Source organism: Hordeum vulgare, chromosome 1H (genome assembly GCF_904849725.1).
Source record: "Hordeum vulgare subsp. vulgare chromosome 1H, MorexV3_pseudomolecules_assembly, whole genome shotgun sequence".
NCBI lineage: Eukaryota > Viridiplantae > Streptophyta > Magnoliopsida > Poales > Poaceae > Hordeum > Hordeum vulgare.
The window spans coordinates 178594086-178666174 of record NC_058518.1 but is presented as its reverse complement, the minus strand read 5'-3'; positions in this window follow the sequence as shown (position 1 = coordinate 178666174).

The following is a 72089-nucleotide window of genomic DNA, read 5'->3' as shown; positions in this document are numbered from 1 at the left end:
GTTACATGATTGATGTCATCCATACCTTTCCATCATTGATCCATGTCCCTATGATTTAAAAATACTTAATCTTGTCAAGTTACTACTATCGCACCTACTACTCAATTGCTACTGTTACTGCAGTTATCAAAATTGCTGCTATCACGGTTACCGCTACTACTATTATTTGATGTGTTACTAAACATTTCCTGTAGAAAGATATCCCAAGCGTAGTTGAATTGACAACTCAAATGTCAAGGCCTACAAATGTTCTTTGGCTCCCCTTGTGTCGAATAAAAAATTAGGGTGAAATACTACCTGTGAAGACTATCGCGATCCCCCATACTTGTGGGTTACCAGTCTCCAACATCATTTCCACACTTGTACAGTGCCATAATAATGAAGATCGACACACTTTTACTTACTTACAACTCGATATGAAAACCTCCTATACAAGATGACTCTATATGAATGCTTTTAGCAGTGTACCCAAATGTCCAATGATCTTGCATAACATGTAGGTAACGGTGAACGGTTAATACTTGTGATCTCCGTTGGGTTTTCCATGAAGAGGAACTGGTTATCGCAGCATAATGTGGGTAAGTATTTCCCTGAGTTATGAAACCAAGGTTTATCGAACCAATAGGAATATGAACCACAACCATCTCCAGCGGCTGCACACAAAAGAATAAACAACTTGCACCCAACGCGGCAAAGAGGGTTGTCAATCATCTTGTCTTGTTATTTGCAAGCAAGTGAGGTGTGTATATAGTTGTAGATAGCAAGATAAAATAAAAACAAGTAAATGGCAGCAAGGTATTGATGGTTTTATCAATATGTTGCGAATAGAGCCTGGGGCATAGTTTCCCTAATGGTATCTCTCATGAAAAAAACATACGATGGGTAAACAAATTACTGTTGGACAATTGACAGAAAAGTGGATAGTTATGCGATAGTCACGATAATGATCATGTGTATATAGGAATCATGTCCATAAAAAAATTGGCCAACTCCTGCTTGCACCTATTACTATTACTCCACTCACCAACCGCTATCCAGCATGCATCTAGAGTATTAAGTAGATAAGAGCAATTTCTGGCGAACAATGACATGATGTAGACAAAGTAAACTCAAGCAATATGAATAAACCCCATTGTTTTATCCTTAGTAGCAGCAATACAATGACGCATATTGTCCTCTTCTGTCACTCGGATATACAAATTCACCAGTTTGAACCTACCAAAATGCACCTCTCCCACCAAAGAAATATCGACCTAGTTGGCCAAACTATCTCAATCCCAACAAATTAGTATTCAGAAGAGACTCAAACATGATCGAAGAGAATTACAAAGCTATCATAATCATGCATAGAAGAATCATATTAGTATTCAGAAGAGCCTCAAACATTTATCATGAATAATATGAAAATAAACACACAATTCATTCGATCCCAACAAATGCACCACATAAAAGGAATTACATCATATGAATCAAAGAGAAGATGTGATGATCATTGTATTGAAGATCAAAGAGTGAGTGATTGCCAGCTAGGTACTGGCCATGGACCTATAGGTCTATGGTGAACTACTCACACATCATTGTGAGGGCATCAAGGTTGATGAAGTGGCCCTGCGTGATTGATCCCTCCTCCGACAGGGTGCCGGAACGAAACTCCAGATGGCCTCTCGTTGGAACAAAGACTTGCGGCAGCGTAAAAAGTGTTTGGGGACTCCCTCTGATGATTTTAGGGTAGATGAGAATTTATAAGCTAGAGAATACAGTCAAATGGTCCACGAGGGAGGAAGAGCCATCAGCCCCCAGCCCAGGCCACACCCTGTTGGCATGTGGGCCCCTCGTGAGGCCTCCAGCCTTCTTTCGATGTTCGTTGGTATTATTTTGGTCCAGAAAAATCACCAACAAGTTTCAGGGCAATTGGAATTCGTTTGGTATGGACAACTTGAAAATAGAAAAACACGCAGAAAACTACAATTGGCAGTAGGAAGTGGGTAAAGGGGTTAGTGCTCAAAAATAATATAAATTGGTAAATAAATACCCCAAAATATTCTCAAATTATAATATATCAGCATGGAAAATTCAAAAATTATAGATACATTGGAGACGTATCAACGGTGTGTGCACCACAAATACTATGTTAGCTACGTGATCATGCAAAGCAATATGATAATGAATACACAAGTCATGTGACGGGACATTGGAAGTTGCATGTTAATACATCACGGAATGGATACATAAATGACATGATTGATAAGTATGGTGAATCTTTTGCGGAAGATATAGGGTAGATTATGTGCGATAGAGGGTATGATACCATGGGGTTCAGATGTAGCAGCGAAGGCTGCACCGACCTTCGAGGTGAGAATAGGCAATGCACTGTACAGTAGAGGCTAGCAATTACGGAAAGGTGACAGTGTGCATATCCATGGATTCACATTAGTCATAAAGAACTCATATATTTATTGTAAAGCCTATTAGCTCTCTCGAAGCAACTTCCTCCACATACCCCTAGGGAGGAGGTTGATAAGAATGCTCACACATCATCACCATATGCCATAAACAATATTTAGATGAGTAACTAGCAACATGAGTTAGTACCGACATTTCTACTAATAAATGATCATGTACTCATGCCCTTTCATATTACTACATAAATATAATTAATAACATGATTTAATAGCAACTTGGCGTGCGGCGCTAGTCACGGGGCCTCATGCCCATCATGTGGGTGACGTGTCCGCTTGGAGGAACATGACAGAGGATGTGCCATCCAACACTAGCAAGGAGGTTTTCCTCTTTGGTGATTAACGTGTAGCCCACGTGCCCCTCCAAAAGCAGGTTACAAAAGCTTACCATTTCGATGATATAATATCAGGACGGATTGACGCGCCAACGCGAAGGTCATCGCCGAGCCCACGACCACGTCATGGAGACTACTTTAGCACACGGAGACCACCTTTATTAAGGATAGGCCAGGCTCGTCTACTAATAAAAATTATTTAGATGAGTAACTAATAACATGATTTAATACCAACATTTATACTAATAAATGATCATGTACTCATGCCCTTTCATATTACTACATAAATATAAGTAACCCACAATTACCTTTTAGTGAGCTACATGGAAGTTTTTATTGTATCCCCTTTGAATACTTATCCTTTTTGGACTAGTCTTACAACACTTGCATATTACCATTACTATTTCCTACACTCTCAACAAGATTTATGTGAATAATGAAAGTACAATTGTAACACCCCTTGTTATCAGCTATAGTAACCCATGTAATTAAGCAACAATAACATGTGTGGTTAAGCTAGAGTCATCAAAGTGGCCAAGCTAATCATTTTGCTAATTAGTGCTTGCTCAATCTTGGAATCATATCTCATTTAAAATTCTGTTTTTTTTCAATTTCAAGTAATAAGGGGATTAAATAATTTGGGATACATGAAAACTAAAATCATGGTTGGGTTGCAAATATGCACCATATAATTGTCAAGGTGAATCCAACATTTTTGTGAGTAACTAAAGGCTTTGAACATTTAAAAGAGAGCCAAAACTACTATTTAAATGCCTTCTAAATTATAGAATTTCCAAACTACTTTAATTATTCCTCAAACTTTAGTGGCCGTACCCAATTTTGCTAAATAAATATCAGGCTAAGTATCATAATTTACAAAAGTTATTTGGTGATGAAAGAATTACAGAATAGAAACTAATAAAAGAAAACAAGAAATGGGAAAAGAAGATAGAAAAGGCTCACTATTCGACGAGGCCATAAGTGCATAGTGCATAGTGCATAGCCCAGCCTAACACCCCCATATTAATCCTCCTCTGCTCATACGGTACGGCGTCGACGCCCATGCGTCGTCCTTGCCGTGGATCGGGCATATGTCGGTCATCCCCCAGCTCACCACCAGCAATAAGAGGTCCCCCGCGGCCCCTGGACAAGCCCTAGATCCATTCCCACTCTCGCTCATGCTGCTTCCAATCCCACGTGCTCAGCCGAACCACCACCGCCATGGCCACCGTTGATCGCATGCTCTCAAACCTCCCTGCGCCCTAGGACCGAGTCCAGGAGGACCGTCGTCTAGCGGTGTGTCCACCATGCCCACAAACTTGAGCTCTCTGCCTCTCCATCGTCGGGAATCATCGCCGATGTCCTCTACAACCTGCCGGCAACCCGCTTCAAATTCGTTGTGATTGCTGCTCCTAAGCCACCGACGAACCTCCGTATGCTCCCACTACGAGCTTCCACTTTGATGTCTTCCTCACTCCATTGTTGTTGCAAGCCTCCTTGTCGTCCCCGCACAAGCCGGAGCTCGGCATCGCCATTGCCGATGGCCTGCTCGATGCCGAGCTGCCCGAGCCCCTCCATGATAGCCTCTGTGCGCCTGGTGCACCGTAGAAGCCGTACAACCTGTTATTTCATTCGATAGCACCTCGTAGCGATGTGCTCGTGCATGTCCGAACCCCGCCGCTACCTCGGCTCGACGGTGATGTCATCTCTGGATGTCCCAGCATGCGCCCATGCTGCTGATGGACACAACACGCCAGGATAGTTCAAACGCGAACCCTCGCGCTCAATTTGGAGGCCTGTGGCCAAATCCCACGGCCTACCATGCATCGCCATCGTGTTTTGCGGTCGCCCGCGGCTTAACGCCGGCGTCGTTGATGTGTCTAGGGTTAACCCCCGTCCTATGCAACTGACTACTGGGTCGCATTTGCTAATTAGGTTAAATCAAAAAAACTACCTATTTAATTAACCTAAATAGTGTGTGACAATCGGGCCCCACACCCTTAATTAACCTGTGTTTATTTTAAAACACTTAGATTAGGCCTCTGTCACTGACATGTGGGGCCTACCATTACTCTAGTGGATATAGTCGGCCCAGCCGACTTGTTGACTCAGCACAGGCCCCACAAGTGAGCTTGTGCTGAGTGGCTGGTTGACCTAGTCAACTGCCCGCTCGTGTCAGCCTCTAGTGCACTAGTGGATGCACTCGACCGGGTGCACCTAAACTTTTCCCAATTATTTTTCGTATTAAAATAAATCCTGGAATTTCACGATATTATGAAAACTTTGAAAAATCATATAAAATAATCTATAAGTCACATGAATATAATTTATATATGAAAGTTGATGAGAAAAATATATCGATACCGAATATGCAATCTTTTCATCTGTCACATGCTTCTAGCATGGCAAACATGGAACTTTCCCGTTTTATTCAGTTGTCCGATAAATGCCCAAGACCCAGGAAAGATCCAAAGATATTTTCCCGCTCCATGTGTAATGTGTAGCACTGTGTTAGGTCACCCTAGCTTAGCCTATTGTCATGTCATGCTTTTGGTTGCATCGTATGCATGTTATTTATTGTTTCTTACCCCTCCTTCTTCTCTACTAGACCCGAGAGCGATGTTGATCCAGTGATCGACTACTTCACCGCCGAGAGTACGTATTTGTGTGGAGAGAAATCACGCAAGCAAACCCCCTTGATCATTCCTGTATCGCCCAAATATTTCTAACTCATGCTTGCATTATAATTTTGTTACTGTATTTAATGGCTCTTATTCTGATGCATAGCCTATTTTTGTAACCTGCTATTGATACCTACCTGCTTATCCTATATGCTTAGTATAGATTGGTTAGAGAACCATGAGTGACTCCCCCACTTTGTCCCTGTTGCTCCTACTTCCTCATTGATGAGTCGATCAACATGATCAATGTCCAGAGCCCGACACATCACATTTCACCCCCTCTTAGTTGTACTACTCTTCCGAGCTACTACCGACTATCGAGGGTGATGGAAGATCCAATCAAGGTGATCGACAAGACAAGACCAATGCCTCATTGCACCCCCTTGGATGTACGATGCTATAGGACTAGTACCGACTGTTGAGGGAAGTACCTTCTAGTTCAAGCTAAGAGTTACATCAATAGAAACCCATTGAGGATGATCCTTTGGAATTCCCCCTTGATGACAAGGACACATGTTTTCTTTTATTTGTTGCCTCCTTACTAATGTATTGGACAGAAGGGACACACTGTACCGCCTCGATTAAGGTGGACCTGAGTTCTCGACACTTTCTTGTGAGTCGGGTCGGCCCCAAATGGTATCCATGAAATAGTTACGAGGTGCAGCCGGGCAGGCACAGCACCAATGTGAGGGATGGGCCCGACCCTTGTTGCAAGTCTTCGATACCACGCAACAGGATCGACAGGATCATTGATCGTCATCGCAGCTAACAAAAAATTAATGGGTTTGGATATGTGATCTGAGTAGGCCTCTGGGCTTTTTGTACTAACCACCATGCGGTAAAAAGTATGGGCACTCATCATCATAAATTCTCCTAAAATGTCTCCACACGTCATAGTTGAGCGGCGCACGCGTGGGTGGCTTGCGTAAACACTGTGTTTGTATTAAGAGGTGCCTGGACTGACACTGGCCATCCTCGTAACGTGCATGATTTCAAAGGGCGATTGGCCCATGAACCCTTCGTGATTAGGATGTCGACCGGCGTGTGGCCTCTCTGTTGAGCCTAGGTATGACTATGGCGTGTCAATTAGCCGAGGCGGGGCATGACCCAGAAAATTGTGTCCGGTCGGAGTTAATCAAGTTTGTTTCCTAAGTTGGTTCACCCATGTAGGGAAGTATATCTACTCAAATAGTCGTATCCATGGTAATGGACACTTCGGGAGTATCCTCATCTACTACAACTAGAGTTGTTTGCTCTAGGATCGCTTCCTCGCAACGAGTCGAGGAAGGATATCTGGGCCTTCCTATTGCATGCTTATATATGCTTTACTAATCTGAACTCTTCTAATGCTGCAAGACATTGAAGACACTGGTGTTTGCTAGGATAGGTCTTCCGTTCTACTCTCGCATTTCTGCAGTATAACCCACAGATATAGCTCCATCCCTTTTATACTCATGCATACTTTGAATAGATCCGGTGTAGGTCTTGTGAGTACTTTGGATGAGTAATAACGATTGCTCTGCTCCCCTTTTCCCCATGATACGATTGTTGCGAACGGATGACAGAGCCCAGGAGCCAGCAGATCTAGCCGATGACTACTGCTAGCCCAACAGAGCTTATTACTATGTGGAGAGTGGTGGGTAGTTAGGAGGCTCCTAGGAAGGTGGCCTTGCCTTTTTGATCCATGTTGATGTTTGTGTTAGCCATCTTAAGGCAAACTTGTTTGTTGCCTGTCTATGCTCAGATATTGTTGCTTTCGCTAACTCATTTTACTCGAGCTTATGTATTTGAGCCCTCGTGGCCCCTGGTTTGTAATATAATGCTTGAATTATTTTATTTGAGTCTAGTGTTGTGATCTGATATCTTCTCGTGAGTCCCTGGTCTTGATCGTACACATTTGCATGTATGATTAGCGTACGATTAATGGGTCGTCAAAAGTTGGTATCAAAGCCGACTGCCTCTATGTAGCCCCCTTTCCAACTCCTTTGTTGAAGTTGAGTCTAGTCTTTGAAAAACTATTTACTAATAGTTTTGTGTCGCTTATGGCCCCACATCACAGATGGATGGTGTTAGTATCTTTTATTCCTCGTCTTTACTCTGGGATTTTGATCTCTATTCTATTCAGGTTAAAGATTTTGCTAACTCTAACTCGACTTTCACGTAACTACTTCCTCCCAAAGAGATTTTCTTTACAGATGATGTCTTGATTCATCATAAGACTCCGAAGATGCACTCTGATGTTCTTCCGAGATCTTGTGTTCATCGGTTTTTCAATTTCCTTCCATCACCAACCCCTATGGATAAGTACATACAAATGACATTCATACTCTCATTCCTAGTTGCTCTTGCTGTTACAAGATACCCCAAAACATTTTCCCATATTCACGAGATCCATTGTTCCTGCTGCCTTGCAACTCCCTTTCTACATGAATACATTTATGAATAATTCCTCACACTTACCGATGATTCATTCATCCTTAGTTGACTTGTGTTCCACAAAATCCTTTGAATTTCTAATTGATCTTCCAAATTCCACGGTAGCCTATTGCTCTTGACCTTCCTTACCTTCTTGCATTATGTTTAATTTCATATGTCTAGCAACATTCATTAATATCCTTTATCATTATCATTCTGATCTTATTGATTCAAAATGTGCGAATGCACGCAATCATCAGTTGATCCTTATAAATTATCTTTCTGGCTCAGACATCTTTCCAAGCATAAGCTAGTTCTCGGGTAATCAACCTTGGTTGATTGTCCATCTAGGTCCAATCAACTTACTTATATTTGATCGGAGGATTGGGTTCCCATATACCAGTTTGGAAATCATAATTCCTTTGGTATTTGGGCATCAAATTATTCACACGTTCTATAATCGGATTCCCTATATCCTTTCTTTCTATCATTGATTAGTGATACTCACATCAACTTCGTTGTGGACCGTCAGATCCTTTGTATCTGACAACGCCTTTCACGTTTAAAATTCTTGTGAGTTCTACCCCTGAAACAAATGCCTTTGGTAAATTGTATCTCCATTTTTTGTCAAACATGCTCTGCTTATGAGCTTGCATTTTTTCCTTGTGAAGTTTGTGGTATAATGTAGTAATATGCCCCCATGGGTTGAACCTGTGGTTTCCCTAATTTGTGTGAACCCGAAGTTTTCACGTGTCATACTCTTTTGGTGTTTTTCTAGATAAAATTACAAAAGTATAACTTCATCCAAAGAGATAAGTGAATGAAATGTTATGCCTTGGATAAGTGGGAGTCGACCTTGAACTTTGTGTTCATGCCCATGGACACGACGCAGATCTTATCATGGAAGCTTGTCTTAAAATTAATTAGCACCCCCTTTGTATAAGTTCAGCTTACATATGGATTCGATCTTTTGCAATCTTGGCTCCGACCATATTGCTCTTCTTTCATCCCTTTTATCGGACAAGTTAAAGCACTTGTCTTACATAGATCAATGTGCGTGTCCAACTTATATTCTGATCTACCTTCGAGTTTTACCTCTAGTATCTCGAGAAAATCATGGAATTACATAACTTCTTATGAGTTCTTCATGAAGTATTATTTCTCATCAATTCCAATTTTTCTCTGGTTATGAGTTGTGGTCACTCGAGAACACCGACAAGCGAATTGAGTCTGCACTATGATTCAAGAACTCTTAATGATCTTTGTTGCTTAGGAGTTTTACCCCATCATGTCATTCCTAGTTGATTGGCTACATCATCATAGTCATGTTAAAGCTTGACCATACTATCTATGTCCTTCATCCCCGGACCGCATTCCCAATAGTGCACTAAGCTTACATTGATCTTTGAACATCATGTTGGTTGTCATGAAAGGAAATTTTCATTCCGAGCTAGAAAACTTATCTATGGTTTCAACACCCCTTCGCTTCATCATTCCTTTTGCTTGTTGTCTATGATGATCGATTACACATTCATGAAACTCCCCAACAAATGTGTCATGATCATTGTTTACATCTTTACTTCCTCCAAAAGGTCAATTGAATTCATTATGAGAAATATCATCCTTGCCCCTAATGATTTGTGTAACCATCGACAACATTCTTGCCTTCCAACAAACGCAAACTTGTTCATGTCTTGTGTTGTTCCTTGAGTTCCTTGCTATCCAACTTTTGTTATGTTCTACCTTGGAGTATTGCCATCTTCTATATCAAGAGTGTTGTGAGAATTGTTCCGCCTATTGAAATGCTTGATATGGTGATACTTCTCGCTATCACCATTCATGTTGGGGAACATCGCATGGGAAACAAAAAATTTCCTATGCTCTCCAAGATCAACCTATGGAGATCAACAACTACGAGAGGGAGAGTGCATCTACATACCCTTGTAGATCACTAAGGGGAAGTGTTGAGAAACGCGATTGATGTAGTCAAAAGTCTTCGCGATCCAATCATGACACGTCCTGCGCTGCAATCACGAACGTCCCGACCAAGTGTTGAACGAACGGCACCTCCTCATTCAACACAGGGACAACTCGATGACGCCTTCACCACCTGGATCTAGCCAGCGTGGTTGAAGTAGTAGATGATTTCTACGGCAGCACGACAGTGTGGTGGTGGTGGTGGTGCTATTTCGGCAGGGCCACACCGAGCGCTACCGGAAGCGCAAACGGAGGAGAAAACGATCAAGGGAGAGAGAGAGGGGCACCAAGGGCTTGGTGTGTCCTCTTGGGGCGCCCCCTCCCCTCTATATATAGGTGGACGGGCATCGGAACAACTCCTCCAAGCCCTAGAACGCACCCAGGGTGGGAGGAGGTGGAATCCTAGTCCTCCTCCTTCCCTTCCATACAAAGGGGGACTTTCCACCTTACCCAACTACATGGGTATTGAAGGAGTTATGTGCCTGGGCCAATAAGACCAGGGCGCCTCCCCTCAGCCCATGCAAACCCTTGGGACGTGGTGGAAACCATGATGGACTTCCGGACTCCTCGGAAGTTTCTCGAACGTTCTAGAAGCTTCCAGGTACAATACCAGAAAAAACTAAATCTTTTCTCGTAGCCAAAATATGACTTCCCATATATAAATATTTACATCCGGACCATTCCGAAGCTCCTTGTGATGTCCGGGATCTCATCCGAGACTGCGAATAACATTTGGTCACCAACACAATAACTCAACTATATCTATATCGTCATCGAACGTTAAGTGTGAAGACCCCGCGGGTTTGAGAACTATGCAGACATGATCGAGAAACCTCCACGGTCAATAACCAAATCCAAGACGTGGATGCCCATCTTGGTTCCCACATATTCTATAAAATATATATATCGTTCGAACCAACGATGTCAAGGATTCAGTTAATCCCGTTTGCAGTACCCTTTGTCCATCCGTATCTTACTTTCCCAAAATTCGGTCATTGGTATCTCCATACCTAGTTCAATCTCGTTACCGGCAAGTCTCTTTACTTGTTCCGCAATACAAGATCCCGTGATAACTCCTTAGCCACATTGCTTGCATACTTATTTTTATGCTGTATTATCAAGAGGGCCCCGAGACACCTCTCCGTCATACGGGGTGAAAAATTCCAGTCTTGATCCATGCGAATTCCACAGATACCCTCGATGGTACATGTAAATCATCTTTATAGTCACCTGGTTACGTTGTGATGGCTGATATAGAATAGGCATTCCACCCGTGTTAGTGAGTTGCATAATCTCATGGTCATAGAAACATATACATTGACATGTAGAAAGCAATAGTAGTAAACTGGATATGGTCAAACGCTATGCTTAGGGTTTGGGCCTTGTCCATCACATCATTCTCCTAATGATGTGATCCTGTTATCAAATGAGAACTCGTGTCTATGGCTACGAAACCTTAGCGTTCTTTGAACAACGAGCTAGTCCAATAGAGGCTCACTAGGACACTGTGTTGTCTATATCCACACATGTACTTGAGTTTCCAATCAATACAATTATAGCATGGATAATAAAAGATTATCATGAACAAGGAAATATGATAATAACTAATTTATTATTATCCCTAGGGCATATTTCCAACAGTCTCCCACTTGCACTAGAGTTAATTATCTAGTTCACATCACCATGTGATTAACACCCAATGAGTTGTGGGGTTTGATCATGTTTTTCATGTGAGAGAGGTTTTATTCAACGAGTCTGTAACATTCAGATCCGTGTGTACTTTACAAATCTCTATGTCATACTATAGATGCTGCTACCATGCTCCATTTGGAACTATTCCAAATGATTGCTCGACTATACTAATCTGATTTGCTTCTCAGAGTCATCCGGATTGAGTCAAAGTTTGCATCGACGTAACCTTTTACGACAAACTCTTTTATCACCTCCATAATGAAGAAACATTTCCTTAGTCCTGTAGTTACCATGGATAATTTTGACCGCTGTCGAGTGATCACTATTGTACCCCTTGCTAAACAAATGGCAAGGCACATACCAGGTGTGGTACACTGCATGGCATACTATAGAGCCTACTTCTAAGGATTAGTGGATGACCTTCATCCTTTCTCTTTCTTCTGCCGTGGTCGACCTTTGAGTCTTACTCAAATTCACACCTTACAATACACATAAGAACTCCTTTAACTGATCTATTTTGAACTCCTTCAAAATCTTGTCAATGTATGTCTTCATTGAAATTTTTGTCAATCTTCATGATCTATCTCTATAGATATTGATGCCCAATGTTTAAGTAGCTTAATCCAGGTTTTCCTTTAGAAAACTCCTTTCCAACAACCCTATATACTTTTTAGAAATTCTACATCATTTCCAATCAACAATATGTCAACCACATATACTTATTGGAAATTGTATAGTGCTCCCACTCACTTTCTTGTAAATACAAATTTCGTCATAAACTCTGTATAAACAAAAAGCTTTTATCACTCATCAAAGCCCTTATTCCAACTCTGAGATGCTTGCACGAGTCCATAAATGGATCGCTATAGCTCGCATGCCTTTTAGCATCCTTTGCATGGACAAAACCTTCTAGTTATATCACATACAACCTTTGCTCAAGTAAACCATTAAGGAAACAATGTTTTGACATCCGTCTACCATATTTCATAATTGAAAAATGCAGCAACTCCTAACATAATTCCAACAGACTTTAGCATCACTACGGGTGATCAAGTGTCATCGTAATCAACTCCTTAAACTTGTTGGAAACTTCTTTGCGATAAGTCGACTTTTCTAAATGGTAACATTTACCATCATCGTTTGTCTTCCTTTTAAAGATCCATTAGTACTTAATAGCCTTACGACCATCAAGTAGTTCTTCCATAGTCCACACTTTTTTTCATACATGGATCATATCAAGGATTTCATGGCCTCCACCATTTGTCGGAATCCAGGCCCACCATCGCTTCTCCATAGCTCGTTGGTTCATTGTTTTCCAACAACATGACCTCCAAGTCAGGATTCCGGTACCACTCTGGAGTAGTACGTGAACTTGTCGACCTACGAGGTTTGGTAGTATCTCGATCTGAAGCTTTAGGACCACCATCATTAGATTCCTCTTCAACTAGTGTAGGCGCCACAAGAACATCTTCTTGCGCCTTACTACTCTCTCGTTGAAGTGACGGTTCAATAACCTCATCAAGTTCCACCATCCCCCACCCAATTATTTCGAGAGAAACTTTTTCTCGAGAAATGACCCGTTCTTTGCAACAAACACTTTGCCTTCAGATCTGAGATAGGAGGTATACCGAACTGTTTCCTTTGGGTATCCTATTAACATGCATTTATCCACTTTCGGTTCGAGCTTATCAGGTTGAAGCCTTTTGACATAAGCATCCCATCCCCAAACTTTAATAAACGACAGCTTAGGTTTCTTGCTAAACCATAGTTCATACAGTGTCATCTCAACGGAATTATACGATGCCCTATTTAAAGTGAATGGGGTTGTCTCTAATGTATAACCCCAAAACAATGGTGGCAAATCGGTCAGAGACATCATAGTACGCACCATATCTAATAGAGCACGACTATGACGTACGGACACACCATCACTATATGGTGTTGGAAGCGGCATGAGTTGTGAAAGAATTTCTACATTGTCTTAAATGTATACCAAACTCGTAACTCAGATATTCACCTCTACAATCACATCATATACATTTGATCCTCTTGTCACGATAATCTTGAACTTCACTCTAAAACTGCTTGAACTTTTCAACATTTCAGACTTGTGATTCATCAAGTAAATATACTCGTATCTACTCAACTCATTAGTGAAGTAAGGAAATAACAATATCCATTGCATGCTTCAGCACTCATTGGATTGTATACAGCAAAATGTATTATTTCCAATAAGTCACTTAACCGTTCCATCTCACTCAAAAACGAGGTCTTCAACCATGTTGCCGATGAGGCATGGTCGACATGTCTCAAGTGATTAAAAATTGAGTGAGTCCAAAGATCCATCAACATGATGTTTCTTCATACGTTTTACACCAATAGGCATGGTACGCATGTCTCAAGTGATTCAAAATCGTGTGAGTCCAAAGATCCATCAGCATGGAGTTTCTTCATGCGTTTATACACCAATATGAACTAAGCGGCAGTGCCACAAGTAAGTGGTACTATCATTACTAACTTCACATACTTTGGCATCAATACAATGAACATGTGTATCACTACGCTTGAGACTAAATAAACCATTCATCTTGGGTGCACGATCAAATAAGATATTATTCATGTAAACAGAATAACCTATTATTCTACAACTTACATAAATAATCGTCTCACAATAAAAAAAATCAATATAATTTTCATGCTCAACGCAGACACTGAGTAACATATCTATTTAGGGTTGTCACTAATCCCGAAGGTAGATGGAGCGTGTGATGGTGACCACATCAACCTTGGAAACACATCCAACACACATCTACACCTCACCGTTAGGTAGCCTCTATTTTATTCTACAACTCCTGTTTTGACTTACTTAATATTAGAAACTAAACCGGTATCAAATACCCAGGGGCTACAACAAGCACTAGTAAGGCACACGTCAATAACATGCATATCAAATGTACTGTTGTTAACATTGCCATCCTTCTTATCTGCCAAGTATCCGGGGCAGTTCCGCTTCGAGTGACCACTCCCCTCATAACAGAAGCACTCAGTATTGGGTTTGGGTTCAACCTTGGGTTATCTCACTCGAGAGACAAGTCGCTTGTCATCCTCTATGTTTCCCTTCTTTCCCTTAGCCTTCTTGAAACTAGTAGTTTTACTAACCATCAACACTTGATGCTCCTTCGTGATTTCTTCCTTCGCGGTGTCAAACATCACGAATAGCTCAGGAATCATCTTCTCCATCCCTGGTATGCTATAGTTCATCGTGAAGCTCCAGTAGCTTGGTGGGAGTGACTTTGGAGAACTACATCAATCACTATCTTATCTGAAAGATCAACTCCCACTTGATTCAAGTGATTGTAGTACCCAAACAATCTGAGCACATGCTCACAGATTGAGCTATTCTCATTCATCTTGTAGGCAGTACTCGTTGGAGGTCCCATTCCTCTCAACATTGGCATGAGCCGAAAATCCCAATTTCAGCTCTTGGAACATCTCATATGTTCCTTGATATTCAAAATGTCTTTTGAGTCTCAGTTATAAGCCTTAAAGCATGACGTACTGAACTATCAAGTAGTCATCAAAAACGTTTCTGTGAGATGTTCTCAACACCCACATATGACACTTGAGGGGGTGGCACACCAAGCGGTGCATCAGGTACATGAGCCTGATGTGCAGCAATGAGGACAATCCTCAATTTACGCACCCATTCGGCATGATTGCTACTATCATCTTTCAACTTAGTTTTCTCTAGAAACACATCTAAAATATAGGGAAGCTACATCACGAGCTATTGTTCTACAACATACTTTGCAAATATAACTTAGACTATGTTCATGGTAATGAGTTCAATTAATCATATTACTTTTGAACTCCTACTCAACTCAACATCCATCAGTTTGTTAAGGTGTTACATGATCCAAATCCACCAACCCAAGTCCAATCATCACGTGAGATGAGGTGGTTTCAATGGTAAAAATCCCCATGTTGATCATATCTACTATCTGACTCATGTTCGACCTTTTGGTCTCCTGTGTTCCGAGGTCATGTCTATACATGCTAGGCTCATAAAGTTTGACCCAAGTAATCTGCATGTGCAAAACTGGCTTACACCCATTGTATGTGAATGTAGAGTCTATCACACCCGATCATCACGTGGTGCCTCGAAACGACGTACCTTCGCAACAGTGCACCCTTGGGGAGAACACAATTTTTTCTTGAAATTTTAGTGAGGGATCACTTTATAATGCTAATGTCGTCCTAAGCAAAATAAGATGCATAAAAGGATTAACATCACATGCAAAATAAAATAGTGACATCATATGGCCATCATCTTGTGCTTTTGATCTCCATCTCCAAAGAACAGACATGATCTCCATCGTCACAGGCATGACACCATGGTCTCCATCACCATGATCTCCATCATCTTGTCTCCATTCAAGTTGCCGCGCCAACTATGCTTGTACCACTATTGCTAACTCATAGCGATCAATTAAAGCAAAAAAGGCCCAAATAATTAAAGACAACCCTATGGCTCCTGCCGGTTGCCGTACTCATCGACATGCAAGTCATGATAATCTATACAAAACATGGTCATGTCATACATCACATATATCTCATCATGTCCTTGGCCATATCATATCACAACATACCCTCCAAACACAAGTTAGACGCCTCTACTTTGTTGTTGCATGTTTTACGTGGCTGTTATGGGTAACTAGCAAGAACCATTGTTACATACGCAAAGCCACAATGATGATATTCAAGTTTCTGTTTAGCCTCTACAAGGACCACCTCTCTCGAATGCGATTCAACTAAAGTGGTAGAGACAGACAACCGCCAGCCATCTTTATGCAACAAGTTGCATGTCAATCGATGGAACCGGTCTCTCGTACGTGGATGAGTAAGGTTGGTCCGGGCCGATTCATCCCACAATACCACTGAATCAAAATAAGACTAAGTTAGTAAGAAACCTGAACATCAACGCCCACAAACTCTTTTGTGTTCTACTCGTGCATGTTATCCACACATAGACCTTGCTCATGATGCCACCGTTGGGGAATATCGTATGGGAAACAAAACATTTCCTACGAATACCAAGATCAATCTATGGAGATCAACAACTACGAGAGGGAGAGTGCATTTGCATACCCTTGTAGATCGCTAAGCGGAAGCATTGAGAAACGCGGTAGAGGTAGTCAAACGTCTTTGCGATACAATCACGACCCGTGCTGCGCTGCAATTACGAATGTCCCGATCAAGTGTCGAACGGACGACACCTCCTCGTCCGACACTCGTACATATAATGACGCCTTCAGCACCTCGATCCACCTAGCGTGGGTGAAGTAGTAGCTGAGTTCTCCGGAAACACGATGGTGTGGTGGTGGTGGTGGCGCTATTCCAACAGGGCTACTCAGAGTGCTACCAAAACCGCAAACGGAGGAGAAAACGATCTAGGGAGAGAGAGGGCGCCAAGGGCTTGGTGTGTCCTCTTGGCGCACCCCTCCCCTTTATATATAGGTGGAGGGGCGTGGGTAACATCCCCTCCAAGCCCTAGGTTGCAGCCAAGGTGGGAGGAGGTGGAATCCTAGTCCTCCTCCTTCCCTTCCATACAAAGGTGGACTTTCCACCTTACCCAAATGCATGGGCCTTGACGGAGTTGTGTGCATGGTCCAATAAGGCCAGGGCTGTGACGCCCTCGATTTGATCGTATGCTAATAATACATGCAAATGTGTACGACCAAACTCAAGGACTCACAGGAAGATATCACAACACAACTCTAGACACAAATAAAACATACAAGCTTCATATTACAAGCCAGGGGCCTCAAGGGCTAGAATACAGAGGCTCGATTAACACACGAGTCAGCAGAAGCAACAAATACTTGAGTACAAACATTAAACATGGGGTGCCTTAGAGAAGGTTAACACAAAAGATACAACGATGGAACGAGGCGAGGCCTCCTGCTTGGGAACCTCCTAACTACTCCAGGTCTTCAGTGGCCTCCACGTAGCAGCAGACTCCGTCGGGGTAGCAGTCATCGTCGGCGGGATACTCCATCTCCTGGGCTCCATCATCTAGTCGCAGCAACGGATCAAGGGGACAAAGGGGGAGCAAAGAAACGGTGAGTACTCATCCAAAGTACTCGCAAGACTGACATCAGAACTATGCTAAGTATGCAACAGTATCAAAGGAAGGGGTTTATATGTGGACTCACCGCAGCAATGCGAGAAAGAGAGGGAAGGCCTAGTCCTATCGAAGACTAGGATCTTCAAGGGTCTTGCAACAATAGATGAGAGTAGAACATGTAACACAATTAATAGTCATATTGTTGCAGCAATAATTGAGTGAGGTCACGCCTAGAGATTCTCCCTCGACTCCCTGCCAGCAAGCAATCTGAGAGCAAACATTCCTGTTAAGTAGCAGTTGTAGTTGTATAAGATCATGGCACAACTCCAAGTCGTCTTGTAACGATGGAAACGACTATCCCAATAGTTAATTTTCATCCCCGCAGGGGTGCACCAAGTTTCCCGTCACGCTCGATAACACTCCGGCCGGACACACTTTTTTGGGTCATGCCCAGCCTCAGAATATCGGCACGTCGCAGCCCCACCTAAGCTCAAGAGAGAGGCCAGCCCGCCGATCTAAATCCTAAGCACAAAGGGGTTGTGGGCCCACTTTCCCTCTGCGCTTCTGCACGACGCAAGGGCGGCCGATGTCAGTCCTAGCACTACTTATTACAAGCGTGATGCATAGCCGGGCCATTCAGACGTGCGTCGGTCCATTGCTGACGTCTTAAGAGCTTCGGCTGATACCATGACGCCGAGTACCCATAACTTCTCCCGTGTAGCCGGTTAGTGCGAAAAGGTCTCCGACCAACCTAGATCAAATATCCAAATCCATTAACATGCTAATTAACTCATCGACACATCCACGCGGGAATCCACCCGCCTAAAATATATTCATGAAAGATCCCAGTAACAAGGTCAAATAACTTTGTGGTTGTAACATCAGGGCGGATCCGAGGTATCACCCTCGTTGGATTCCGAACGATGTAACCGTCAAGGTGGACTTAGAGGAATCACCCTCGAAGGTCTCACACTTGAGGGGTTGCACGACAGAGTCATCGTCGGGAGTGGTGAAGGAGGAATCACCCTCGATAACCACGACCGACTAGCTGTACTACAGAGTTATCATCCTGAGTACTTCGCGAGGTGTCACCCTCGGTACCCGATAGTAGTTATGTAGCGTCGTACAACTAAGGGGGGTGTAAGTGTTGTGTAGGTTCTTGGCTCGTCGATCAGGGATCAAGACTTGACGATAAAGCTGGGCAACTTGACTAAGGGGTCAGAGGGGATGACTGCTCCACCTATACTAAACAGTTTAAAGGTGCGGTACTGAAAGTAGCAGTTCATCAAAAAGAGGCTATGCATCAGATATAGGAGCTAACTACAACGGTAGCTAAATTCTAATGCAAGCATGAGGGAGAAAGAATAGGCGATATAGGGATGATCAAGGGGGTTTACTTACCTTGTTCCTCTCGACAAAGGGTTGGTCGTCACGAGGGGTAGATGTACCCGGCAGTAGCGTCACAAGGAAGAAGAAACAATAAATATAAACACATGTCAAAGCAGGCTTAGCCATGAGCTAATGCAGTGCTATCCGCCATACACGTGTCAGGAGAATATCAGATGATATTTCCCGGGTATCTGGCTACTACCGGTCAAACAAAAAACGGTGGAAATGTTCCACGTTTGCTATGGTAGGGACACGTGACAAGCCAACGGATAGTGTACCCGGTTCCGTCTCGTTCTCGTGATCAACTTTCATTTTCAAAATAATTTCGTGTGACTTATAGTTTATTTTACAATAATTTTTAAAGTTTCATTCCATATTAGGAATTAAACAGATTTAACTAATTCAGCTAATTAAATATGACAACATGGCGATGTCAGCATGACATCAGCACTCAACAGTGGTTTGACTCGTCAAATATGATGAGTGGGTCCCATGTGTCATAGGCACAATTATTATTAGGGTTAAATAATTATTTAATCAAGTTAATTAGTGGGGTGGGACCCGACTATCATACAGTGCCTTAGCAACACATTTAGCTAACAATTTTACTTAATAAATTTACCTAATCTTTAAACATTATAATTACTAAATACTTATTTATATATTATTATTTTTATTATTATTAAATCCTAATTATCCAAAACAGTAATTACTAAATAATTAATCCAATTAACTAACTTATTAATATTAAATATTTATAAAAACTATTTTTTACTTTTATTTCTGCAGGTATTATGAGGGGCCCCACGTGTCATTTGGTGGAAGTTGTGGGGCCCAACTATCATTGGGACAACGAGACCTACCTACGCTAAACGCACACACAAGTTGTACACACACATTTACACATACATACATTTATTCACATATATAATCTCATACATACATACCCTTGTACATACATCCACACATATATATAAATACTTTTTTCTTTTTCATTTTTGTTCTAAACCATCTCACGGTCTAATCCCCTTTGTCTAACAGGAAGGAACGAGGGGCGTAGTGGAGGCCGTCGACCGGCAGTGGCCATAGCACGCGCGGTGGCCGGAGTTCGCCGGAGTCTGGGAAAATGGGGAGGAGGGGAGGAGCCCGAGGGCTCACCACAGATGTAGGGTTGCTGGTTGGGCGAGGCTTGGGGGAGCCATTGAGGAGGAGGCGGGGACGAGGATCTGGTGCGGCGGTGCGGTTCCGGTGGCGAAGGAGCTCTAACGTGGAGGCCGGTGGCCGAGGGGGTCGATTCGGTGGTTCAGGGCGACAACGAGGTGCCGGGCTCGGCGCGGGGTGGTCTTGGCGCGGTGAGTCGCTAGCGGTGCGGGGCTGGCCCGTGCGAGGCGGCCGAAGAAGGGCCGACGGCGGGGTTGCCAGAGGAGGAGGGGTCGGCTCCCCAGCTCGAGCCCTCCTAGATCGAGTGGGAGTGGCAGGGCTGCGAGGGGAAGGAGGATAGGCACGGGAGAACCGGAGCGTGAAAGGAAGAGGGAGGTTGGCTAGGTGGAGCTAGGGGCTGGCTCGGTGGCTCCTCATGATGGGGGAGGGCTCGTGGGGAATGCTCGGCGAGGTGAGCGCGAGGGAGGAGAGGGGCGTTCGGCGCACTGGGGAAACGAGGGGCGAGCGCTAGGAGAGGCGAGGGAATCGGGGGACGGGGGAAGAGAGCGAACATTAGCTCGTGGGGAGGTTGGTCTGGGATCGAGTGAGGGTGGGGAGTGCAAGGGGAGAGGAACGAGGGGGTGGCTCCCCTCGTGCGTTCTCGCGGTGGGGTGTAGGGAGTGGGGTGAGGCTGCAGTTTGGGCTAGGGTTTCGAGGGGGTCTTATACCCCCAGGTGGAGATGGGCTAGTGTGTGCTCGGCTGGTCCTCGGCCTTTTTTTTAATTATTTATTTCGTTTTCTATCTTAAAAGTATTTGTTTTATTTATTTAGAGGCTCTAAAATACTTCCAAAATGCCCGCTCCAATTTTATAAAGTCTTAGAGAATATTTGTAACCCATATGACATTTTTATTTTTAGTTTCTGAAAACATTTTAATGCACTTTTCAGACGGATTAAATTTGCAACGGAATTGAACGGGGTTTGAACCGACACGATTTTAACAATAGTATCCATGGTGACGTGGCATCCTTATCATAGGATTAGGGTAGCTTAATTACATACATTACTGTAGCAAAAGCGGAGGATGTCACAACTCTCCCCTACTAATGGGAATTCTCGTCCCGAGAATTATGAGGTAGAAGGAAAGATCTCGGGCTATTCATCACGAAGATGATCCTCGCGTTCCCAAATGGCTTCATCTTTAGAATGATTTGACCACTTCACTTTAAGGAACTTGGTGACTTTGCGACGAGTCTGACGTTCAACCTGATAGAGAATGGGGACCGGATGCGCTTTATAAGGGAGGTCTTGTTGCAGCTCAAGCATATCATGATCCACTGCTCGGATAGGATCCTTCAAGCAGCGGCAGAGCTGAGACACATGGAAGACATCACTGAACCTGAGGAAGGTTCGCCGATAGTTCCAATTGATAAGCCACTCTTCCATGCCTTTTGAGAACAACAAAAGGACCAATATAGCGAGGAGCTAACTTGCCCTTGATCCCAAAACTGTGTGCACCTCTCATTGGTGTGACATGAAGATAAGCCTTTTGATGACGAAATGATGTATATACTTCTCGCACCTTGTTGGTTACCGCAAGTGGAAGGTTGAGATGTAGTCGGCAGCAAGTTTTCCCTCACACGGGAAGTGTAAGGTTTATCAAACCAGCAGGACTCCTAGGATCAACAAGTAGTTGTCTTCTAGCCTGGTGCTAGAAGAAGACGTGGACCTGCACACACTCAAATAACTTTGCTCGCAACGAGTACAAAGAGGTTGTCAATCTCTCCGGCCTTGTAGTTTCCAAAGGATCAAAAAACAAGCGGGAAGGTAATACTGATTGTAGCGGAAAAGTAAATGAAAGCGGTAAATGATGGAGGTGTAAGAAATGATGGTGATATGGACCGGAGTCACATGATGTTCACTAGTGATGCCTCTCTCCCAAAAGACGATAAACAACTATACTTCGGGTAAACAAATCACAGTTGGGAAATTGCCATAATTATGAACGCACCGCAATGCTAATTATGCTATTTGATAGTAAGAGGTTCAATAGTAATGGGCAGTAGGCCAAGACAAGTAGACCATTTATTGATCAATATCTACTTACTAATCATCCACCTTGACATATCTATGCAGAACATCTCTACGGTATTAAGTCACGAGCCCCACTGAAAGTGTAAACTCAAAGCATCGGACAACTGCATTAACGAACTATGTGTAAGGTAAACAATCCTTGCAACTGTGGTCAAAAGCACCATTGTTTTCTCCCTGGTGGCAACAACAGATACCCTAGTCTCATTTTTCTGTCACTCAAGTTAGACATCGAGGGGCATGAACCCAAAATCAAGCATAACGCTCCCACTTGGAGTTACAATCTACTACTCGGCCAAAGCAATAAATAGCTACAGAGAACAAGCATGAATCACTAAGGAACATAATGTAAAAGGATAATCAAATATATAACTCATAACAACCTAAACATAATCTCATAAGCCATCAGATCCCAACAAATCGAGCATAGCAATAGCAAGAGAACTACATAGATGCCCTGATCATGTAGGGCAACTCACAAGGACTAACCATTGAAGCACAAGATTGGAGAGAAGACATCACATAGCTACTGGTCATGGGCCCATGGTCCAAGGAGGACTACTCACGGCACGTCCAGGAAGCGTCCATGGTGGTGGAGAAGGCCCCGGAGGTCAATCCTCCCTCCGGCAGGGTGCCGGGAAGAGATCTCCTGACGCTCCCGATCTCCGAAGCGCTGCGGCAGCGGAACGATGGAAAAATTCACGATTCTGGAAGTTGTGGAAGTGTTTCCTCTCGGAACTCTAAATATAGGCCAAAGGGGGGGGCACGGGAGGAGGTGGGGCCCACCCAGGTGGCATCCTGGGTTGGCCTAGGTCCTGGCCACGCCAGATGGTCGCCTGGGCAGCTCCTGGCTCCCCTTTGACCCATCTTCGGTGATTCGTAAGCTTCCGTTTCGCTGATTTTTTATATATTTTTCCTGGAATTTTTCGGGCTTCGGAAAATTGGGTAAAAGCACGTGCAAAATAGAGATTAGCAGACAGAAACTCGCACTGGGTGCACCGAGTTAGTAGGTTAGTACAAATATGTGTAAAATGATATAAAAGTGTAGCAAAACGTATAACAATGTCACCCAAAAGATCACGGAACAAGCAGAAATTATAGATACATTTGGGACGTATCAACATCCCCAAGCTTAATTTCTGCTCATCCTTGAGTAGATAAATGACAACACAATAATTTATGTGATGACATGCTAACACACATATAAGAACTTCAAAGTAAAGAAAGTAAGATATGCAACTCAAGTCAAGATAATAACAAGAAAGAGTCTATATCTAGTATTGAATTTAGCAAAGTAAGAACATAAAGGTGTAAGTGCTCTTCCTGTCCGTGACTCAAATGTCTCCAAATGGTGTTTGCGTGCAAGAAGTCGGACATGGGTTGAGATCATAGAATAATTTTTTTAATTAAGAACTCAATCTACTAATATTTCACATTTGGTCTTCTTCGAAATCTTATTTTGACTCATCCCCAGACCACTAGTGAGGCACAAGTAAAAATGATCCTCTCCCTTTCGACTTTGAGCACTCATGCAATCGATGAGCGTAAGCAAGATATGTTGGAACTTAGGATGGCAAATAGAATAATGATGGGGAAGGAAGACAAAAACGTGTGAAAGGCTCACATCAGTGAGGGCAACCATAGGTGAGAAAAAGCCAAATGATAGACATGATGTGAGGAGTAGGGAATGCCATATAATGGATGCACATATGAGCTAAGGTAAGCTCTCCAATGAAACTAGTGGGGGTGCATCCAACTCGTTTGCTCATGAAGACCTAGAGCTCATTTGAGGAGGCTCATCATTGGAATATGCAAACCAAATTCTATAGTGTAACGGTTCCCACATAGTTATGTATGAATGATAATCTCTATCTAGTACAAATATAGCAATGGAGTACGAGTGTGGATCTTAAAAAGGAACAGTAGTGTTGCCCCCTTCTCTATTTTTTTCTCTTTTTTTGATTTTTGTGATCTCTTTGGTCTTTCTTTTTATCTCTCATTTGTCCTCTTTAGGATCTTTTGTTTGTCCTCTTTGGGATCTTTTCCTCACTTAAGGGCAACACTCTATGTTTTACATGAATAAAAATAAGATCATCACACTTTATAAGAAGTACTCAACATAAAGAGGAGTGAAACCTATCATCATGTATGAAAATGTATGCCTCTACTAGTGTAGCAGGATATGCAATGATACTAGCGCGTCATGTAGCAATAATTGGGGCAAAGCCCAACTATCATGTGGCTCTACGATCAAGAAAAAGCATGTGTGGCATGAAGATCAAGTCGTGAGATGATGGATGTTGAATTGCAATGTATCTCGGAAAGGCTATGGAAATGCCTTAATAGGTAGGTATGGTGTTTGTTTTGAGGAAAGATATGATGAGGCTTATGTATGACAAAGCATATCATGTCATGGGTTTGGATGCGTCGGCGGAGTTCGCACCTACTCTTAATGTGAGAAAGGGCAATGCACGGTATCGAAGAGGCTAGCAAAATATGGATGGTGGAAGTGCCAACAATCGAATACTCACATTAGTCCGAAGAACTCATACACTTATTATCGGTAACTCTGTATCTAGTTAGAAAATTCACAAAGAGACAAGTACCCCGAGGAGGAGTGTTTGGGGGTATGGTTATCCTTGCGCATCCTCGACTCATGGTAACGTGAGGGTACTCTATATATTCCAACGCCTCGAAAGGTTAGCGATCAATTTAGTACCTAGAGTTCTCAACTAAGTTTTAGTTTTTGAAAAACACACGGGTTTCCCAAAATACGACACCAATCACTAATAGGATCAATCTCTTGGCACCTAGTCCAAACATTACTCAAATCAATACCTCAAAACTATTGCAGGTTACTACTATACTTAAATAGCAATCTTAATTACCTACTCATGCAATACACACAACTCAGTGCAACAAGTCAACTCTCTAAACAAGATAAGCATGATATCTCAAGAGATTTCCAAAAACAACCTAAATAAAATCTCTTAAAAATATAAGCATGAAAACTAAGAGCTAAGCATGACAGTAGCCATGTAAAGATGAAGAACACACAAGAAAACATAAGCATGATAACCTATGTTGTGTTCTAGAGTGAAATGCAGCGTGTCTCTCTCCCAAACAAGGTAGGCTAGGTTCCGACTTGTTATGAACAGCAAACAAAACTAAAAAATCTAAAAAGTAAATATCGGGATGCTCCAAGCATAGCACATAACATATGACGCGATAAAAATATAGCATGGAGATGGACGAACTTATGATTGTTGATTGAGAAGGGGATGGACGGGGGCATCCCCAAGCTTAGACGCTTGAGTCTCCTTGAATATTTCTTGGGGTGCATGGGGGCATCCCCAAGCTTGGGCGCTTTACACTCCTATATCTTCTTTCATCATCTCCCATCGCATACTTGAAAACTCCCTTCATACGAAACTCATCATAAGCCGATTAGAGTGGTTAGTACTCTTAATAAAATAATACATTACCTCCTGTTAATAAAGATTTTCACGAATAGGTACTGCTTCTCATGATTGCCAAAAGGTTTTCATAAATAAAAAGTAAGCTTAGGATTTGCAAAACAATGGGAACACAAAACATGGTAGAATCTGTGAAAAACAGAACACAAGGTAGTAAATAATTTATTCTGGGAACTTATGCAACTCAAATAAAAAAACTCAGAACAGATGCCAGAAAGTAAATTATATAGACCATGCTGTCAAAACAATCCAGATCAAAAAGATGATCTGGTGATGTTTGGCGAATTTTTTTGTCACGCACACAAAATTTGTTTCTAGACAACATGTCACAATTTTTGAACTTTCTTGCAATCAGAGGCTATAACTTGGCACAAAGCTTAAAAATAAAGATACAATGTTGTTGCTACAGTAGTAAAAAGCATCAAGACCACTAAAACTGAAAGTAAAAACAAATTCGGTTGTCTCCCAACAAGCGCTTTCTTTTATGCCTTTGAGCTAGGCATAATGCAAGAAGATCAAGTGTTTTCAGCTCCATAAGAATAACTTGCCCGAGTAACGGACGCATAAGGTAACTTAATCTTCTTTCTAGGGAAGTGTTACATTCCCTTTTTAAGGGGGAATTGGAATTTAATGATTCCCTCTTTCATCACAATGATAGCACCAACGGTGCGGAGAAAAGGACGTCCCAAAATAATTGGACATGAAGGATGACATTCAATGTCCATAATGAGAAGATCAACGGGCACATAATTATCAATGACAATAATAAGAACATTATCAATTATCCTTAAAGGTTTCTTTATGGAAGAATCAACAAGACGAACACCAAAAGAACATGGATCATAAGGTTTCCAATCAAGCATATCATACATTCTTTTGGGCATAACAGAGGCACTAGCTCCAACATCACACAATGCAAAGCAAGAGATATTATTCAATTTAATTTTGACCATCTTCTAGTTTTCTTGGAATAGAAGTCTCCAGCTTGAGATTCTCCTCCCTAGCTTTGATAAGAGCATTGGTAATATGCTCGGTGAAGGCAATATTGAGTGTACTAGTGTGGGGGTCTTTAGCCATTCTTTGAAAAAAGGTGATGACTTCGGAAAGACTACAATTGTCAAAATCAATATCATTGCTATTAAGTAAAATTGTAGCATCATGCTCTATGTATCATTTGCTCTCTATTATAAGAGTTTGGACGTCTTCCCAAGTTTGGGGACGTTTAGGAGCAACTTCAAACCAGAGATCCTGTGGCTTCCCGATGCAACCATGCCAAGCGCATAATTCTCCATAATGACTAGTATAGTCACAAGGTTTACTTGTAAAAAGACCATTAGTAGTAACTGGAGCAATAGAAGAGAAGGTATAATCATTGTTTTTGTGACAAGTGAAGTCACCAAACATGGTCTTCTAAGTGGAACCAATAGCAGCAGTAACAAGCAAGAACAAAGCAACTAATTTTTTTGTGGTTTTTTGTATTAGATTCTAAAGCAAAAAACAAAAAGCAAACTAACAAGACTGAAAAGGAAAGGTAAAGGATAGCGTGCCACTCCCCTATCTTGAAGACTGGAGTCCCCGGCAACAACACCAGAAAACTTTGCTTGCTGATGAGATGATGTATATAGTTCTCGCACCTCGTTGGTTACCCCAAGTGGAACGTAATAGTGATTGCAATGGAAAAGTAAATGAAAGCGGTAAATGATGGAGGTGTAAACAATGATGGTGATATGAACCGGAGTCACATGATGTTCACTAGTGATGTCTCTCTCCCGAAAGACGATAAACAACTATGCTTGGGTAAACAAATCACAGTTGGGCAAATGACAGAATTATGAACGCACCGCAATGCTAATTATGCTACTTGATAGTTAGAGGTTCAATAGTAATGGGCAGTACGCCAAGACAAGTAGACCGTTTATTCATCAGAATCTACTTACTAATCAACCACCATGAGATATCTATCCAGAACAGCTCTCCGGTATTAAGTTGCGAGCCACACCCAAAGTGTAAACTCAAAGCAACGGACAAATGCATTAACGAACTATGCGTAAGGTAAAACAATCCTTGCAACCGTGGTCACAAGCACCATTGTTTTCTCCATGGTGGCAACAACACATCCCTTAGTCTCATGTTTCTGTCAGTCAAGCTAGACATCGAGGGGCCTGAACCCACAATCATGCATAATGCTCCCTCTTGGAGTTAGAATCTACTATTCGGCCAAAGGAATAAATAGCAACCGAGAACATGCATGAATCACTAAGAAACATAATATAAAAGGATAATAAATATATAACTCATACCAATCTGAACATAATCTCAAAATCCATCAGATCCCAACAAACCGAGCATAGCAATAGCAAGAGAATTACATAGATGCCTTGATGATGTATGGCAGCTCACAAGGACTAACCATTGAAGCACAAGATTGGAGAGAAGACATCACATAGCTACTAGTCATGGACCCATGGTCCAAGGAGGTCTACTCACGGCACGTCCGGGAAGCGTCCATGGCGGTGGAGAAGCTCTCGGAGGTCAATCCTCCCTCCAACAAGGTCGCGAGAAGAGCTCTCCAAACGCTCCCGATCTCGGAAGCGCTGCGGCAGTGGAACGATGGAGAAATTCGCGATTCTGGAAGTTGTGGTAGGGTTTCTTCTCGGGACTCTAAATATAGGCCAAAGGGGAGCACCAGAGGAGGTGGGGCCCACCCAAGCGGCCTCCTAGCGCGACCTAGGGCCTGGCCACGCCAGCAGGTCGCCTGGGCAGCCCCTGGCTCCCCTCTGGCCCATCTTCGGTGATCAGGAAGCTTTTGTTTCGCTGATTTTTTATATATTTTTTCTGGAATTTTTCTGGCTTCGGAAAATTGGGTAAAAGCCCCTGCAATATAGACATCAGCACACAGAAACTGGCACTGGGTGCAATGAGTTAGTAGGTTAGTCAAATATATGTAAAATGATTTAAAAGTGTACCAAAACATATAACAATGTCACCCAAAAGATCATGGAACAAGCAGAAATTATAGATACGTTTGGGACGTATCACCTTTTCGCCAGGTTGATAGACCATATAATGATGATGACGGTCATACTGACTCTTCTGACGATACTGAGCAGCCCTTAGATTCTCATGAATAATGCATACTTGATATTTAGCATGTTGGATAATATCCGGAATGAAGGGTGATTGTTCCATTGGACGGTGGCTCAGGAATATCATACGAAGCCAAGTGCAAAGGATACTTTGGAGTCAGAAAGATGTACAGGAGAATCATGTTTTGATCCTGTTGAACTTTGTGTTATGGGTCCACCATGTGGGCCAAGAGTAGGTAGAGTGGTGACATCTTATACGGTCTTGGTAGCAATACCTGTGAGAGGATAGCCTGTTAGTTATGTTGGCAACAATGTCGATATGAAGGGCGCGGGACGAATAGAATCATTTCCCTGCTCGTTGAAACGAGGCGGACCAATAGGAAAAGTTATTGTCCACCGTGGGCTACCAGAATGTTATCCACAATAGTAACGGGGTTTTGCTGTCAGAGTTGTATACCGAGCTTTTTACCTAAGAAGGGAAATAACATTGATTAGATGAGTTCAGATTCAAGAAAGATCAAACTGAATCATGATAAGTAGGAAGAAGAATCATTATGTTTACCCATACCATACGGGTTGGATAATTGATCGAGAACAATTTAGCATTGCGCTTCCAATGTTCCTATTGAAATTTGAAGTACGACATCCGTGCTTCGGGGTAGCATCAACATGGTCATCACGTAAAGGCCGGACCAATGGGTATACAAAGAGGATCCATGAGGAAAAACTTATGAAATAAGTCATATAGTTTCAGCATGGAAGAATGGCGAATCTTACATATGGGAGAATTTATAACAATAGGTCCTTCTACCCAGTGTGCTAGACAAGACATTACCGTACCGGGTTATATAAGACCAAAGTTATGTTTATTGGAAAATGTTCTAACCATCATATCTGCCCGAGGTTCATATCTGATAGGTGTCAGGAAACATCAGTCTCACGGTGCCTGAGAAGAAAAGGGGACCACAAAAAACAGACGAGATGATAATGCAAGATTCTCAGGATATGAACTACGAAGCAAGTTTTGGATCATGAGTTGGATTGTAAGACACATGAACACAATGTGAAGATATTCGTGCCTACGTGGAATCCTTACAACACAATGCAACCGAGTTCTGTTTTGAGAAGCATCATCGAGGATATCAAGGCCCTTGCATAAGCCTCGATTAGCTCTTATCAAGGAACTTCTTTTCCCTTGATCAAATCAGTCACTGGCTTGGGGTGCTAAGATAAGTTATACGAAGTGAAGATAGCAAATCTGCAATACATATAACACTTCGCACATGCGTGAATGATTTGGGATGATCCTGGAGGAAGCAAAACAAAACTTTTATATATTCACGGCGTCGGCGTTGCTAGGTCGACATCTATGGGAATCAATGTGATACCCTTGTGATCGTAGGGCGGGGAAGCATGACGTTAAGAGCGGAGCTAACGATCAACACCCGACAATCATTTTTACCAAGGTTCGGGCCGCTTCCGCGTAAAACCCTATGTCCTGCTCGTCTGATTGTATTAAGCGTTCCGTTGTTCGTTATAGTGATTGATGATAACCGTCTTCTGGCCAATGTCCAAAGAGTCTAACCCCTTGTGAATGAGCCAAGGGCCTCCTTTCATAGGCAAAGGGGTAACCAACAGTGCTCGGTGGTAGTTTCACGAGAATTTATAGTGAACCTAGAGTTGCGCTTATGCATCTACCTCTGTCAGGTGCATTAAATGCTTGTCCTGTCCTTGTCAGCGACGTGCTGGCGAGGACATGTGTCCAGGCGTTTCGATACCTGAACGCCGCGCTGGCGCATGCGGAATGCGTTAGAACTTGGGGGCGGTGGCACTGTGGCAAGGGCGATTGCCCTCCAGCGTCTAGCCCGTCGTACCGGCAAGGGAGCTTGCCGGGGCCTTGGGTCTTTGTCTGGCAAGGATGCTTGCTGGGGGCTTCAGTTGTCGTCCCCGCAAAGGAGGTTTGTCGAGGCCTCGTGCCTGGTGGGTTCATCACGCCTTCTAAACGAGCGTGGCCTTGGTTATCCTCCCAGCAAGGAAGGCTTGTCGGGGCCTTGGTAATCTTGGGGGCGCAGCTTGTATGGACTCTGCCACACCCTGCCGTCAGGGGCCCTTTGCGCCCGTGCACAAGTTTGGGGCACTAGGGACCCCAGTCTTTAGTGCACCGACAGGAGCCCCCGGGCCTGGGCCACACAAGCGCGCGGAGTGTTGTTGAGCCAGGCCCAAAGAGGTGCACGGGCCTTCGTGGATGGATCTGTTGGCGGTTGCCTTTCCCCACGTCGCGCTTTGAACGTGCGGAGTGGGAGGTCGTGTGCGGAGTGGCCTCTCCACCTCCGGAAACGCCTCTTCCATGCGCGTGGCTTGGACATTCATGGATGGACAGGTGGCAGACGAGGCCTTGAAAGGCGTAGTATTGGTTGGGCCCGCCCGTGCATGCATTGGTGCATCAGGGTGGTTCTCTGTTCGCCCGTGAGCTCGAGCGATTGGGCGCGAGGGGTGGCGGCTTCTCGAGCAAGGGAGGCTAGCCCCGCGCCCCGTCCTATAAATTGGGAGGGTTTGCGAGGGGTTTTGCTCACCCAACTTCTTCTGAATCCACCAACTCCTCGATCTTGACCTTCTGAATCTTCTCATGTTTGTAGGTGGCGCTCACCCCTAACCATGGTTAGGGGACGAGGTCGGCCACTGTCGGCCATCAGGGCGGCAAGGGGATCCCGTTCGGATCATGCCAGAGCTTCTGGCGGTGCCGCGGCGGAAGACGACCCGAACGCCCGTGGTGGAGGAAGGGCGAGGGGCCGAGGTCGCCGCAGAGGTCGAGGCCAGGGGAGGCGGAGCGCTACTCCAATGCCTCTGCCTTCCCTGGGGCTTGCTCCTGTGGAGGCCCTCCATGATGCTTTACGGGCCCCCACATGTGCTTCTCGATTGCTGCGAAGGTCGCTCGAGCGGCATTGGGAGTTCCGCTTCGAGCGACGGTGAGGAGGGGACAGCGACGGTAGTGGCGCACCTCGCAGGTCAGGACCTAGGGTGTCAAGTCAGAGTACGATCCCTCGACCCCTGACTGACTGTTGACCCTACCGCCGACGCCCACTCACACCTCTCCCCCTCCTTGTCGGGGCCCGCATCGACGCCTTGTCTTCGAGGCGGTACGACCATTGGACCCGGCCCCTTCACTTCTTTCGGCGTTGCTCTCCACTGCGCAATGCTAGTCCAGGAGGGGTCAACCTAGGTTGCAGAGTGGGCCGGACCGCTTTTTGTCTTTTTGATCTTCGCTCCTCCGCGTAGGTAGATCCTCATCAAAAGACAGAGTCTTTGGGTCAGGATATCAACGCTATGTGAGCAAAGCCAAATATACCTATTCAAATGAATGAAAAAGACTGTTTTTCCTTTTTTCCGATTTTGTTCTTTATATGATTCATTTTTGCATAATCTGGGAGCTTGCCGGCAACTACTGGAAAGGCTCCTTGCCGCGTCCAGTGCAACCATGGAAATCGCCAAGCGCAGCTTGAGACGAAATTGGGTGCTACGTAGCCGATTGCTCTGTTGATCAAGTTCACAACTGTTTGAAGGCGCTCTGTGGCCATTCAGGTCGTTTGAACTAGTTTGAAACAAAGACAAGGTGCACCGAACTTTGGGAAGATCCCAGTAGCGCAAACTCCACACACAAAGACTAGAAGCTTTCGAAGGGAAAAATCAAAGGATCTATCTACTTCAGATTTGAATCTTAAACTTAAAAACTTATCTGCCCACGACGTGGTTACATGGCATTTGAGTCTTTTGCTTGGGCGTCGGAGCCCTGGGCAAGCAGGGAATCACCGCTCCCGTCGGATTTTTCCTCCAGCAAACTCTTCTTGCTGACGGTCCTCGACCGCCATTTGGAGGAAATGTCGGCCAGGGTGTAACCCCTTCGCATTTCTCTTGCTAGGTTATGCTTGCGGAGCCCCCGAGTGCAACTTTGGGTGATGTTGCGACGCTCTCAGGGGCGCAACACTCGCGCTGGAGTGTGCGTCGGGGCTTCGGAACTGTGTGGCGCATCCTCAACGCGGAGGTGCGTCCGCCGGAGTATGCGCCGGGGCCTCTGTGAAGCGCCCAGGCACGCCCTCGACAGCTGCTTGTTGGCACCCGAGCGACGCATCGTCCTCACGACGCTACTCTTAGAGCCTCCGCCACCATGCCCCACGCGCGTGTGTACCAACACACTCGCGTAGGCCTTGGGAAGCCGTAGCAGAACAGGGCGCCCTCCGCGGTACCCTGTTTCTGGGGAACGCGGCCTAGCGCCCAAACTTCGATGGAGACGTTGTTGAGTTTGCTCTTATTCACGAGTCTCTCCGCTGCCCCCTACCTGGCGCGCCAAAGATGTCGGCGTTGCTAGGTCGACACCTATGGGAATCAATGTGATACCCTTGTGATCGTAGGGCGGGGAAATACGACGTTAAGAGCGGAGCTAACGATCAACACCCGGCAAACCTTTTTACCCAGGTTCGGGCCGCTTACTCGTAAAACCCTACGACCTGCTCGTCTGATCGTATTAAGTGTTCCCTTGTTCGCTACAGTGCCTTATGATAACCATCTTCTGGCCAATGTCCAAAGAGCCTAACCCCTTGTGAATGAGCCAAGGGCCTCCTTTTATAGGCAAAGGGGTCACCTGTAGTGCTCGGTGGTAGGTTCACGAGAAGTTACAGTGAACTTACGGCGGTGCTTATCCATCTACCGCTATCAGGTGCATTAAATGTACGTCTTGTCCTTGTTAGCGACGTGCTAGCGAGGACATGTGTCCAGGCGTTTCGACACGTGGACGCCGTGCTGGCGCATGCGAAATGCGCTGGAACTTGGGGGTGGGGCGGTGGCACTGTGGCAAGGGCAGTTGCCCTCTGGTGTCTAGCCCGTCATCCTGGCAAGGGAGCTTGTAGGGGCCTTGGGTCTTCGTCCTTGCAAGGAAACTTGTCGTGGGCTTCGGTTGTCGTCACCGCAAAGGAGGTTTGCCGACGCCTCGTGCCTGGTGGGTTCATCACGCCTTCTAAACGGGCGTGGCCTTGGTTATCCTCCCGGCAAGGCAGGCTTGCCGGGGCCTTGGTAATCATGGGGGCGCATCTTGTGTGACTCTGCCACGCCCTGCCGTCAGGGGCCCTTTGCGCCCGTGCAGAAGTCTCGGGCACTAGGGACCCCAGTCTTTAGTGCAACGACACACGGCGATAACAACACAAATGAACTTTGGTAAAACATTTATGCTATCAAACGCATTCTTCATGAGCTAGGCACAAAGATAATGCTTTCAAGAGTGTCATCGTGAAACAAGGAGATAGTTGACGGCGTGACTGATATGCTCAGCAACAATCCCACAAGATTTCAATAAGGATAAAATTTTGAAATTACCAAAATTATAAGGACAAGGAGATACCATTTGTCAACTCAAATGACATAATGTCGTATGCTCAAGGGAACAAAAGCAATTAAACATTGGTCAAAGGGTGCACTCGGAAATACTGAATGAGTAGCACGACCATAGCTAGAATGATGAGTCGACATCCAACATACCAAGAATGAAACTACTAGTCGTTAACCTCAAGGAAATAGGGTAGCCAGAAGTATTGGAATAACACATCACAGTCGGTATTCCAGTTAGAAACAACATGGGGACCAAGAATGAACGACGATGGCGAGAAGTATCACTATATCAAGAATTCTTAAGAGGTGCGACAATGCTGACAACATTCTTGACATAAAGATGGTAATACTCCAAGGTAGAAGATAACATAAGCTGGATAGCGAGGAACACAAGGGACAACACAAAACATGAACAAGATTGTGTTTAGAGGGAAGGCAAAAATGTTGCAGATGAGAACACAAATCATCGAGGGGCAGGGATGGTATTTCTCATCATGTATGCAATCGATACCCTAGCAGAGCTCACAGTGCTGATGATGATCACCACACATTTGTCAAGAAGTTTCACGAAGATGTAATCGACCAGCGACGAAACCAAGCAAAGGAATGGTGAAGCTAAAGATTGTCGGAAACACAGTTAAGACTGCTAGCTCAGAATCAAAATTGCCTTTTAAAACAAGCAATATGATGTGGAAAGCTCGATGTGAGCTTAACGCACAGTTGGAAATGTGTTCCAGAGATGGATGACATAGATAGCATGGTCAAGCTCCAACATGACAATGATGATGTAGCTCAATAGCTTGGAATGACATGATCGAGTACAAACTCGTAAGCACAGGAGATTACTAAGAGTTGTTAAATCGCAATGCATACTCGATTTAGATATCGGTGTCCTTGAGTGTTCAACAACTCATAACATGAGGAAACTGGAATGAGTGAAATGTCATAGTTGATGAGGAGCTCATAAGAAGTTATATAGCTCCATGATGTATTCGAAATACCAGGGACAGTACTCAGAGGTAGATCATAGTAGAGGTTAGACTAATTTATTGATATGTGTAAGACAAGAACTTTTGCTTATCTACTTATCAGACCAAAGAAGAACAATTATGGTCGGAACCATGGTTGCAAAGTACCTGATCATAGATACCAGATTAAACCACAGAATGAATGATTATTGATACCAGAAGCTTCTATGGTAAGATCAACATCGTTTCCATGGGCATGAACACAAAGATCAAGGTCGACTTCCACTTCAGTAATACATCAATTGTCATTTTACTCCTCGCCTCTGATGAAGTGCAAGACTCGTGAAAACTTTACCAATGGCATATTGATTTAAGATTACCTAGCAAAACTTCAAGAGTATTACTGAAAACACTAGAAGTGCAAGACTCGTGAAAACTCTTCGGGTCATATTGATTTAAGAAGGCATAGGTTCAACCCATCGGGGCATCTTAGGAACATATTCCACAACTTCAAGAGTAACTAACACATGCTTGACAATAGAGCATGGCTGACAAAAGCATAGGATAGAACCTATCACAGGGAGAAGACACACTTTACCAATGGCATTATGTATCAGGAGAACAATATCACAAGAATTTTTTTAATGTAAAGGACGCCATCGGATAATAACCCAACAATGGTTTTGGAAGTCCACGAAGGACCTTATGTGAGTATCGGTACTCAATCAGAGGGAGATTTCAGATGCTCCGATCAAATACGAGTAAGTTGAATGGATTTAGATGGACAACCAACCAAAGTTGATTTGTCGAGAACCAGCTCTGTCAGGAAGGACGTCTGAGCCGAAAAGATAATTTATGAGTATCAACAGCCGATTGTCTGCATTCACACAAAGGTAGAATCAATAAGAGTAAATACAAGTGAGAGGGAGATTTCAGATGCTCCGATCAAATACGAGTAAGTTGAATGGACTTAGATGGACAACCAACCAAAGTTGATTTGTCGAGAACCAGCTCTGTTAGGAAGGAGGTCTGAGCCGGAAAGATAATTTATGAGTATCAACAGCTGATTGTGTGCATTCACACAAAGGTAGAATCAATAAGATCACAGGAAAATCACAACGGATTTTAATGAATGCGGCTAGACATATGGATTAAACCATAATGCAAGCAGGTGAGAAAGGTCAAGAGTTATAGGCTATTGGGGATTCCGAAAGATCAAATTAGCAATTCGAAGAACTTTCGAAACCCATGACAACTAATGATGGACGAATCCCCGATAAAATAATTCTTTGCATCTCGTAAAACAAGAGCAATTGGAAAAGAAGGTATGAATGAAATTTGTATGTATTCATCCATAGGGGTTGACGGAGGAAGGTAAATCACAAAAGTGGTGAGCACAAGTCCTCGAGAGAACATCGGAGTGTATCTTCAGGGTCTTCTAAGGAATCAAGCCATCGTCTGTAATTTTAGGATTCTCCGAGAGGAAGTATTTAAGAGAAACTATAGTTAGAGTTAGCAAAATATTTAACCTGAAAGAGAAGAGAGAGTAGAACCCAGAGTACAGAAAAGGAGTAAAAGATACTAATACCACCTGATTGAGATGTGGGCCCGTAAGCCACAACATCAAAGTTAGTAAGTTTTTGAAGTACTAGACTCAACTGCGGCCAAGAAGTTGGAAATGGGCATACCTACAGGCAGTCGGCTCTGATACCAACTTGTGACGCCCTCGATTTGATCGTACGCTAATCATACACGAAAGTGCGTACGACCAAGCTCAAGGACTCACAGGAAGATATCACAACACAACTCTAGACACAAATAAAACATGCAAGCTTCATATTACAAGCCAGGGGCCTCGAGGGTTAAAATACATAATCTCGATAAACACACAAGTCAGTGGAAGAAACAAATATCTGAGTACAAATATTAAACATGGGGTGCCTTAGAGAAGGCTAGCACAAAGGATACAACAATTGAACGAGGTGCGATCTCTAGCCTAGGAACCTCCTAATTACTCCTGGTCTTTAGTGGCCTCCACGTAGCAGCAGACTCCGTCGGGGTAGCAGTCGGCGAGATACTCCATCTCCTCGGCTCCATTATCTGGTTGCAACAACGGATCAAGGGGACAAAGGGGGGGAGCAAAGCAACGGTGAGTACTCATCCAAAGTACTCCCAAGACTAACATCAGAACTATGCTAAGTATGCAACAATATCAAAGGAAGGGGTTTATATGTAAACTGATTGCAGCAATGCGAGAAAGATAGGGAAGGCCTAGTCCTATCGAAGACTAGCATCTTCAAGGGTATTGCAGCAATAGACGAGGGTAGAACAGGTAACACAATTAATAGTCATATTGTTGCAGCAATAATTAAATGAGGCCACCCCCAGAGACTCTCCCTCGACTCCCTGTGAGGAAGCAATCCCGGAGCAAACATTCTAGTTAAGTAAAAGTTGTACTTGTATAAGATCAGGACACAACTCCAAGTCGTCATGTAACCGTGGACACGGCTATCCTAATAGTTAATTTTCATCCCTGCAGGGGTGCACCAAGTTTCGTGTCACGCTCGATAACACTCTGGCCGTACACCCTTTTTTGGGTCATGCCCAGCCTCCGAATATCGACACGTCGCAACCCCACCTAAGCTCAACAGAGAGGCCAGCCCGTCAGTCTAAATCCTAAGCACAAAGGGGTCGTGGGATCGCTTGACCTCTGCGCTCCTCCATGATGCAAGGGCGGCAGATGCCCTTCCTAGCACCCCTTATTACGAGCGTGATGCATAGCCGGGCCACTCGGGCGCGTGCTGCTCCATTGCTGATGTCTGAAGAGCTTCGGCTGATACCACGACGCCGAGTACCCATAACTTCTCCCGCGTAGCCGGTTAGTGTGAAAAGGTCTTCGACCAACCTAGATCAAATACCTAAATCCATTAACATGTTAATTAACTCATCGACACATCCACGCGGGAATCCTCCCGCCTAAGATCTATTCATCAATGATCCCAGTAACAAGGTCAAGTAACTGTGTGCTTGTAACATCAGGAGGATCCGAGGTGTCACCCTCATTGGATTCCGAACGATGTAACCGTCAAGGTGGACTTAGAGGAATCACCCTCGAAGGTCTCACACTTGAGGGGTTGCACGAGAGAGTCATCATGGGGAGTGGTGAAGGAGGAATCACCCTCGATAACTATGACCGACTAGCTGTACTACAAATATATCATCGTAAGTACTTCGCAAGGTGTCACCCTCGCTACCCGATAGTAGCTCTACAGCATTGTACAACTAAGGGGGTGTAAGTGTTGTGTTGGCTCGTCCATCAGGGATCAAAACTTGACGATAAAGCGGGGCAACTGGATTAAGGGGTCAGAGGGGATGACTGCTCCACCTATACTAAATAGTTAAAAGTTGCGGTACTAAAAGTCGCAGTTCATCAAAAGCAGGCTATGCATCAGATATAGGAGCTAACTACAATAGTAGCAAAATTCTAATGCAAGCATGAGGGAGAAATAATAGGCGATATAGGGATGATCAAGGGGGTTTTCTTACCTTGTTGCTATGTGGAAAAGGGTTGGCCGTCAGGAGGGGTAGATGTACCCGGCAGCAGCGTCAATCTCGGGGTCTGCCGGTAAGAAGAGGGGGAAGAAACAATAAATATAAACACAAATGCAAACTCGAAGCATGACATGTCAAAGCAGGGTTAGGCATGTGCAAACTCAGGAGAATATCAGATGATATTTCCCGAGTATGTGGCTACTACCGGTCAAAGGAAAAACGATGGAAAAGTTCCACGTTTGCTATGCTAGGGACACGTGACAAACGAAGAGATAGCTTATCTGGTTTTGTCTCGTTCTCGTGATCAACATTCATATTCAAAATATTTTCATCTGACTTAGAGTTTATTTTACAATAATTTTTAAAGTTTTTATCCAATATTAGGAATTAAACAGATTTAACTAATTCAACTAATTAAATATGACAACATGACATCAGCAGTCAACAGGTGTTTGACTAGTCAAATATGATGAGTGGGTACCATTTGTCATAGGCACAATTATTATTAGGGTTAAATAATTATTTAATCAAGTTAATTAGTGGGATGGGACCCGGCTGTCATACAATCCCTAGGATATTTTATTTACCTTAGCAAAAGATTTAGCTAATAGTTTTAATTAATTAATTTTACTAATCATTAAACATTATAATTACTAAATACTTATTTATATATTATTATTTTTTATTATTAGTAAATCCTAATTATCCAAAAAATAATTACTGTTTAACTAAATAATTAATCCAATTAATTAATTATTATTATTAAATATTTACAAATCAATTTTTTAACTTTTATTTCTGCAGGTTTTACGAGGTGCCCCACGTGTAGTTTGGTGGGAGTTTTGGGGCCCAACTGTCATTGGGACAGCGAGACTTACCTACGCTAAACCCACACACAAGTTGTACACACACATTTACAAATACATACATTTATTCACATATATAATCTCGTACATACACACCCTTGTACATACATACACACATATATATATATAAATACTTTTTTCTTTTTCATTCTCTTTCAAATCCATCTCAGGAGCTAATATCCTTTGTCTAACAGGAAGGAACGAGGGGCGTGGTGGAGGCCATCGACCGGCTGTGGCCGTAGCGCGCGCGGCGGCCGGAGTTCGCCGGAGTGTAGGAAAATGGGGAAGAGTGGAGGAGCCCGAGGGCTTACCGCGGATGTAGGGTGGCTGGTTCGGCGAGGCTTGGTGGAGCCATTCGGGATGAGCAGGGACGAGGATCCGGAGCGGCGGTGCAGTTCTGGTGGCGTAGGAGCTCCGGCATGGAGGCCGGTTGCGGAAGGGGCCGATCTAGTGGTTGAGGGCAACGACGGGGTGCCGGTCTCGCCGCACGATGGTCCTGGCACGGCGAGGCGCTAGAGGTGCGGGGTTGGCCCGTGCAAGGTGGCCGGAGGAGGGACGGCGGCGGGGTCACCGGAGGAGGAGGGGTAGGCCTCCCCAGCTCAATACCTCCTGCATCGAGTGGGAGGGGCAGGGCTGCGAGGGGAAGGAGGAGAGGCGAGGGAGAGTCGGCGCGGAAGGAAGAGGGAGGCTGGCGAGGTGGAGCCAGGGGCTGTCTCGGTGGCTCCTGACGATGGGGGGGCCAGGAGGGAGCCGAGCAAGGCAGGGGCGAGGGCTCGTGGGGAATGCTCGGCGAGGTGAGCGCGAGGGAGGAGAGGGGCGCTCGGCGCGTTGGGGAAACGAGGGCGAGCGCAGGGAGAGGCGAGGGAATCGGGCAACGAGGGAGGCGACGTACGTTGGCTCGTAGCGAGGTGGGTTTGAGATCGAGGGACTAGTGGGGAGCGCGATCGGAGAGGAACGAGGGGCTGGCTCCCCTCGTGCGTTCTGGCGGCGGGGTGTAGGGAGTGGGGTGAGGCTGTAATTTGGGATAGGGTTTCGAGGGGGTCTTATACCCCAAGGTGGAGATGCGCTAGTGTGTGGCCGGCTTGGCCTGTTGGCCCAGTTGGGCCTGGGCCTTTTTTTTAATTATATATTTTGTTTGCTATTTTAACAGTTTGTTTTATTTATTTAGAGGCTCTAAAATACTTCCAAAATGCCAGCTCCAATTTTATAAAATCTTAGATATTATTTGTAACCCATCCGACATTTTTATTTTTAGTTTCTCAAAACTTTTAAATGCACTTTTTGGACGGATTAAATTTGCAACGGAATTAAAGGGGGTTTGAACCGACACGAGGTTATCAGAAGTATCCACGGTGACGTGGCATCATTAGCATAGGATTAGTGAAGATTAATTACATACATTACTGTAGAAAAAGATGAGGATGTCACAACTCTCCCCTACTAATAAGAATTCTCGTCCCGAGAATTAAGAGGTAGAAGGAAAGAGCTCGGGGTATTCATCAAAAAGATGATCCTCGCGTTCCCAGGTGGCTTCATCTTTAGTATGATTTGTCCAGTGCACTTTAAGGAACTTGGTAACTTTGCGACGAGTCTGACGTTCAGCCTGATCGAGAATGGGGACCGGATTCTCTTTATAAGTGAGGTCTTGTTGAAGCTCAGCATATCATGATCCACTACTCGGATAGGATCCCTAAAGCAGCGGGGGAGCTGAGACATATGGAAGACATCGTGAACCTGAGAAAGGTTCGCCGGTAGTTCCAATTGATAAGCCAATCTTCCACGAATTTCGAGAACAGTGAAAGGACCAATATAGCGAAGAGCTAACTTTCCCTTGATCCCAAAACTGTGTGCACCTCTCATTGGTGTGACACGAAGATAAGCCTTTTGATGACGAGATGATGTATATACTTCTCGCACCTCGTTGGTTACCCCAAGTGGAAGGTTGAGATGTAGTCAGCAACAAATTTTCCCTCACACGGGAACTGTAAGCTTTATCAAACCAGGAGGACTCCTAGGACCAACAAGTAGGTGTATTCCAGCCTGGCGCTAGCAGAAGACATGGACCTGCACACACACAAATATCTTTGCTCCCACGAGTACAGAGAGGTTGTCAATCTGTTCGGCCTTGTAGTTTGCAAAGGATCAAAACACAAGCGGGAAGGTAATAGTGATTGCAACCGAAAACTAAATAAAATCGGTAAATGATGGATGTGTAAACAATGATGGTGATATGAAACGGAGTAACATGATGTTCACTAGTGATGCCTCTCTCCCAAAAGACGATAAACAACTACGCTTGGGTAAACAAATCACAGTTGGGCAATTGACAGAATTATGAACGCACCGCAATGGTAATTATGCTACTTCATAGTTAGAGGTTCAATAGTAATCGGCAGTACGCTAAGACAAGTAGATCGTTTATTCATTAGCATCTACTTACTAATCATCCACCTTGACATATCTATGCAGAACATCTCTCCGGTATTAAGTTGCGAGCCGCACCCAAAGTGTAAACTCAAAGCAACGGACAACTGCATTAACGAACTATACGTCAGGTAAACAATAATTGCAACCGTGGTCACAAGCACTGTAGTTTTCTCCCTGGTGGCAACATCACATCCCCTAGTCTCATGTTTTTGTCACTCAAGCTAGACATCGAAGGGCATGAACCCACAATCATGCATAACGCTCCCACTTGGAGTTACAATCTACTACTCGACCAAATCAATAAATAGCAATGGAGAACATGCATGAATCACAAAGGAACATAATATAAAAGGATAATCAAATATAACTCATAACAATCTAAACATAATCTCATAATCCATCGGATCCCAACAAATCGAGCAGAGCAATAGCAAGAGAATTACATAGATGCCTTGATCATGTAGGGAAGCTCACAAGGACTAACCATTGAAGCACAAGATTGGAGAGAAGACATCACATAGCTACTGGTCATGGACCCATGGTCCAAGGAGGACTACTCACGACACATACGGGAAGCGTCCATGGCGGTGGCGAAGCTCCTAGAGGTCAATCCTCCCTCTGGCAGGGTGCCGGGAAGAGGTCTCTTGACGCTCCCGATCTTGTAAGCGCTGCAACGGCGAAACGATGGATAAATTCGCGATTCTGGAAGTTGTGGAAGGGTTTCCTCTCGGGACTCTAAATATAGGCCAAAGGGGGGCACGTGAGGAGGTGGGACCCGTCGATGCGTCCTCCTCGCGTGGCCTAAGGCCTGGCCACGCTAGCAGGTCGCCTGTGCAGCCCCTGGCACCCCTCTGTCCCATCTTCGATGATCCAGAAGCTTCCGTTTCGCTGATTTTTTATATATTTTTCCTGGAATTTTTCGGGCTTTGGAAATTTGGGTAAAAGCACCTGCAATAAGACATCAGCAAGTAGAAATTGGCACTGGGTGCACTGAGTTAGTAGGTTAGTCCAAATATGTGTAAAATGATATAAAAGTGTAGCAAAACATATAGCAATGTCACCCAAAAGATCATGGAACAAGCAGAAATTATAGATACATTTGGGACGTATCAACATCCCCAAGCTTAATTTATGTTCGTCCTCGAGTAGATAAATGATAACACAATAATTACTGTGGTGACATGCTAACACACATATAATAACTTTAGAGTAAAGAAACTAAGATATGCAATTCAAGTCAAGATAATAACAAGAAAGAGTCTATATGTAGTATTGAGTTTAGAAAAGTAAGAACATAAAGGTGCAGGAGCTCTCGCTGTCCGTGACTCGAATGTCTCCAAATGGTGTTTGTGTGCAAGAAATGGGAGATGGGTTGAGATCATAAAATATATTTTTAATTGAGAACTCAATCTACTAAAATTTCACACTTGGTCTCCTTCGGAATCTTATTTTCACTCATCCCGAGACCACTGGTCAGGCACAAGTCAAAATGATCTTCTCTGTTTCGACTTTGAGCACTCATGCAATGGATGAGCGTAAGCAAGATATGTTGGCACTTAGGATGGCAAATAGAATAATTATGGGAAAGGAACACAAAAATGTGTGAAAGGCTCACATCAATGAGAACAACCATAGGCGAGAGAAAGCCAAATGATAGATATGATGTGAGGAGTAGGGATTGCCATGTAACGGATGCACATATGAGCTAAGGTAAGCTATCCAATGGAACTAGTGGGGGTGCATCCAACTCGTTTGCTCATGAAGACCTAGAGCTCATTTAAGAAGTCTCTTCATTGGAATATGCAAACCAAGTTCTATAGTGTAAGGGTCCCCACATAGTTATGCATGAATGATAATCTCTATGTAGTACAAATATAGCAATAGAGTACGAGTGTGGATCTTCAAAAGGAATAGTAGTGTTGCCCCCTTCTCTCTTTTTATTTTTATTTTCTTTTTCTTTTCTTTTTATCTTTCATTTGATTTTTTGTGGCCTCTTTGGCTCTTTCTTTTTATCTCTCATTTGTCCTCTTTGGGATATTTTCCTCACTTAAGGGCAACACTCTATGTTTTACATGAATAATAAGAAGATCATCACACTTTATAAGAAGTACTCAACATAAAGACAAGTGAAAACTATCATGATGTATGCAAATGTATGCCTCTGCCGGTGTAGCAGGAAATGCAATGATACTAGCGCGTCATGTAGCAATAATTGGGGCAAAGCCCAACTATCATGCGACTCTCGGATCAATCAAAAGCATGTATGACATGAAGATCAAGTCATGAGATGATAGATGTTGCATGGCAATGTATCTCGGAAAGGCTATGGAGATGCCTTAATAGGTAGGTATGGTGGCTGTTTTGAGGAAAGATATAATGAGCCTTATGTATGATAGAGCGTATCATGTCATGGGTTTGGATGCACTAACGAAATTTGCACCAACTCTCAATGTGAGAAAGGGCAATGCACGGTACCGAAGAGGCTAGAAAAATATGGATAGTGGAATTGTCGAGAATCAAATACTCACATTAGTCCAAAGAACTCATACACTTATTATCGGTAACTCTCTATCTAGTTAGGAACTTCACAAAGAGACAAGTACCCCGAGGAGGAGTGTTTAGGGGTTTGGTTATCCTTGTGCATCCTTGACTCATGGTAACGTGAGGGTACTCCATATATTCCAACGCCTCCAGAGGTTAGCGATCAATTTAGTAGCTAGAGTTCTCAACTAAGTTTTAGTTTTTGAAAAACACACGGATATCCAAAAATACGACACCTATCACTAATAGGCTCAAGCTCTTGTCACCTAGTCCAAACATTACTCAAATCAATACCTCAAAACTATTGCAGGTTACTACTATACTTAAATAGCAATCTTAATTACCTACTCATGCAAGACACACAACTGAGTGCAACAAGTCAACTCTTAAACAAGATAAGCATTATAACTCAAGAGAGTTCCAAAAACAACCTAAATAAAAGCTCTTAAAAAGATAAGCATGAAAAGTAAGAGCTAAGCATGACAGTACCTATGTAAAGATGAAGAACACACAAAAAAAGATAAGCATGAAAACCTATGTTGTGTTCTAGAGTGAAATGCAGCGTGTCTCTCTCCGAAACAAGGTAGGCTAGGTTCTGACTTGTTATGAACAGCAAACAAAACTAAAAAAACTAAAAAGTAAATATCGGGATGCTCCCAGCATAGGACATAACATATGAAGTGATAAAAATATAGCATGGAGATGGACGAACTATTGATTGTTGATAGAGAAGGGGATGCACGGGGGCATCCCCAAGCTTAGACGCTTGAGTCTCCTTGAATATTTCTTGGGGTGCATGGGGGCATCCCAAAGCTTGGGCGCTTTACACTCCTATATCTTCTTTCATCATCACCCATCGCATACTTGAAAACTCCCTTCATACGAAACTCATCATAAGCTGATTAGAGTGGTTAGTACCCTTAATAAAATAATTCATTACATGCTGGAAATAAAGATTTTCTTGAAAAGATTCTGCTTCTGATGATTAACAAAAGGTTTTTGAAAATAAAAAAGTAAGCTTAGGATTTGCAAAACAATGGAAACACAAAACATGGCAGAATGTGTGAAAAACAGAAGAGAAGGTAGTAAATAATTTATTCGGGGCACTTATGCAACGCAAATCAAAAAACTCATAACACATGCGAGAAACGAAATTATATAGATCATGCTGTCAAAAAACTTCAGATCAAAAAGATGATCTAGTGATGTTTGGCGAATTTTTCCATCTGGCAAACAAAATCTATTTTTGGACAACATGTCACAATTTTTGAACTTTCTTGCAATCAGAGGCTATAACTTGGCACAAAGTTTAACAATAAAGATATAATGATGTTGCTACAGTAGTAACAAGCATCAATACCACTAAAACTGAAAGTAAAAACAAATTGGGTTGCCTCCCAACAAGCACTTTCTTTTATGCCTTTGAGCTAGGCATAATGCAAGATGGTCAAGTGTTATCAACTCCTTAAGAATAACTTGCCCGAGTAACAGACTCATAAGGTAACTTAATCTTATTTCTAGGGAAGTGGTCCATTCCCTTTTTAAGGGGGAATTGGAATTTAATATCAACGAGCACATAATTATCATTGACAATAATAAGAACATCATCAATTCTCTTTAAAGGTTTCTTTATGGAAGAATCAACAAGACAAACACCAAAAGAACATGGATCATAAGGTTTCCAATCAAGCATATCATACATTATTTTGGGCATAATGGACGCACTAGCTCCAACATCACACAATGCAAAGCAAGAGATATTATTCAATTTAATTGTGACCATAGGGTCCCAACCATCTTCTAGTTTTCTTGGAATAGAAGTCTCTAGCTTGAGCTTCTGCTCCCTAGCTTTGATAAGAGCATTGGTAATATGCTCGTTGAAGGCAATATTGAGTGTACTAGTGTGGGGGTCTTTAGCCAATCTTTGCAAAAAAGGTGATGACTTCGGAAAGACTACAATTGTCAAAATCAATATCATTGCTATTAAGTAAAATTGTAGTGTCATCATCTACCTTTGATTTGCTCTGTATTATAAGAATTTGGACGTCTTCCTAAGTTTGGGGACGTTTAGGAGCAACTTCAAACCAAAGATCCTGTGGCTTCCCGATGCAACCATGCCAAGTGCACAATTCTCCGTATTGACTAGTATAGTCACGAGGTTTACTTGTAAAAAGCCACTTAGTGGTAACTGGAGCAATAGAAGAGAAGGTATAATCATTGTTGTTGTGACAAGTGAAGTCACCCAACATGGTGTTCTAAGTGGAACCAATAGAAGCAACAACAAGCAAGAATAAAGCAACTAATTTTTTTGTGGTTTTTTGTATAAGACTCTAAAGCAAAAACTAAAAAGCAAACAAACAAGACTGAAAAGCAAAGGTAAAGGATAGCGTGCAACTCCCCTATCTTGAAGACTGGAGTCCCCGGCAACAGCGCCAGAAAACTTTGCTTGATGACAAGATGATGTATATACTTCTCGCCCCTTGGTGGTTACCAAAAGTGGAAGGTTGAGATGTAGTCAGCAGCAAGTTTCCGCTCACACGGGAACTCTAAGGTTTATCGAACCAGGATGACTCCTAGGATCAACAAGTAGGTCTCTTCCACCCTCGCGCTAGCAGAAGACGTGGACCTGCACACACACAAATAACTTTGCTCCCAACGAGTAGAAAGAGGTTGTCAATCTCTCTAGTCTTGTAGTTTGAAAAGGATCAAAACACAAGCGGGAAGGTAATAGTTATTGCAACAGAAAAGTAAATGAAAGCGGTAAATGATGGAGGTGTAAACAATGGTGGTGATATGGACCGGAGTCACATGATGTTCACTAGTGATGTCTCTCTCCCAAAAGACGATAAACAACTATTTTTGGGTAAACAAATCATAGTTGGGCAATTGACAAAATTATGAACGCACCGCAATGCTAACTATGCTACTTGATAGTTAGAGGTTCAATAGTAATGGGAAGTACGCCAAGACAAGTATACCTTTTTATTCATCAGCATCAACTTACTAATCAACCACCTTGAGATATCTATCCACAACATCTCTCCGGTATTAAGTTGCGAGCCCCACCCAAAGTCTAATCTCAAAGCAACGGACAACTTCATTAACGAACTATGCGTAAGGTAAACAATCCTTGCAACCGTGGCCACAAGCACCATTGTTTTCTCCCTAGTGGCAACAGCATATCCCCTAGTCTCATGTTTCTGTCAATTAAGCTAGACATCGAGGGGCATGAACCCACCATCATGCATAATGATTCCTCATGGAGTTACAATCTACTACTCGGCCAAAGCAATAAATAGCAACCGAGAACATGCATGAATCACTAAGGAACATAATATAAAAGAATAATAAAATTTATAACTCATAACAATCTGAACATAATCTCATAATCCAGCAGATCCCAACAAACCGAGCATAGCAATAGCAAGAGAATTACATAGATGCCTTGATCATGTAGGGCATCTCACACGGACTAACCATTGAAGCACAAGATTGGAGAGAGGACATCACATAGCTACTGCTCATGGACCCATGGTCCAAGGAGGACTACTCACGGCACGTCCCGAAGCATCCAGGGCGGTGGAGAAGCTCCCGGAGGTCAATCCTCCCTCCGGCAGGGTGCCGGGTAGAGGTCTTCTGACGCTCCCGATGTGGGAAATGTTGCGGCGACGAAACGATGGAGAAGTTCATGATTGTGGAACTTGTGGAAGGGTTTCTTCTCATGACTCTAAATATAGGCCAAAGGGGGCACCAGGGAAGGTGGGGCCCACCCAGGCGGCCTCCTGGTGCGACCTAGGGCCTGGCTGTGCCAGCAGGTCGCTTGGGCCGCCCCTGGCTCCCCTCTGGCCCATCTTCGGTGATCCGGAAGCTTCCGTTTCGCTGATTTTTTATATATTTTTCCTGGAATTTTTCGGGCTTTGGAAAATTGGGTAGAAGTCCCTGCAATATAGACATCAGCAGACAAAAGCTGGCATTGGCTGCACTCAGTTAGTAGGTTAGTCCAAATATGTGCAAAATGATATAAAAGTGTAGTAAAACATATAACAATGTCACCTAAAAGTTCATGGAACAAGCAGAAATTATAGATACGTTTGGGACATATCACCTTTTCGCCAGGTTGATAGACCATATCTTGATGATGACGGTCATACTGACTCTTCTCACGAGACTGAGCAACCCTTAGATTCTCATGAATAATGTAGACTTGATCTTTAGCATTTTGGATAATATCCGGAACGAAGGGTGATTGTTCCATTGGACGGTGTCTCGGGAATTTCATACGAAGCCAAGTGCAAAGGATACTTTGGAGTCAAAAAGATGTACATGAGAATCAGGTTTTGATCTTGTAGAACTTTGGGTTAAGGGTCCAACATGTGGGCCAAGTATAGGCAGAGCGGTGACATCTTATATGCTCTTGGTAGCAACACATGTCAGAGGAGAGCCTTTTAGTTATGTTGGCAACAACGTCGGTACGAAGGGCGGGTGATGAATATAACCATTTCCGTGCTCGTTGAAACGAGGCGGACCAATAGGCAAAGTTCTCGTCCACCGGCGGCTACCAGAATGTTATCCACAATAGTAACTAGGTTTTACTAACAGAGTTGTATACCGAGATTTTTACCTAAGAAGGGAATTAACACTTCTTAGATGAGTTCAGATTCAAGAAAGGTCAAACTGAATCATGATAAGGAGGAAGAAGAATCATGATGTTTACCCATACCATACGGGTTGGATAATTGATCAAGAACAATTTAGCATTGCGCTTCCAATGTTCCTGTTGAAATTTGAAGTACCACATCCGTGCTTCGGGGTAGCATCAACATGGTTATCACGTAAAGACCGGACCAATGGGTATACAAAGAGGATCCATGAGGAACAACTTATGAAATAAGTCATATAGTTTCCGCATGGAAGAATGGAAAATCTTAAATATGGGAGAAACTATAACAATAGGTCCTTCAGTCCGGTGTGCTAGACAAGACATCACCGTACCGGGTTACATAAGACCAAAGCTATTAATATTGGAAAATGTTCCAACCATCATATCTGCCCGAGGTTCAGATCTCATAGGTGTCAGGATACCTCAGTCTCAGGGTGCGTGAGAAGAAAAGGGGACCACCAAAAATGGACGAGATGATAATGCAAGATTCTCAGGATATGAACTATGGAAGCAAGTTTTGGATCATGAGTTGGATTGTAAGACACATGAACACAATGTCAAGACATTTGTGCCCACGTGGAATCCTTACAACACAGTGCAACCGAGTTCTGTTTTGAGAACCATCATCGAGGATATCAAGGCCCTTGCGTAATCCTCGATTAGATCTTATGAAGGAACTTATTTTCCCTTGATAAAATCAGTCAGTGGCTTGGGGTGCTAAGAGAAGTTATATGAAGTGAAGATAGAAAATCTTCAAAACATATAACACTTTGCACATGCATGAATGATTTGGGATGATCCTAGAGGAAGAAAAACAAAACATTCATATATTGACGACGATAAGAACACACATGAACATGGGGAAAACATTCCTGCTATCAAACACACTCTTCATGAGCTAGGCACAAAGATAAGGCTTTCAAGAGTGTCATCGTCGAACAAGGAGAAAGTTGACGGCGTGACCGATATGCTCAGCAACAATCCCACAAGATTTTGATAGGGATGATTTTTTGAAATTACCAAAATTATAAGGACAAGGAGATACCATTTGTCAACTAAAATGATATAATGTCGTATGCTCGAGGGAAAAACATCAATTAAGCATTGGTCAAAGGTTGCAATCGTAAGTACTGAATGAGTAGCATGACAATTGCTAGAACGATTAGTCGACATCCGACACACCAAGAATGAAACTATCAGTCGTTAACCTCAAGGCAATAGGGTTGCTAGGAGTATTGGAATAACACTTCAAAGTTGGTATTCCAGTTAGAAACAACACGGGGACCAAGAATGAACGGTATTGGCCAGAAATATCACTATATCAAGAATTCTTAAGAGGTTCAATGATGCTCACAACATTCTTGACATAAAGATGGTAATACTCCAAGGTAGAAGATAACATAAGCTGGATAGCGAGGAACACAAGGGACAACACAAAACATGAAAAGTTTGTGTTTAGAGGGAAGGCAAAAATGTTGCAGATGAAAACACAAATCATCGAAGGGCAAGGATGGTAGTTCTCATCATGCATGCGATCGATACCCTAGGAGAGCTCAGAATGCTAATGATGATCACCACACATTTGTCAAGAAGTTTCATGAAGATGTAATCGATTAGCAATGACATCAAGCAAAGGAATGGTGAAGCTAAAGGTTGTCCGAACACAGTTAAGACTGCTAGCTCAGAATCAAAATTGCCTTTCAAAACAACCAATATGATGTCTAAAGATCGATGTGAGATTAACGCACAGGTGGAAATGTGTTCCACAGATGGAGGACATAGATAACATGGTCAAGCTCCAACATGACGATGATGATGTAGCTCAACAGCTTGGGATGACATGATCGAGTACAAACTTGTAAGCAAAGGACATTACTAAGAGTTGTTAAATCACAATGCATACTCGATTTAGATATCGGTGTCCTTGAGTGTTCAACAACTCAAAACATGAGGAAAATGGAATAAGTGAAATGTCATAGTTGATGAGGAGCTCATAAGAAGTTATATAACTCCATGATGTTTTCAAGATACCAGGGACAGTACTCAGATGTAGATCAGAGTAGAGGTTAGACTAATGTATTGATTTGTGGAAGACAAGCACTTTTACTTATCTACTTATGGGATCAAAGAATAACAATCATGGTCGGAACCACGGTTGCAAAGTACCAGATCATAGATACCAGATTAAACCACAGAATGAATGATTATTGATACGAGAAGCTTCTATGGTAAGATGAACATAGTTTCCATGGGCATGAACACAAAGTTCAAGGTCGACTCCCACTTCATCAATACATCACTTGCCATTTTACTCCTCGCCTTTGATGAGGTTGTAGCTTGGAAAGATTTTCTAGCAAAACACTAGAAGAGCAAGACTCGTGAAAACTCTTCGGGTCATATTGATTTAGGAAGGCATAGGTTCAACCCATCGGGGAATCTTAGGAACATATTCCACAACTTCAAGAGTAACTAACACATGCTTGACAACAACGCATGGCTGACAAAAGCATAGGAGAGACCTATCAGAGGGAGAAGACATACTTTACCAATGGCATTATGTTTCAGGAGAACAATATCAAAAGAATTTTTTTAATGTAAAGGATGCCGTCAGATAATAACCCAGCAATGGTTCTGGCAGTCCACAAAGGACCTGGTGTGAGTATAAGTACTCAATCAGAGGGCGATAGCATGCAATGCATCGGGTTATAGAACATCTGAAAAATATCGATACTTATTTACCAAAGGAATTAGGATTCCCAGATTGGTGTATCATAATCAGATGCTCCGATCAAATACTAGTAAGTAGAATGGACTTAGATGGAAAACCAACCAAAGTTGATTTGTCGAGAACCGGCTCGGTCTGGAAGGACGCCTGGGCCGGAAAGATAACTTATGCGTATCAACAGCTGATTGTGTGCATTCACACAAAGGTACAATCAATAAGATCACACGAAAATCACAAAGGATTTTAATGAATCCGACTAGACATATGGACTAAACCATAATGCAAGCAGGTGAGAAAGGTCAAGAGTGATAGGCTATTTGGGATTCCAAAAGATCGAAATAGCAATTCGAATTACTTTCAAAACCCATGCAACTGATGATGAACGAATCCCCGATAAAATAATTCGTTGCATCTCGTAAAACAAGAGAAATTGGAAAAGAAGGTATGAACGACATTTTTATGTAGTCATCCATAGGGGTTGACGGAGGAAGGGAAATCACAAAAGCGGTGAGCACAAGTCCTTGAGAGAACATCAGAGAGTATCTTCGGGGTCTTATGAGGAATCAAGCCATCGTGTGGAATAGCGGGACTCTCCGAGAGGAAGTATTTACGAGAACCTAGAGTTAGAGTTAGCAAAATCTTTAACCCGAAAGAGAAGACAGAGTATAGAAAAGGAGTAAAAGATACTAATACCACCCGATTGAGATGCGGGCCCGTAAGCCACAACTTCAAAGTTAGTATGTTTTTGAAGTACTAGGCTCAACTTTGACCAAGGAGTTGAAAAGGGGCCTACCTATAGGCAGTCGGCTCTGATACCAACTTGTGACGCCCTCGATTTGATCGTACGCTAATCATACACGCAAATGCGTATGACCAAGCTCAAGGACTCACGAGAAGATATCACAACACAACTCTAGACGAAAATAACACATACAAGCTTCATATTACAAGCCAGGGGCCTCGAGGGCTAGAATATAGAAGCTCGATAAACAAAGAGTCAGCGGAAGCAACAAATATCTGACTACAAACATTCAACATGGGGTGCCTTAGAGAAGGATAGCACAAAAGATACAACGATCGAACGAGGCGGGGCTTCCTGCCTGGGAACCTCCTAACTACTCCTGGTCTTCAGCGGTCTCCACGTAGCAGCAGACTCCGTCGGGGTAGCAGTCGTCATTGGCGGGATACTCCATCTCCTGGGCTCCATCATCTGGTCGCAACAACGGATCAAGGGGACAAAGGGGGAAGCAAAGCAATGGTGAGTACTCATCAAAAGTACTCGCAAGACTGACATCAGAACTATGCTAAGTATGCAACTGTATCAAAGGATGGCGTTTATATGTGTACTGACTGCAGCAATGCGAGAAAGAGAGGGATGGCCTAGTCCTATTGAATACTAGCATCTTCAAGGGTCTTGCAGCAATAAACGAGAGTAGAACAGGTAACACAATTAATAGTCAAACTTTTGCAGCAATAATTAAATGAGGTCACGCCCAGAGATTCTCCCTCGACTACGTGCCAGGAAGCAATCCCGGAGCAAACTTTCCAGTTAAGTAACAGTTGTAGTTGTATAAGATCAGGGCACAACTCCAAGTCGTGCTGTAACCGTGGACATGGCTATCCGAATAGTTCATTTTCATCCCTGCAGGGGTGCACCAAGTTTCCCGTCAAGCTCGATAACACTCTCGCCGGACACACTTTTCTGAGTCATGCCTGACCTTGAAATATCGACACGTCTCAGACCCACCTAAGCTCAACAGAGAGGCCAGCCCGCCAGTCTAAATCCTAAGCACAAAGTGGTCGTGGGCCCACTTGCCCTCTACGCTCCTGCATGATGCAAGGGTGGTCGATGTCAGTCCTAGCACCCCTTATTACAAGCGCGATGCTTAGCGGGGCCACTCGGGCGCTTGCCTCTCCATTGCTGACGTCTGAAGAGCTTCGGCTGATATCACGACACCCAGTACCCATAACTTCTCTCGCATAGCCGGTTAGAGCGAAAAGGTCTCCGACCAACACAGATCAAATACCCAAATCCATTAACATGTTAATTAACTCACCGACACATCCATGCGGGAATCCACCCGCCTAATATCTATTCATCAAAGATCCCAGTAACAAGGTCAAGTAACTGTGTGGTTGTAACATCAGGGGGGTCCGAGGTATCACCCTCGTTGGATTCCGAACGATGTAACTGTGAAGGTGGACTTCGAGGAATCACCCTCGAAGGTCTCACACTTGAGGAGTTGCATGACAGAGACATCGTCGGGAGTGGCGAAGGAGGAATCACCCTCGATAACCCAGACCGAATAGCTATACTACAGAGATATCATCCTGAGTACTCCGCGAGGTGTCACCCTCGGTATACGATAGTAGCTCTGCAGTGTCGTACAACTAAGGGGGTGTAAGTGATGTGTCGGTTCTTCGCTCGTCGATCGGGGATTGAGACTTGACGATAATGCGGGGCAACTGGACTAAGGGGTCAAAGGGTATGACTACTGCACCTATACTAAACAGTTTAAAGGTGCGGTACTGAAAGTAGAAGTTCATCAAAAACAGGCTATGCATCAGATATAGGTGCTAACTAAAATAGTAGCAAAATTCTAACGCAAGCATGAGGGAGAAAGAATAGGTGATATAGGGATGATCAAGGGGGTTTGCTTGCCTTGTTCCTCTGCTTCAAAGGGTTGGTCGTCACGAGAGGTATATATACCCGACAGCAGCGTCAGTCACGGGGTCTACCGGTAAGAAGAGGGGGAAGAAACAATAAATATAAACACAGATGCAAACTCTAAGCATGACATGTCAAAGCGGGGTTAGGCATGAGCCAACACAGTGCTATCCGTCATAGACGGGTCGGGAGAATATCAGATGATATTTCCTGGGTATCTGGCTACTACCGGTCAAACGAAAAACGATGGAAAAGTTCCACGATTGCTATGCTAGGGACGTGTGACAAACGAACGGATAGCGTATCGGGGCTCGTCTCGTTATGGTGATCAACTTTCATGTTCAACATATTTTCATTTGACTTACAGTTTGTTTTATAATAATTTTTAAAGTTTTTTTTCAATATTAGGAATTAAATAGATTTAACTAATTCAACTAATTAAATATGGCAGCATGGCATCAACAGTCAAGAGGGGCTTGACTAGTCAAATATGACGAGTGGGTCCCATGTGTCATAGACACAATTATTATTAGGGTTAAATAATTATTTAATCAAGTTAATTAGTGGGGTGGGACCTGTCTGTCATACACTCCCTAGGATATTTTATTTACCTTAGCAACAGATTTAGCTAACAGTTTTAGTTAATTAATTTACCTAATCATTAAACATTATAATTACTAAATACTTATTTATATATTATTATTATTATTATTAAATCCTAATTATCCAAAAAATAATAATTACTATTTAACTAAATAATTAATCCAATTAATTAATTTATTAATACTAAATATTTATAAAACTAATTTTTTACTTTTATTTCTGTAGGTTTTACGAGGGGCCCCACCTGTCATTTCGTGGGAGGTGCGGGGCCCAACTGTCATTGGGACAGCGAGACCTACCTACGCTAAACGCACACACAAGTTGTACACACACATTTACACATACATACATTTATTCACATATATAATCTCGTACATACATACCCTTGTACATACATACACACACATATATAAATACTTTTTTTATTTTTCATTTTTGTTCAAAACCATCTCAGGGGCTAATCCCGTGTGTCTAACAGGAAGGAACGAGGGGCGTGGTGGAGGCCGTCGACCGGCAGTGGTCATAGCGTGTACGGCGTCCGGAGATTGCTGTAGTGTGGGAAAATGGGGAGGGGAGGAGCCCGAGGGCTCACCACGGATGTAGGGTGGCTCGTTCGGCGAGGCATGGTGGAGCCGTTGAAGAGGAGGCGGGGACGAGGATCCGGTGCAGCGGTGCGGTTCTGGTGGTGGAGGAGCTCCGGCGTGGAGGCCGTTGGCGGAGGGGGCCGATCCGGTGGTTGAGGGAGATGACGGGGCGACGGGCTCGACATGTGGTGGTCTTGGCGCAGCAGGCGCTAGCGGTGCGGGGCTGGCCCGTGCGAGGCGGCCTGAGGAGGGCCGGCGGCGGGATCGTCGGAGGAGGAGGGGTCGTCCTCCCTAGCTCGACCCCTCCTGGATCGAGTGGGAGGGGCAGGGCTACGAGGGGAAGGAGGAGAGGCTAGGGAGAGCTGGCGCGCGAAAGGAAGAGGTTCCTGACGATGGGGGAGCTAGGAGGGAGCCGAGCAAGGCGGGGGCGAGGGCTCGTGGGGAATGCTCGGCGATGTGAGCGCGAGGGAGGAGCGGGGCACTCGGCGCGCTGCGGAAACGAGGGGCAAGCGCTGGGAGAGGTGAGGGAATCGGGCGACGGGGGAGGCGAGCGAACGTTGGCTCGTGGGGAGGTGGGTCTGGGACCGAGCGAGGGGTGGGGAGCGCGAGGGGAGAGGAACGAGGGGCTGGCTCCCCTCGTGCGTTCTCGCGGCGGGGTGGAGGGAGTGGGGTGAGGCTGCAGTTTGGGCTAGGGTTTCTAGGGGGTCTTATACCCCCACGTGGAGATGGGCTAGTGTGTGGCCGGCTGGGCATGTTGGCCTAGTTGGGCCGGGGACTTTTTTTAATTACTTTTTTTTCTATTTTAACAGTTTATGTTTTATTTATTTAGAGGCTCTAAAATACTTCCAAAATGCCTGCTCCAATTTTAACCCATCCGACATTTTATTTTTTGTTTCTCAAAACTTTTAAATCCACTTTTCGGACGGATTAAATTTGCAACGGAATTGAACGGGGTTTGAACCAACCCGAGTTTAACAGTATCCACGGTGACGTGCCATTATTAGCATAGGATTACTGTTGCTTAATTACACACATTACTGTAGCAAAAGCTGAGGATGTCACAAGGGCGCCTCACCTCATCCCATTAAAACCCTTGGGACATGGTGGAACCCTTGGTGGACTTATCGACTCCTCTGGAAGTTTCTGGAACCTTTCTAGAAGCTTCCCGATACAATACCGAAAAAAATAAAACTTCTCCGGTAGACAAAATATGACTTCCCATATATAAATATTTACCATCGGACCATTTCGCAACTCCTCGTCATGTCCAGGATATCATCCGGGGCTCCGAATAACATTTGGTCACCAACACAATAACTCAATTATGTCTATATCGTCATCGAAAGTGAAGTGTGTAGACCTTGCAGATTCGAGTACTATGTAGGCATGATCGAGACACCTCTACGGTCAATAACCAGTAGCGGGACCTGGATTCCCATATTGGTTCCCACACATTGCATGAATATCTATATCGTTCGAACCAACGATGTCAAGGATTTAGGTAATCTTGTATGCAGTTCCCTTTGTCCATCAGTATATTACTTTCCTGAGATTCGATCATCGGTATCTCCATACCTAGTTCAATCTCATTACCAGCAAGTCCCTTTACTCGTTCCATAATACAAGATCCCATGACTAACTCCTTAGCCACATTGCTTGCAAGATTATTGTGATGTTGTGTTACCGTGTGGGCCCAAGATACCTCTCAGTCATATGGAGTGACAAATCTCGGTCTTGATCCATGCCAAATTCATAGGAACCCTCGAAGATACCTTTAAAGCATCTTTATAGTCACCCAGTTGCATTGTGATGGTTGATACACACAAGGAATTCCTCTTGTGTCAGTGAATTGCATGATCTCATGGTCATAGGAACAGATACATTTACATGCAGAATGCAATAGCAGTAAACTAGATACGATCAAACACTATGCTTAAGGTTTGGGTCTTGTCCATCACATCATTCTCCTAATTGTGTCATCCTGTTTTAATATGACAACTCATTTCTATGGCTAGGAAACCTTTTTCGTATTTGATCAATGAGCTAGTCCACTAGAGGCTCACTAGGGACATAGTGTTATCTATGTATCCACACATGTACTTGAGTTTCCAATCAATACAATTATAGCATGGTTACTAAGCGATTATCATGAACAGAAAAATATGATAATAACTAATTTATTTTTGCCTCTAGGGAATATTTCTAACAGTTCATTTCTTGGTTCACTTCATGTTTCTAATCGTAGTACCGACAAGTGAACCTTGAGGTGTGGTTTAGATGCTTTTAGCAGCCCTATTGCTTTCAAGGTAATGGTGATAACTTAATTCCTAGTGTGTTGCTTGCTACCTAATCCATATTTCCTGGTAAAATTTTCAATCAATTTTTATTGGTGGGTCTTTTCCTCGAGAATATATCATGATATCTTTTCGTATGACCAATGCTATCACCTTGTTCATATAGTTATGTAAATCCATCTTGAAGGAAATCTTGATGAATTGTTGCGGAGGCCATCGTCCACATCCTCAACTTCTCCATGGTTCATGGTGAAGCTTTTGAAAGCATTATGTTTAAGTGTATCCCATAAATTGTATGTTGATGCAAGGGTCGTCTTCTCTAAGTTCACGTGCATGTGGTGCAATCTGCTGCCGTGAATACGAGAAACATTTGTTTTGCTTCCGCTCGGACCACCCCAAATCATTCATGCATGTGCGAAGTATTCTATGGTTTGATGGTTTTTCTACCTTCACCCCATATGTATTTTCCAGCACACTAGGCTACTAATTGATTTGATCAAAGCAAGGAAGTTCCTTCATAGAAGCTAATTTAGACTTCTACATGCAACTTTGATATCCTCTATGATGGTTCCCAACTAGAACTTGATTGCATTCCGTTCTAAACACTTCCATTTGACCACGACTGTCTTGACATTGTGTTCATCTGTCTTGCAATCTAACTCATGATTCAAGGTTGCCTTCCATAGTTCATATCATGAGGATCTTGCATCATGATCTCGTTGATTTGTGTTGCCCCCCTTTGTTCTAATACATCCTGAGTGTGAGATATCCTTACGCCAGATATGATGGTTGGAACATTTTCCAAGAATTGTAAAATTGGTCTCTGTTACTTGGTAAGGTGATTTTATTGCTAGCACACCTAGCCGAAGAACCTATTGTTATAGTATTTTGTTTAGCAAGGTTAGCCATTATTCCATGAGGAAGTTGTAAGACTTATTTTATAAGTTGTTCCTGATGGATCCTTGGTGTATCCAAAGTTTGACCCTTACCTAATGACCATGTAAATGATATGCCGAAGCATGAGTGTAGTATTCCGATCATCAAAAAGAATATTGGTAGTAAAATGCTAAATATTTTTTGATCAATTGTCCAAACACCATTGCATGGGTAGACATCATTATTGTGCTTGCCCCATTATGTGAAAGGATATGTACTTGTTGTCATGTCATATATATCATACTTTGTTTGTCCTTGGGAATGGTATACTCTAATACTTTGGTATAAAGACATTTTCCTTTCCATTGGTCTAATTAATCTAATATCCATATTTTCCTTTCCATTGCTTTGTTTAACCATTCTTGAGGGTTATATGATGTAAGCAGTAACAAATCCCCTCTTAGGTAAACACCTCGGTGTACAACTTTGTCATCAAGACCCTGTTAATATTGCTGATGACATTTCCGTAACCACCATTGGACGAGACGTTTGCCTATTGGTCTTCCTCGTTTCGATGAGCAGGAAAATGGTTCTAGTCATTCCCCGCCCTTGGTACCTACGTTGTTGCCACCAAAACTGACAGTACTATCCTCACCAACAAGGCATCTATGCGCCCTTTTCTACTTTTTAACCCACATGGTGGGCTCATAACCCACACCTCGACATGATCGAAACCTGACTCTCCTAGACATCTTTGACTCCAAAGTATCTTTTGCACTTGGCTTGGTATGTAATTACCGAGTCACCATCCAAGGGATGATCTATTCTAGTATCAGATCCAATATTTTATTTTCGTTGCTCTGAACCTTCCCCTTTCACCTTTTGATTAGACATCAAATGATTGCCTACCCGTTTGAAACTTCCACACCATCGCATATTGCTATCAATTTCCATGAGTTGCAACTCGAGAAATAACTCATGTCTTCTTATCCGATTTCACCGTCAAATGCCCAACTTCATAGAGATACGTTCTTTCGGAGTTTTCCTTCTTATCGCATTCCTAGGACGATGAAGACCCCGAAGAAAGGATGACAATTTCATTAGGAGGACCTGTAACAGAGAATGGAAAACATTAACGAAAGGGATAAACTTGTTCGAGAAGAACAACCAAGAACGACAAGACTCGTTACAATTTCGTAACCAAACTTTTCCCCCTTATTTCTACCTCTTAATTATTGGGACTATTTTTTAGAGGAGGAGAGTTGTAACACCCCTGGTCATCAGCTACAGTAGCCCTTGTAATTAAGCAACAGTAACCTTTGTGGTTAAGCTATAGTAATCGTAGTGGTGAAGCGAATCATTTCTCTAATCACTACTTGATAATATCTCATTTCAAATTCCATTTAAATTCAAATTCAAATAAAAAGTGGATCAAATAATTTGGCAAACATGAAAACTGAAATCATGATTGGGTTGCAAATATCCATCAGATAATTTTCAAGGTAAACCCTAAATGAGTAATTCAACGCTCTAAAACATTTAAAACAGAGGCCAAAACTATTGTTTAAATGCCTTCTAAATTATAGAATTTCGAAACTACTTCAATTATTCCTCAAACTTTTGTGGCTTTACCTACTATTGTCATATGAATATTGGGCCTAGTTTCGTAATTTACAGAAGCCGTTTGGTGATGAAAGTATTACAAAATAAAAACTACTAAAAGAAAACAGAAAATGGAAAAAGAAAATAGAAAAGGTTGACTATTGTACCGGGTCGTAAGTACAAAGTGCACAACCAAGCCCAACTCCCCTGTCTTCTTCCTCCTTTCTTTACCCAGGACGGTGTGTCCGCCCATGCATCGTTCTTACCGCGGATCGGCCACCTGCCAGTGATCCCCCAGCTCCCCATTGGCTATAAGATCTCCCCCGTGGCCCGTGGACAAGCGCTAACTCGATTCCCTTTCTTCCCCATGCCACTTTCCTCTCCCACGTGCTCGGCCGAAGCACCGCCGCCATGATCATCATCGACCGCATGTTCTCCGATGGTCGTGTGCCCTAGGACCGAGTCCAGGAGGACCGCCGTCGACCATTGTGTCCATCATGCCCACAAACTCGAGCTCACCGCCTCTGCATCATTGAGAATCATCACCGACGTCTTCTGCAACCAGCCGAAGACCAGCTTCAAATTCGCCACCCCTGCTGCTTCTAAGCCACCAACGAGCCTCTATGTGCTCCCACGGTGAGCTTCTTCTTTGATCTCTCCCTATTTGTGTTGATGTTGCTCGCCTCCTTGCTGTCCCTGCACAAGTCTAAGCTCCGCAGCGCCATAGCAGACAGCCTGCTCGATACCAAGCCTCTCCATGCTGGGCTCTGTGCTCCTAGTGCGCCGTAGAAGCCGCCCAACACACAATTTCGCCTGTTAGCACCTCGTAGCCACATGCCCGTGCAGGTCCGAACCCCACCGCCACCTCGGCTCGACACCGACGTCATCTCCAACCTTCCCAACCCGCACCCATGTTGCAGATCGACGCGACATGCCACGACTGTTTGAACACGACCCCTCGCGCTCAATTTGGTGGCATCTGGCCAAATCCCGCAGCCTCCCAAGCATCGCTTCCGTGTTTTGTGGTCGCCGACGGCTAAACGCTGGTGCCACTGACGTGTTTGGGATTAACCACCGCCCTCTGCAAGTGACCACTTGGCCCCACGCGCCAATTAGTTTAATGTAACTAAACTACCTATTTAACAAATATAAAAAGTCACTAACAGCCTAGCCCCATTCCCTTAATTAACTTCTATTTACTCCAAAATACTTCGATTAGGCCTTTGTCACTTACATGTGAGGCCCTATCACTGTTCTACTGGATGCAGTCGACCCAGTTCGCTTGCTCCCTTAGGGGGGCCCCCACTAGTCACCCATTGATGCCTAGGTGGTTGTACTAGTCAATTGCCCCCCTCGTGTCAACCTCTAGTGCGCTACTTGGTGAAGTAGACAGGGTGCACCTAACCTTTTCCCATTTCTTTTTTGAATAAAAATAAATCCTATAATTTCATAATATTATTAAAACTTTGAAAATCATATAAAATAATTCATAAGTCATTTGAAAATAGTTTATATATGAAAGTTGATCTGAAAAATCTAACGGATCCGAATATGCAATCCTTTCATCTATCACATGCCTCTAGCATGATGAACATGAAAATTTACCCTCCGATACATGTGCGTGATAAATGGCCAGACCCGGGAAATGTGCACAAATATTCACTAGTGGAGAAAGGGGTATTAGAACCGGTTGGTAAGGGCCTTTGGACCCGGATACACATCCGGTGCTACGTATCCGGGACTAAAGCCCCCCCCCCCCCTTAGCACCGGTCTCTTACAAACCGGTGCTAAAGGCCTCCACGTGGGCGCCGAAGAGTGCGCGCAGGCGGAGGACCTTTAGAACCGGTTGGTAACACCAACCGGTCCTAATGCTTTTTTTTCTTTTTTTCCTTTTCTTTTCAGGGTTTCCGATTCCGTATTTCGGTGTTTCCGTGTTCCGTATTTTCCGGGTTTCCGTTTACGTGTTTCCGGTTCGGTATTTCCGTTTACGTCTTTCCGATTCCGTGTTTCCGATTCCGTGTGTCTGTGTTCCGTTTTTTACGAACACGGAATCGAAAACACGTAATCGGAAACACGTATCCGGGAACACCGATTCCGTGTTTGCGGTTAAGTGTTTCCGATTCCGTGTTCGCGGTTAAATGTTGATGCACCAAATAAAAGTACATATATACATGTAACACAAAGTACTCGACCGATTATCATTACATAATTTGAAGTTCGTTTCCTATAGCTGTATACTTGCATAGAGAAGGGAGCTGGCTATTGGTTCATAGGATGGAAAAATTCTCCGCCTACATCTATGACTTGCGTGAGGAGAAATCCTGCCAATTCCTCTGCAACTGCCTTGCAACGTTGGATTGGTCTAAGCTTCGCCCGCTTTCGTTGCAGCTTTAAAAGAAGTAGATGAAAACAATTAAGTTATGAAAAAAACTAAACATAATTGATGGCAACATAAATAAAGTTGTGAAGATCCGGTTACGTACCTCTAGATTTCTGGAAGTACGGGATTTCTCATTGATAATCCTGTGAATGTACTCGCAAACGTAGTATCCACAATAATCAGTGCCCGGTGGTTGTTGCGGGACGCCCTATATACGAGAACATAATTCAGTCAAATTAATAATAATCAAGAGAATGGTAATGGTATTGAAACCAGGGTACGTAGTACTATTTACTTTGTTAATCTGAAAGTGGAGCTTGTCTGCCCATGTACCGGGTTCTTCCTTGATGAACATTTGCCAAACCCTGGCCGACAAAGAAAAATGAATACAAGAGTTACTTATTACTTACTTGATATCAGGAAATGAACGAAAAAGAGGCCGATGAACGAAAGAGGCCGATATATATATACCTTTGAAGCATCTGACGCGCGCTCTTCCATGTGTCAGCGTCCCAGGTTAACGGGTCCCAGACTTCAACTTGTCCTTGATCGATTCTAATGATGAACAATATGAAGTGGGACCTGCGCACGTGTACACACGCAGTCATGCATACTCATCAATTTCACTTAACATCAGGTAAGCAAAATGGAATGTGTACAAGACAGTAACACTCACTTGAATCCGTAGGGCCAAAGTATTTCTTTTTTGGTACTTTGTCGCTTCAAAAACCTTAGCAAATCATCCGGTGTATCCTTGTTGAACTTTTCTATTGTCTCTTGATGAAACGAATACGGGTCAATGAACCCAAAGTCCCAGATTCCTGCCAGCCTGCATTCACGAATCTGCATTCTGCATAGTAGCGTACAAAAAGAATGTCTCGTGAGTGATAATTATACGGGCAATGAACGCCAGCTTAACTAAATAATTAAATTACACAAATAAATCACTTACAAACAGTAGCAGCTGACGATAGCTTTGTCGAGGGCACGTTGATTGTACATCTGGAAAAAATCATCGAACCCAACCTCCACACCGTACTCTCCGAAGTAGTGTTGATCCTGAACTGCCGCCATGATACAGTCTCTCTTTTGCCTTGCGGCCTCCAAGTACCAAACATGTAAATTCCATAGTTGGGTTGTTAGAGCACTAGGATTTTTGACCAGAGGGTGCTCGGGCTTATATTTATATACCACATCAGCAATAGCGTAACCTACGTCGCCCATGCGTGGACCGGACACTGAAGCCTGGTCAGATAACACCTTGAACGGGGCAATTGACTGTGCTTCTTGTTGTCCGAGTTGGGGAACTTGTTTCCCGCATTTCGTGTGCTCCGCCTGCTTCATTTGCTCCGCCTGCTTCATCTGTGCGGTGTGCATCTTTTCAATGTACCGTTCATAGTCTGAAAGGGGCGGCGGTGGCGGCGGTTCAGGATAATATAAGTTGTCCATGGTGCGCTCAATTTTCCACTTTGGTACGTTCTTCAGAGTTTCCTTCCAGATGTCTGGAGGGGGCTTCAGGGGAAACCGTGCGAACCATGCTTTGTTTTTGGCTTTCACGGCCTCGTCTAGTTCCTCCGGAGTCATCAGGCCTGGTAACTTCGGGGGAGTCTTGACTTTCTTGGGTTTCCTTTCTCTCTTCTTGGGAGGAGTCCCGTTTCTTCTGAACTGCAGCTTCCGCTTTGCCGTACCCGTAGTGGGCGCATCCGTCGGCTCACTGGAGTGCACGGGCGATGGACTCTCGGCCTCGGGCTCCCAATCTTTGTTGTGGGGTGGACTTGGAGGTGCGTTAGGGGGTGGACTTGGAGGTCGTGCATTCTCTGTACGAAAGTGAAAAAACTATTAAAAATAGGCTTACATGTGGTGCAACATTCAGTAATTGTTGGAGGTGGTGCATTTGTACCTGGAGGAGTCGGTGGCCTTGGCGCCGCGTTAGGAAACAGGATGTGTTTCTTCTTCCACAAGATGATACCAAGCTCCATTTCTCCCAGTGTCTTCTCGCCTTCACCTCTAGGAATATCAAGCTCAATTGACTCGCATCCCGGCGTAATTGTTGACAACCCGACACGAGCATGGGATGCTGGAATCTGACCACCATGGTAGGTTGCTCCAGGTTGATTCGGTAAAGCATAGCCTGACGCCACCATGAAGGATATGTTCCCCATTGGCATATGTATCTCACAGTTTGTCTTCTCCGTGACATCATCCACGGGGTAGTGAGGCGCCGACGGTTCGACTGCAGGACCGTCTTCTAGCTGCAGCTGCGTGGAACCCACGCTGCTTCTATGCTGAGATGGGACGGCACCTGCTACAGGATCGTCTTCTAATTGCTGCTGATCAGCGTCAGGTGCAGGATCTTCTTCCTCCTCTTCAGTGTCAGGTACAGGGTGTCCCCCTTTCTTCAAGAGAAACACCACCTTTTCTTCTAATGTCGATATCCGTTCCAGGGCCTTCCTCTTGCTTCTACCACGGCTTCTGTAAGTGCCAAGGTCCGCCAGAAACCCTTGGTTCCACGGGGTAGTGGCTCCAAAGCCTCGTGTTCGTCCCCACTTTTCGGGGTTCCCGAGTGCCTTCGTCAACTCGTCGTTCTCTCTATCGGGAACAAAAGTTCCTTTTCGAACAACTTCTATTGCCTTCTCTAGATCTGATACGACTTGTGTTATTTTTTCCGACCATGGTCCCTCCGCAACAATCATCCCAGTCTCAGCGTCCAACATTGCCCCATGCGCGAACAACCAGAACTTGGACCTATCGGGCCAGTCATGTGTCTGTGGAATGATATTTCTTTTCAGAAGCGCATCTTCATAGCTTCGCCACCTAGGCAGGGCAGTCATGTAGCCACCTCACCCCAAAATATGGTGATATTTCTTCTTCTTCGCATTCTCCGTATTTGTGGCTGATCGGGATGTAAAGACACCCGATTTCTTGTACGCCTTAAAATCAGGCCAAGCGTCTCTTATCTTCACTAGGTGCCCAGTGAAAACTGGATCTTCGTCCTTATATTTCTTCCACAAGTCTTTCTTCCACCTCTGGAATTGTGTGGCCATCTTCTTCAAAGCCCACTCCTCGACTTTCTTCTTCTTATCTTCCGCTACGCTGAAATTTAGCCAGACCGTGTCGCAAAGCACTCTTTTCCATCTGTCATCGACATAAGTAGCTCCAACGTTGGCGCCGGTCTTCGGCTTATTCCATTCTATTAAGTTGATCGGGACCAGGTCTCTTACAACAACTCCGCACTGATTTAAAAATTTGCGATAAGTTTCTGGGGGTTCCAGTGGTTTGCCATCAGCAGCAACTTTATCGATCGAGTACCTTGCAGTATCTTTCAACCTTGCGGCCGGGCCTCGTTTCGACTTTGTCTCAGTACTTGCGCTAGCTGTTCCGGAGGGCGCCTAAACGGGAAAATAATGATTCGTTAGTAAGTGCAATACAAATTAATTCTTGCGTCAACAGTGACTTGAGATATACATTGGCAGAGTTTGTTCCGGAGGGCACTTCTGCATGTACTACATCTTCTATATTCTCAGCTCCGTCACCGGAGTCGTTCAAAAATTGATTGCTAAACGCCTGTCCACCTTCGTCATCATGATATATGGTCGTTGCATCTTCAAAAATCATCTGGCACATGTATCTTTCCTTCTCCGCCTCACTCATTCCCGCGAGCTGATCGGCGTGCTGATCATGTGGTTCTTGGGGATCCATAGCTCAACACCTGCTAGTAACAAGAATTTAACTTAGCAAAATTATTTACGGAAAAGTTTTACGGAACCGGAAAGTTTACGGAAAAGTTTTACGGAATCGTCGGAAACTTTCCCCAGCAAAACTAGTGAGAGGTCGGGGGGACATGACGAAAGGGTCCCTTGGCCAACACAGTTATATTTGTGTCAACATGATTTTGTTTACGAATGCTCGCAGATCTCCAACACGTCAGCACGATTTCCTATGCTTGCTGCAACGTTCGCAGCTCAGAATTCAAATTAAAATGCCACTTGCAAGCATATTATTGTTGTTTGACAGATCACTTGTGAAGGCCAAAGAACCAAATACCAACATCGCATCTGCTCCAGTAAACTATTGATGGTCTGTTAGATATAATTGATGTTTAATTCTACTAGATCCATCTGGGCAGCTGGCTCTACTGTCGGATCGGATTTACTATACTTTTGATGAATCATTCTCGCATGAGAAATGGAAGTATATAAAAAAAGAAGAGAAATGGAAGTATATTTGGAAGATCGCGTCGGCGTACGAGATGTTCCCGTGGGAGAAGAAGATGAAGTCGCTGCTGCCGGTGCCGGGTTCGAGCCGGTTCCTGTCGCTGCTGCTGCTCCCCAAGGCCACGGGCGGCGAGGAGGCGACGGCGTGGGACGGCGTGGGACGGGGAGGAGGCGACGGCGTGGGACGGCGAGGAGGCGACGGCGTGGGACGGCATGGGACGGCGAGGAGGCGACGGCGTGGGGCGGCGAGGAGGCGACGGCGTGGGACGGCGACGGCGGCGAGGAGGCGACGGCGTGGGCGGCGAGGAGGCGACGGCGTGGGCCGGCGAGGAGGCGACGACGTGGACGGCGTGGGACGGCGAGGAGGCGATGGCATGGGGCGGCGAGGAGGCGACGACGTGGACGGCGTGGGACGGCGCGGAGGCGACGGCGTGGGGCGGCGAGGAGGCGACAGCGGCGAGGAGGTGACGGCGTGGGGCGGCGAGGAGGCGGCGTGGGGCGTCGAGGAGGCGGCGAGGAGGTCGACTCGGCGAGGAGAGAAGGAGAGAGAAGACGCGCGGGAAGGCGAGAAGATGGCGGCACCGGAGAGGTCTAGGCTGTACAAGCCTTTAGCACCGGTTGGTGTTGACAACCGGTCCTAAAAACCCTTTAGCACCGGTTGTTAACACAAACCGGTACTAAAGTTTCAAAAATTGGGCGCGCGAGCGAACCCACCTTTAGGACCGGTTGTTGTTAAAAACCGGTCCTAAAGTTTTTTTCCTTTTTCTTTTTTCCTTTTTTCTGTTTCCTGTTTTCTTTTTCTTTTTGTTTCCTTTTTCTTTTTCCTGTTTCTTCTTTTATTTTTCTTTTTTGTTTCCCTTTTTTGTTTTCTTTTACATTTATTTATAAAATCAAAGTAGACTCAAAAAGCTTTTGTAAAATCAAATATTTATAAAAACATATTTATATTTTCTGATATTTTGTGTAAAAATTGTCTAAATGTCATTTAAAACAATAAAAAAATAAAAAATAAGATATTTATCAAACTAATTTGAAAATATAAAGATATTTTTTTGTTTCCTTTTTCTTTTTCCTGTTTCTTCTTTTATTTTTCTTTTTTGTTTCCCTTTTCTGTTTTCTTTTACATTTATTTATAAAATCAAAGTAGACTCAAAAAATTGTAAAATCAAATATTTATAAAAACATATTTATATTTTCTCATATTTTGTGTAAAAATTGTCTAAATGTCATTTAATTGTCCAAAATAGACTAAACAATTTTTATAAACAAAAGCTTTTGTAAAATCAAATATTATAACAACATATTTATATTTTCTCATATTTTGTTTACAACTTGTCTAAATATCATTTTAACACTTAAAAAATAAAAATGATATTTATCAAAATGGTCAAATTTAGTGGAAACTGGTCAAATTTTTGATATTTATCAAAATGGTCAACACAATTACATAAAAGGTTTAATACATTATTACATATCACCAACAACACCCCCTATCTATTTTTCTTCTTGCCTTTCTTCTGATTGCGCCGTAACCATGGAGTATCTTCATCATTTAACGGGATGTTTGGATCATCTTTGACTTTGAAGGGAGGAATTTCATTAAATTTATTGTAATCTTCTGACATGTCTGTGTTGTCCTCGACTCCCACGATGTTTCTTTTCCCTGAAAGAACTATGTGGCGCCTTGGCTCATCGTCTGATGTATTCGCTTCCTTATCTTTTCTTTTTCTCGGTCTGCTAGACATGTCCTTCACATAGAAAACCTGAGCCACATCATTGGCTAGGACGAATTGATCATTGCCGTACCCAAGATTCTTCTGATCCACTGTTGTCATTCCGTACTTCGGGTCTACCTTCACGCCTGACAGGTTGAACCATTTGCACCAGAACGAAGGGACCTTAAAGGAAGGTCCGTAGTCAAGTTCCCATATCTGCTCTATGTAACCATAGTATGTGACCCTTTGCTCGTTGTCGTCTTTTGCATCAAACCGGACGCCACTGTTTTGGTTGGTGCTCTTTTTATCTTGGTCTGCCGTGTAAAATGTGTTACCATTTATCTCGTACCCTTTAAAGGTCAATACAGTCGAAGATGGTTGCTTGGCCAACAAGTATAGCTCATCTTCAACAATGTTGTCATTAATGAGACGTCTTTGCAACCAACCGCCGAAAGTCTTCGCGTGTTCTTTAGCAATGAAATCTTCAGGTTGCTCCGGGTATTCCGAGCGTAAAATATCCTTGTGTTCCTGGATATATGGAGCCGCCAAGCTGGAATTAACTAGAACTGTGTAGTGTGCTTGAGTGAAAGATTGCTCGTCCATACATGTTGTTGATTTCTTTCCTAGCGTGCCTTTTCCATGCAGTCTCCCCTCATGGCGCGACTGAGGAACACCGATCGGGTTCAGGTCAGGAATAAAGTCAACACAAAACTCAATGACCTCCTCTGTTCCATAGCCCTTGACCATGCTTCCTTCTGGCCTAGCACGGTTTTTAACATAATTCGTCAAGACTCCCGTGAACCTCTCAAAGGGGAACATATTGTGTAAGAATACAGGACCGAGAACGGAAATCTCTTGGACTAGGTGAACTATGAGGTGCGTCATAATATTGAAGAAGGTTGGTGGGAACCCCAACTCGAAGCTGACAAGACATTGGACCACGTCCTTCTGTAAACTTGGTAGAGTTGCTGGATCGATTGCCTTCTGAGAAATTGCATTGAGGAATGCACATAGCTTCACAATGGGTACTCGCACGTTTTCTGGCAGAAGCCCCCTCAATGCAATCGGAAGTAACTGAGTCATGATCACGTGGCAGTCATGAGACTTTAGGTTTTGGAACTTTTTCTCTTCCAGGTTTAGTATTCCTTTTATGTTCGACGAGTAGCCAGACGGGACCTTGATACTGCTCAGGACTTGGAAAAAGATCTCCTTCTCTTCCTTGGTAAGAGCGTAGCTGGCAGGACCTTTGAAATTCTCTGGATTCATCAGGTCGTCTCGGTCGTGCATACGTTGGTGGTGCAGCCGTGCTTTTGGTGTATCTCTCGACTTCTTCCCATGCACGCCCAATAAGTTTAGCAGGTTCACGCAAATATTTTTCGTCACGTGCATCACGTCGATCGCAGAGCGAACCTCTAGGAATTTCCAATAGGGTAGTTCCCAGAATATAGATTTCTTCTTCCACATGGCTACGTGGTTGTCGGCGTCATTCGGAACAGATTGTGCGCCAGGACCCTTACCAAAGATTACTTTTATATCTTTGACCATGTCATATATATCAGTACCTTTAGGGAGGGTTGGCTTCCTCCGTGTATCTGCCTCGCCTTTGAAATGCTTTCCTTTCTTTCTTACGGGATGCATGTCTGGAAGAAATCGACGATGCCCCGGGTACACATTCTTGCCTATATGTATACTTTCAGTCTCGCCTAAGCAGTGTGTGCATGCGTTGTATCCCTTGTTTGACTGTCCTGAGATGTTACTAAGAGCGGGCCAATCATTGATGGTTACAAACAGCAACCCTCGTAGGTCAAATTCCTCCTGTTTGTACTCGTCCCACACACGTACACATTCGTCATCCCACAACTCTAAAAGTTCATCAACCAGTGGCCTCAGGTACACATCAATGTTGTTGCCGGGTTGCGACGGGCCTGGGATAAGCACTGGCATCATAAGGAACTTACGCTTCATGCATAACCAAGGAGGAAGGTTATAGATACATACAGTCATGGGCCAGGTGCTATGACTGCTACTCTACTCCCCAAACGGATTCAGGCCATCTGTACTTAGACTAAACCTTAAGTTTCTTGGGTCACGTGCAAAGTCCTCGTACTTATCATCGATGTTTCTCAACTGCGACCCATCAGCGGGTTGTCTCAGCATATCGTCTTCCTTACGGTCTTCTTTGTGCCATCGCAGCAACTTGGCATGCTCTTTGTTTCGGAACAAACGTTTCAACCGTGGTATTATAGGAGCATGCCACATCACCTTGGCAGGAACCCTCTTCCTGGGGCGATCGTCGCCCTCAACATCACCAAGGTCATCTCGCCTGATCTTATACCGAAATGCACCGCATATCGGGCAGGCATTTAAATTCTCGTGCTGACCGCGGTAGAGGATGCAGTCATTGATGCATGCATGTATCTTATGCACTTCCAATCCTAGAGGGAAGACAACCTTCTTTGCTTCGTACGTACTGCAGGGCAGCACGTTATCTCTTGGAAGCATCTTCTTCATTATTTTCAGCAGCTTTTCAAATCCCTTGTCAGATATTCCATTCTCTGTCTTCCATTGCAGCAATTCCAGGGTGGTGCCCAGCTTTTTCTGGCCATCTTCGCAATTTGGGTACAATTTTTTGTGATCTTCTAACATGCGCTCCAACTTCAACCTCTCGTTTTCACTTCCGCAGTTTATCTGTTCTTCACGAATGACCTGACGAAGATCATCATCAGACTCATCAACAATGTCCTCAAGTTCAGGCTCGTCTTCCCCCATTTCAGTATCACCGTGTTCACCGAACATAGGATAGTTATCATTATCCTCTTCTTCTTCATTGTCTTCCATTACAACCCCTCTTTCTCCGTGCTTGGTCCAACAAAAATAACTGGGCATGAAGCCTTCTTGCATCAGGTGGGTGTGTATGGTTCTTGAGTTAGGGAAATTCCTCTTATTCTGGCATTTTTTACATGGACAAAAAATAAATCCATTCTGCCTGTTTTTCTCAGCCACATTGAGAAAACTATGCATGCCATTAAGGAATTCGGGACGACGTCGATCACTGTACATCCATTGCCGGTTCATCTGCATTATATAAATTTATCAAAAACCATTATGCTAAATCATCATGACTAAATTAATTAATTAATACAAAAAGTTCATCACACGTTAAAATGAAA